The following is a 72,089-nucleotide window of genomic DNA, read 5'->3' as shown; positions in this document are numbered from 1 at the left end:
CATGGTGAAACCCCGTCTCTACCAAAGATACAAAAAAAAAAAAAAAAAAAGAAAGAAAAGAAAAAAAAAGAAAAGAAAAATTAGCCGGGTGCGGTAGCATGTGCCTGTAATCCCAGCTACTCAGGAGGCTGAGGCAGAAGAATCGTGTAACCCAGGAGGCAGAGGTTGCAGCGAGCTGAGATCGTGCCATTGCACTCTAGCCCGGGCAACAGGGCAAAATTCTATCTCAAAAAAAAAAAATTGAAGAAAATATTTTCAATGCCTAAAACTGACAAAGAATTGATACCTAAAATATATAAGAACTCTGGCAAATTAACAATAGCAAAAACTCAGCAACTTCAGCAGAAAAAAATGGGCAAATTATATTTATAGGCAATTTACATAAAAGCAAATCCGAAAGACTGGTAAGCATATGTAGAGATGCTTAACTCATCCCGAATCACAGAAATGTAAATTTTTAAGAAACAATGAAAAATAACTTTGTATCTATTAAGCTGACAAAATTTATTTTTTTATTTTTACAGAGCCAAGGTCAGCAGAGATAAATTGACAAAATTTAGAAAGCAGGGGCCAAGTGCTGGTGGAGACTGGAAATATAGGAACTCTCATGCAGGTAAAAGTGTAGATTTGTACTATTATTCTGGAGAACTAACCGAAAGCAAACAGTCAAACTTGAGTCATGCCCCACACCCCAGCAATTGTGTTCCTGAGTCGGTATCCCAGAGAAATTATCCCATGAATTCAGGTACAGGTATGTTCACAGCAGCATGGTTTGTGGTGGTGGAAAGTTGGAGATGCTGGGAGAGTGGACGCATATTGTGGAGTACCATGCAGCAGAAGAAAGCAATGAGCTAGATTGGACATATGAACATAGCAACATGGATGAAGCTTTTAAACACAGTGCTGAGGCAGAAATGAGAAATACAACACAATGCTATTTACATACACTGAAAAATATGCATCCAAGATACTTAGTTTGCAAAAATGCCTAAAAATTAAAAGATATACATTAAACACATTAGAATAGCTGTATATGGAGTGGGAAAAGGAAATGGCTATTGAACATGGGGATGGAGAGAAATAACTAAACAAGGGATGGGCATAGCTCAGACCAATAACAATGCAAAAGTAAAATACCAGAATATAAAATCATTCATCCAGCTAGGCGTGGTGGCTCATGCTTGTAATCCCAGCACTTTGGGAGGCTGAGGCGGGTGCATCACGAGGTCAGGAGTTCAGAACTGCTTGAACCCAGGAGGCAGAGGTTGCAGTAAGCCAAGATCATGCCACTGCACTCCAGCCTGGGCAACAGAGTGAGACTCTGTCTCAAAAAAAAAAAAAAAAAAAAAAAAAAAAAAAATTCCATCCAGGAGGTAATAAAAATAGCCAATGTAGGCCGGGCACGGTGGCTCAAGCCTGTAATCCTAGCACTTTGGGAGGCCAAGACGGGCGGATCACAAGGTCAGCAGATCGAGACCATCCTGGTTAACACGGTGAAACCCCGTCTCTACTAAAAAATACAAAAAACTAGCCGGGCGAGGTGGCAGGCGCCTGTAGTCCCAGCTACTCGGGAGGCTGAGCCAGGAGAATGGCGTAAACCCGGGAGGCAGAGCTTGCAGTGAGCTGAGATCTGGCCACTGCACTCCAGCCTGGGCGACAGAGCTAGACTCCGACTCAAAAAAAAAAAAAATAGCCAATGTATAGATTTCAAGAACTACAAAAGCCAGATTTCTAACTCTTCAAAAATGTGTAGGATAAGGAACAAAGAGTGGCTATGTGAGTGGCTTAGCCTAGAAGCTGAGCTGCTAAAGAAAATATCTAGAACTAATATCCTAGAAAGAGCTAACACTGCCAAATTTTGGAGTGAAGATTCCTTTCTTTTTCATGACTTATCTATCTTTGCCACTTCTGTGTTTAGATATAGAAACTATTTTGAATCTAGAGTCGTATATTTGTGAAGCTGGGACTGTAGTCCCTGTCTCTTGAGTCCATGAGTTGTGGAATTTAGATATAAGAAAGAATTTTACACTGGGTCAAATAATTGAGGGAGTTTGCATCTCTGAAATCTTAAAAAGCAGAAAACACTGTAAGTTTTCCAGGTCAATTTAAAAGCTCTGGTCCCTATGACATTTCCATGCCTCTAGCAATCCTGACCATCCTTTACCTGACTTATCCCTTCAGTGATCATTTTGTGTCTACTCCACTAAGTGTAATATACAGAATGAGAAATAATGTAATTCCTTTTACTTTGAAGTTTTATGTAGATCAGAAAATAAAAGTAAGGAAGTATTCTTCCTTCATGGGTAATTTATCATTTTTATTTACAAGTAAGGAAAAATAAGAAACATGGCAAGGTGCTTGGGTAGATGCTCACATGCTCAGTGGTCATTTCTAGACAATCCCTTAATCAGGGATCTAGTCTCTATAGTTGGCCACACGTTTTAAGATGGACTACATTTGGAAAACTCACTTATATAGTAGTCAGCTTAACACTAGCAGGCACTGAAAAAGACCATCTTTCTAGATTCAATTATTCATTCATCTAACAAATGAATATATATTTAGTGCCTAACATGCAAGGGTGAGATGGAGGATAAAGTCAATAGATTAGAGACTCTGAGTATATTCCATAAGGGTACAGTCTCCACCAATAGCATAGGAAATTCACAGGACAAGGGTATAAGTGGGGCCACCAGCTTTTGGACCAGGAAAATTATTTTTTAGTAACTGTATTGCTTAGAAATCCTAGAATTCTCACTGATTCTTGTGCTAGTCCCCACATTTCCTTCATAACTAGGGTAACCCCTGCCTCTCCCCAGAAAATGGGAAGTATAAGATTTTTAGCAGATAGCATTCCCAATCTAAGATCTGATGTGGTTGAGGGGCCTCAAAGTAGGTTAGGATTTTTAAGAGTTTTAATTATTTACAAATAACCCTTTCTGGTTAATTTGATAAAGGAATAAATTTGAGTCGCAAAAGGCCTCACTAGTGCTCTATGACATTAAATCTTTGCTGATATTGGGGACCCTGCTGCCAGGATTTTGGTGTGGAAGACTAATAGGGTTTGCTGATGAGCAAAGGGAATAGTAAGCCAAGGTTTGCTGCATAGCTCTTTGGATTTTAATGGTGACATTTTATACCTCAACAGCCCAATAAATATGTAAGATAGTGGCATTAGCGTGTCCCCAGATACAGCCTCCAACGGGTTAACATAATGAGGCAGTATAAATTCAGTTGGTCAATCTGCCCAGATTTCTAAACTCTCCACTTTATTGTGTGAAAATTTCCTACAGGAGATTTCAGAATCAATAATTCTCTATCGAGGATTTAAGGAAGCAAAAGAAGCCCTACCCAGTTACCTGCTGTGTTTCTGAGGGAGGCCAGAGTCATGATTAGGCCCCAACCCAGCTCCTCAGCTCAGCTGCAGCTATAATTAAGGATAAGCCATAATCTGCCTTTAAAATATCTTCCACTTTTCATGCCTTCCTTTCACAACCATAACTATTTAAAAAAATCAACTTATCAAGGGCTCAAATTGGGTCTTTATCCTGTCCTCCTATTTCAGTTATCAAATGTGTAAATCCTTGAGCTCTGCTGTCTGATTCTGAAGAGCCTGTTCAAGTGCTTTTTAATAATTTAGTGGTTTGAGGGATTTTAACACTCATTCTCCCTTGGGCACCTGCTGATATTCTGAAGTAAAAACTTTGTACTCCAAAGAGTACAGAGTATAGAGTTCTGGAGTTAACAAATGAAATGTGACTAAAGACCTGCTAACCTGTCCTGCTTGCCAGACTCCCAACGGAACAAGGTTCTTGTTACTTCAGCTGATTTGACACTGACTGTGACAAGGAGCCCAGAGTAGGCAGAGTTGCAGTGGTATGGGACTTTTTATTTAAACATTTTCAGTAGAGTGCCCAGACAGGCTAATTAGTAGAACCATTAAAAAGGTGGACCCAATCTCACCCAAAGGAGATAATCCAAGAAAATAATTGCTTGGGCTGAAATGGACAAACTTGACTGGTGTGACCCCAAATATTTAATGATTACTCCGTACCCTTAGCCTTGGCAAGTACTGTTCCTTTCCCAACATATGGCAAAAGGCTCATGGCACTTTTCAAAAACCTGCCTTTCACTTTTTTTCTCATTACTGATGAGAAAGCGGTTGGTATATTTAAATATGCATGCCCACATAGGTACATAGGCTTATATGTATGCATATGCACGAATGCAGTTAGTCAACATTTATTGAATGCAGAACACTATGTGGCAGGAAGTACCAGGGGAAATAAAAAAAAAAAACACGTAATCTCTGCCCACATGATAGTTATAGTCTAATGGACAATTTGTGATGCATAGAAAGATGAACAAAAATTGATTACTCTAGAGATAAAAGCCTGTCTTTTGTAGCACTTTTTTTTTCTCGTGAGTACAAAAGTAATGCATGTTTCTTACAAAAACTTTGGAAAATAATCACCTACAATGCCAGTGCCCAGAAATATATACTGTATTAACGTTTAAATATACATCCTTCAGACTTGTTTTTTTCTATGTTCATAAAATGTCTTTAAAACGAAATTGGACTCATACTATGCATACCATTTTACACACTGACTTTTTCATTTGACAATGTGTCTAAACATTTTCCATGTCATTAAACTTATAAAGTATTTAATGATACTATAATATTTAACCATACAATGTGTGATAATTTATTAACAAATACTCTAATTCACAACAATGTGAATATACTTAATACTACCTAACTGTTCACTTAAAAATGGTTAAGGTAGTTTTTAAAAACTTTGAAAAACAGGGCTGGGCGCAATGTGGCTCATATCTCTAATCCCAGCAGTTTGGGAAGCCAAGGAGGGAGGATAGCTTGAGCCCAGGAGTTCCAGACCAGCCTGAGCAACAGAGGCAGACTCTGTCTCCACAAAAACATTTAAAAATTAGCCGAGCATGGTTGTGGGTGCCTGTTGTCCCAGCTACTTGGGAGGCTGAGGTGGGAGGATTGCTTGAGCTGGGGAGGTCAAGGCTGCAATGAGCCATGTTTGCACCACTGTACTCCAGCCTGGGCAACAGAAGAAGACTTCATCTCATACACACACACACACACACACACACACACACACGAAACACATAATTATTGAAGAATGTTAGGGTGTTGTAGCTTTTTGCTATTATAAATAGTTCCACAATGAAAAATCCCTTAGCGTTATTTTTGTGCATGTGCATATCCCTGATCCTTTAGGAAAAATTCCTAAAATTGGAACTGCTAAGCTAAAGGTATGAACAAAACTAGAAATGGCTTTTAGAATTTTTATTGACCTCTGTACAAACACACACAAAATATTTTTATTGCTTATGATTTTAAAAAGAATTTATGCTTGTAATTTTTTCAGAAAACAGCCAAAAATATTTGAAAAATGAAAGTTACCTTTAACCCCATGATTCAGAGATAAACACTATTAATATTTTGGTGAATATCTGTTCAGACTTTTTTCTCTTCCTATGTATTATTATACATACTTAAAATAGGAACATACTATATTTGGTAATCTATATTTTCATATTACAACATATCATAAATATCTTTCCATATCAATTAATATAGGCAGACTTAGACATATTTCATTTCTGTAATACATTTCACTGTACAATTGTGCCATAAGTTATGTAAACAATACTGTACTTTTGAATATTTAGACTGTTTCTGGTTTTGCATTATTATTAACAACGTTTTGATGAGCAGTCTTATCTACACAGCTTTGTGCATTTATGTGATTATTTTTCAAGATAAGTTCCCAAACGTAGAATTGCTAAGTAAAAGGGCATACACATTTATTTTATTTTATTTGTATTGATATATAATATTTGTACATTTTGACATGCACTTTTTAAGGCTTTTGGAATATGATGCCAAATTTTACGTCAAAATGGGTGAACCACTGAACATTTTCACAAATTGGAGGAGTTTTTTTTTTTTTAATACTTTAAGTTCTAGGGTACATGTGCACAATGTGCAGGTTTGTTACATAGGTATACTTGTGCCATGTTGGTTGGCTGCACCCATTAACTCGTCATTAACATTAGGTATTTTTCCTAATGCTATCCCTCTCCCAACCCCCCACCCCACGACAGACCCCAGTGTGTGATGTTCCCAGCCCTGTGTCCAAGTGTTCTAATTGTTCAATTCCCAACAATGAGTGAGAATATGCAGTGTTTGGTTTTCTGTCCTTGCAATAGTTGGCTCAAAATGATGGTTTCCAGCTTCATCCATGTCCCTGCAAAGGACATGAACTCATCCTTTTTAATGGCTGCATAGTATTCCATGGTGTATATGTGCCACATTTTCTTAATCCAGTCTATCACTGATGGACATTTGGGTTGGTTCCAAGTCTTTGCTATTGTGAACAGTGCCGCAACAAACATGTGTGTGCGTGTGTCTTTATAGTAGCATGATTTATAATCCTTTGGGTATATATCCTGTAATGGGATGGCTGGGTCAAATGGTATTTCTAGTTCTAGATCCTTGAGGAATCGCCACACTGTCTTCCACAATGGTTGAACTAGTTAACACTCTCACCAACAGTGTAAAAGCTTTCCTATTTCTCCACATCCTCTCCAGCATCTGTTGTTTCCTGACTTTTTAATGATCACCATTCTAACTGGCATGATATGGTATCTCATTGTGGTTTTGATTTGCATTTCTCTGATGATCAGTGATGATGAGCATTTTTTCATGTGTCTGTTGGCTGCACAAATGTCTTCTTTTGAGAAGTGTCTGTTAATATCCTTTGCCCACTTTTTGATGGGGTTGTTTGTTTTTTCTTGTAAATTTGTGTAAGTTCTTTGTAAATTCTGGATATTAGCCCTTTGTTAGATGGGTAGATGGCAAAAATTTTCTCCCATTCTGTAGGCTGCCTGTTCACTCTGATGGTAGTTTCTTTTGCCGTGTGGATGCTCTTTAGTTTAATTAGATCCCATTTGTCTATTTTAGCTTCTGTTGCCATTGCTTTTGGTGTTTTAGTCATGCAGTCCTTGCCCATGCCTATGTCCTGAATGGTATTGCCTAGGTTTTCTTCTAGGGATTTTATGGTTTTCGGCCTAACATTTAAGTCTCTAATCCATCTTGAATTAATTTTTGTATAAGGCGTAAAGAAGGGATCCAGTTTTGACTTTCTACATATGGCTAGCCAGTTTTCCCAGCACCATTCGTTAAATAGGGAATCCTTTCCCCAGTTCTTGTTTTTGTCAGATTTGTCAAAGATCAGATGGTTGTAGATGTGTGGTGTTATTTCTGAGGTCTCTGTTCTGTTCCATTGGTCTATATCTCTGTTTTGGTACCAGTACCATGCTGTTTTGCTTACTGTAGCCTTGTAGTATAGTTTGAAGTCAGGTAGCACGATGCCTCCAGCTTTGCTCTTTTTGCTTAGGATTGTCTTGGCAATGTGGGCTCTTCTTTGGTTCCATATGAACTTTAAAGTAGTTGTTTCCAATTCTGTGAAGAAAGTCATTGGTAGCTTGATGGAGATGGTATTGAATCTATAAATTACCTTGGGCAGTATGGCCATTTTCATTATATTAATTCTTCCTATCCATGAGCATGGAATGTTCTTCCGTTTGTTTGTGTCAGGAGGAGGTTTTTTAAAAGAGACATGGTCTAGCTCTGTCACTCAGGCTGGAGTGCAGTAGCACAATCATAGCTCACTGCAGCCTTTAACTCCTGGGCTCAAGCAGTCCTCCTGCCTCAGCCTCTGAAATAGCTAAGACTACAGGCGCATGCACCATCACAGCCAACAAAGTTTTTTTTTTTTTTTTTTTTAAAAGAAAATGTACAAAGAGAGGGTCTCGCCTTTTTGCCTAGGCTGATCTGTAATTCCCAGGCTCAAGTGATCCTCCTACCTAGGCTTCCCAAAATGCTGAAATTATAGGTATTGGCCACTGCACCCAGGCCATTTTTTACATAACATGGTTTTATCCATATGGATACTATTTTTGGATTTTTGTTGTTCAATGTTAATTAACTGACTCAACATCACTATTAAAAAGTAATCTATTATTCAGTTGATTTGAAATGCCATCTTTATCAGATATGTACTTGGAATATTTGTGTATGATTTGAGTTTCTATCCTTGCCCCACTATCTATTCATTCCTGTATCTAGCACTACTTCTTTGACATTCTCTTAAAATAATAATAGTATATCACATTTGCTCCCAATTAAGTTCTTCTCTAGGGACTCAATTTCACAGAACTAACCTTGCCTACAGTGTGTAAGTGCCTAGAGTGTGATTTGATATCAAGCACTCCCACCAGAAAATGTCTTCGCCACCAAACTACTATGGCTCCCAAAAGACCTCCCTTTAGGTTATACCAAAGTTCCCAAACAGGTTGCACATTCAAATTACTTTTTTTTTTTTTTTCAATACAGATACTTTGACTCCACCCCAGACCTACTGAATCAGACTTGCTCTGGTACCAGTGATTTGGAACTTGGAAGGTCATTGGTTTCAAGAACAAAAGGTAGCAAGTATCTCAAGCATGCAAGAGTTAAAACCCATATGTATTACCTGGAGTCTCCTCCAATCTTCTCTCCTAAACTGGAAATTGGTTTATCCAATCTCTGCTAATGAACACTTTCGACTAGGCCACTAAGGAGGCTTAAACCCTAAGAGGAAAAACTGTAGAACTAGCTTACTTTGGAAGGGAAGGAAGAAGCATAATGTAGTAACTTCTGGACAGGAATGGAAAGTCCAAAAGGGTTTCAAAAGTCCAAAAGTCCAAATTGACTTTCCAGGCCAGGAAAGTCAATCCAAAAGGGTTTTTCTTGCTTATGTTATTCAGCACGTCTTAGGTAATATTCAGATGAACATTCTGTAATTTTTTTTTTTTTTTGACGGAGTCTCACTGTGCTGCCCAGGCTGGAGTGCAGTGGTGCGATATCGGCTCTCTGCAAGCTCCACCTCCCGGGTTCACACCATTCTCCTGTCTCAGCCTCCCAAGTAGCTGGGACTACAGGCACCCGCCACCACGACCGGCTAATTTTTTGTATTTTTAGTAGAGACGAGATTTCACCGTGTTAGCTGGGATGGTCTTGATCTCCTGACCTCATGATCCACCCACCTTGGCCTCCCAAAGTGCTGGGATTACAGGCAAGAGCCACCATGCTGCCCGGCCCAAACATTCAGTATTTTAATAATTATGTGTTGATTTTTTTGACTATCATCCATTTATGGCAAGTGATACTGGTTTTCCATTTGTAATAGTGATATAAAATATCGCTTTAATTATTATATTTACATTTTAATACGTAAGTCCTTTTCTAAAAATCAAGAACAGGATATAACAAAAGTTTTAAACGTAGCTAAGAGTAATTAAAGTCGGGTAAGCACTGACAATGAGATTCCTGGGATAGATGCTTGAAAGTTTAGTTGGGGGAGGGATGCTGAAAAGACAACCAAAATAGGTTTTGTCTATCTGACAAATTTGTTTAGGGTCAGAGCTAATATTAACTCTTAGGTCCCCCACCTCATTTTGTATTGGCTTATAATGCATTTGTTCAGTGGGCGGCATGTCAAGCAGTACAATTTCAATTCCACATGAATGGAAAATGACCAATCTATCTATGCTGCTGCCTAAGTCTGATGTTCTATTTATGACTCTAGGCTTCTTGCTGAATCAAGTTCTGGACCAAAGAAAAGAGTAGGAGATTTAGTTATGTGCCTTACTATGATGATATTTTTATTACTGTGTATCTTTTTGTAGAAGATTTTGTTAAAAAAAAATTGAACAGTAATCCAGGACTGTGGCATTCTGAGTCAGAGAAACTCCTCACTCTTTGCTCTTTGAAAAATAGACTTAATTCTATCTAAAAAGAAGACTTTTTAGGTGTTCAAAATCAGGCAGCTTCAAGCAATAATCCTTCCTTCAAAAGTGCAAGTGTGCCTTCCAGTATGGGAGTAACTGAGAGACCATGATGGAGAAGATAGTGCATTGAGTTAAAAGGAACATGAAGTATTTCTTTTTCTCTGTTCAGTGCTCAGACCACCGCAGGTCAGCCACTATTCAATATGAAAGGGCTATAAGGGAGGTAGGCACTTAACATTTGAGAAACAAATGCATCTGTTGGCCCAGTGCTCTGTGGGGAATACAAAAGCATCTAAAATAAAAATACGCGATTCCACTGCCTATTCTGGGTCATGTGGGTGTGTCTCTTTAATAAGCCACTTGCAGTTCTTTTTCTGTCTAAGGTGTGCTATTTTCCTGAGAGGTTAGTTTGTGGAAGTAGATAAAGTACTTAAACACATGGTCTGAACTCTAAAGTCAGACAGACTCAGTTTGAATTCCTGGGTCTTCCACTTACTAGCTGTATTACATTGCTAGTTACTTTAAACTTTAATTTTCCCAGCTGTAATATGGGTATAATAATACTTATGCCACAGGTTTATCATGAGCCTTAAGATACTTAGTACAGAGCCTGACACATTTTAAATGTACAATAAATACTATTTTCATTAACTACTTATTACCATTTATGTAGGTAGTAAGGTGTATTTTTAAATAGCATATTTTATCCTTGAACTAAGAGTTATAGAAGATTGATAGCCATTTTCTCACAGCTGGATTATCTAGAGTGCTTGAAAATATGTAGTGCAGCACTGCCAGTGCTTTCCTGAAGTCAAACACTGCATCCTTTTTCTAAATATTTCCAAGTGCTCTTGTTCTGCCAAAAAGAAAAAAGTAATGAAACTGGCCAAATAAATAGGTGACTTTGGCTGATTTCTGCCATAAGGAGAGAAAGAGGAAGAGGGGCAAGAGGTGAAAGGGAGAAAGGAAGGAGAGAGAACTTATATTTGAAAAGACCATGCCAGCCGGGAGTGGTGGCTCATGCCTGTAATCTCAGCACTTTGGGAGGCCAAGGCGGGAGGATTGCCTGAGGTCAGGAGTTCGAGACCAGACTGGCCAACATAGTGACACCCCATCTCTACTAAAGATAGAAAAATGAACGGGGCCTGGTGGTGGGTGCCTGTAATCCTAGCTACTGGGGAGGCTGAGGCAGGAGAATCACTTGAACCTGGGAGGTGGAGTTTGCAGTGAGCTGAGATCGCACCTCTGCACTCTAGCCTGGGTGACAGAGTAAGACTCTGTCTCAAAAACAAAAAAACAAAAAAACAAAACAATCAAACAAAAAACCATGCCCATTCAAGATCGTTAGTAGTATAAGGTATACAGATAGAAATTCTGAGGAAAGAAATTGCCAGCAGAGCCAAGTTTTCCATCTATTAAGTAATCTTTAAGAAAACATTTTTTAGATTTATGATTCACTTGAGACCTGGTTTAGGAGCTAGGAGACCTGCCTGGGTTGTTAGATGCAGCATGCACTTAGAGTCCAAACCTGTCTCCTTTATTTACTACTGGTGTGATTGCAGATAAATTTTGTTTTTCCTGTTGTTTCTCACTGCTCTGGGCTTCATTTTCCTCACCTATAAAATGTTCATAACATCTTACAAGGTTTTTTTTGTGAGAAGTAAATGAGATAGTGTGCCTATTTCTGGCACAAAGTAGGTACACAATAAATGGTAGCTATTATTGATTTAAGTATACCCATCTTCCAAACACTTCTCTGCAGATAGCCTGCATCTGAATTTTCTGGGGAGTTTATTCAAAATGAAGATGCCTGAATTCCACCCGAAAATGTCTAAATCGGAATCCTAGAATGGGGCCTGGAATCTATATTTTAATTAAGCACCAGATGAGTTCTTGGGGGAGAGGAGGTTTTTGGGAAGCTGGCACTTTTCGGTCAAAGTACTGAGAAGTAGAAACTCTCTACTAAGGGACTAAGAAAGCTGGAGAATGTATTAGTATTGAATGCACTGTTTCAGAGGGCTTGGTGGAAATTGTTGACAGCATAAAGAACAGTGTAAGTGGAGATGAAAGTGGAAGCTGACCTCTATGAAAATGGAAGTTTAGGTGGATGTGGGACCAGATGGACTTGAGGTTTTTATGGTGACTGAGGAGAATCAAGATAAGAAGCAGGGATGGAGTCATTTTGTCTTTGCAAAGAGAAACTTGGTATGCAGTTGTTTGGTGTCAGAGGCAGTGCATAATCAACCTAGTCTACTGTAAACCTTTTATTCTTCACAATTTAAATAATTAAATGGAGGGGAACCTATTTATTAAAATGGATTACAAATTGGAGCTAAAGTGAGTATATATTATCTAAATCCAAGCCTTTTGTCTTCTCCCTATTATACTGCTCTTAATTTGTTCTAGAAAGTTTACTTTCTAGTTGCTTTGGCATGAGTTGGAAAACTACCCTGTGCTTTCTAAACCAGCGCATCTGAAACATTTATGTTTGGATGTGTAAGGCACTTGATATTGCTTCACTGGGCAGGTTACTTTTATATTCCCAGAAAGCGTAGAATGTGAAGAGAAACCTTTCGCTGCTGCTTTAATAGCTGGAGGAAAAAAATACATGACAGTAAATCTGCTTCGAGTTCCCCTGATACTAACATAATTAACCAAGCATGGGTACATATTTTATTTCTACTATATTTGAATATTTGCAATAACATTTCCTATTTCTAGAATATACTTTAATGGGGGATAACAATCCCAGTTAATTAAGTTCCAGGGCATTTGTGGGAGGAATAATATGCATCATAATACACCTTTTCAAAGAGATACATTGAGCTCTAGAGAAACTAGGTTTTCAATAACAATGCCAATATAAACAAGACACTTGTGCTGCTAGAAACAAAGGCAATTGTAATCTTTTCTACTACCATAAAATGAATATATACGATGCTGTTTTAAGGCTTTTGGGTTAAAAATACCTTCTACAGATGTTAATGAATAAAACGGCTTTACTCTTAAGATTTGCGTGCTATACTCTTTAAACTTTGATTTATTTTTAAGATCTCTGACATTCAACAGGTACAAACCTCCTAAAGGGACTTCCTAAAGAGTGATACCTGGGCCCCTGCAATGAAAGCAACACATCAACTTTAGCTTTCACATATGTTTACAAAATGACTAGATGAAATTACATCCTACTAGGATGCCACTCTTCTCCTGGTTTGTGAGCATGTTCAGGGCAGAGATTACAGCTCCAGAGCCTAGCACAGAGTATTGGGACAAAATAAGTATCTGTTGAATGGGTGACTTAACTGAATGAATAAATTAATAGATCAGTGATTATCTTTCACTTGTCTTTCCATCTTGCTATTCCCCTCCTCAGGGCAAACTGAAGCAAACGCTTAGAATTCATCCATATCTTGAATTTTATTGTGAACTCCTAAAGGTGCAAACTTTGGCAAAATGGAAGCACTAAGAGACAGACATTGGTTTTCTTGTCAAGTTGATTTTGCCCAGTGATTCTTATTCAAAAGATTTAAAAACCTCCCTAGCCATTAGAGGCAATACTTAAACTAAATAAATATTTTGTGGGTGTCTCTTAAAAAGTCCAGTTGGCTGGGCGCGGTGGCTCATGCTTGTAATCCCAGAACCTTGGGAGGCCGAGGCAGGTGGATCACGAGGTCAGGAGTTTAAGACCAGCCTGGCCAACATGGCAAAATCCCGTCTCTACTCAAAATACAAAAATTAGCCGGGCATGGTGGCATGTACCTGTAATCCCAGCTACTCGGGAGGCTAAGGCAGGAGAATGGCTTGAACCCAGGAGGCGGAGGTTGTGGTGAACTGAGATCGTGCCAATGCACTCCAGCCTGGATGATAGAGCAAAACTCCCTCAAAAAAAAAAAAACAAAAAACAAAAAAACAAGACAAAACAACAACAACAAAAAACCCTCCAGTTTCTTAAAGAAGTATTGTAATCTTAAAACAGTGACCGTATCCACTATAAAGAAAAAGAAAAACACTGCTTCAAACACATAGCAGCCAAGAAGATCTTTTTTATTTTGAAAAACAATTGAATCAGATCATATGGGGTTCCTTTTAAAAAACTCTTCAACAACTTCTCATTGCTCTTAGGATAAGATCCAAAATGTCTAATATGAACTACAAGCTAATTTGTTGATTCATTGAAGAAATATTGATTGAGTGCCTTTTAGGTATTTTAGGCTGGGAATATACCGCTGAGGGGGGGTGGGGCAAAGTCTCAGTTCTCACGGAGCTTACACTGGCCAGAAGTGGGGGCGGGCCAGCGGAAACACTGACAGACTATAAACATATAAATAAAATCAACAAACAAAATCAACAAATAACAAGACAAATTCCTTTCTGACGACTACTATAAAGAAAATAAAATAGAGTATTTGCTAGAGAAAACAAGCTATTCTTTCAGTTCCCCAGGTTCCTTTCTCTCATCCCATGGAATTTGTACGAGTTATTCCCTCTCCCAGGGTTCCTCTCTCATCTTCCTCTCATCCGGAACCATCATTCCGTCTTCAGGTCTCAGCTAAAAATGGCAGTTTCTTTTGTTTAAATGTTCCTTTCATATACTTGCCATTGTCCCCTTATGTCTCCTTTGTAATGTTCATTACATTTAAAAGTATCTCTTCAATGTCTTTCTTGCCATAGGGAAGGGTCTTCTAGTGTATGTTCTACTGATGGTGGTATGTCCCCAGCGAACAGAAGGTAGCAGATTATCAATACATTTTGTTAAAATGAACAGAAGGAAGATTGGGAAGATCTTTTCTTTTTTTCCTGTTAAGGGCCACTTGACCAAGAACGGGTAAAAATCATTTGAAGGTCACACATACATAAAAAGAGCATGGGGCTGGGTGCTGTGGCTCAGGCCTGTAATCCCAACACTTTGGGAGGCCAAAGTGGGCGGATCACCTGAGGTCAGGAGTTTGAAACCAGCCTGGCCAACATGGCGAAACTCCGTGTCTACTAAAAACGCGAAAATTATCCAGGAGTGGTGGGTGCCTATAATCCCAGCTACTCAGGAGGCTGAGGCAGGAGAATCTCTTGAACCTGGGAAGCAGAATTGCAGTTAGCTTAGATCGCACCATTGCACCTCAGCCTGGGCGACAGAGCGAGACTCCGAGACTCCGTCTCAAAACAAACAAACAAAACAACATGGGAGGGAAATGCAATTAGGCTAAAAAGAAACCAAATAAGTATTTAGTAGTCGCTTTGGTAGGTTCTAGAGTGGCAATGAATGCCACCATGGGATAAATTGTTTTCAGAAGTACTTTCCTTGATATCGTAAGTAAAGTAGCTCCACATTTATAAAAGAGCACAAATGAATATGTGGAAAAGGAAAAGAAAGAAAGTACATTTGAAGCATGGAAAGAGTAAGTGGTAAGGGAGATATGTATTTTTCAAATCCAGGCAGATTTTTCTTTCAAAATAAAAATGGCTCTACCGCTTTCCAATACCAAGTAATAATGCACATTGTAAAATGTTGAAGACAATACTGAAAGAGGTAGAGAACATAAAAATGGGCCCTGAGCAGTGGCTCATGCCTGGAATTCCCGCACTTTGGAAGGCAGAGGCGGGTGGATCACTTGAGGTCAAAAGCTGGAGACCAGCCAGGCCAACATAGTGAAACCTCGTCTCTACTCAAAATACAAAAATTAGCTGGGCGTGGTGACACGAGCCTGTAGTCCCAGCTACTCAGGAGACTGAGGCAGGAGAATCGCTTGAAACCAGGAGGTGGAGGTTGCACTTAGTTGAGATTGCGCCACTGCACTCCAGCCTGGCTGACAGAGTGAGACTCCATCTCACACACACACAAAAAAAGTAACCTGAACCTATTTACAGCTCAGGTACTCATTTTTAATGCCTACATAGTAGTCTATTATGTGGTTATACTGTAACTAATTATTGTTGAATTGTTATTTTTTCTGATTTGTCAATATTTCGATGTTATAAACCACACTGTAATTAGCATCTTTGCACATTCGTTACATACATATTTGCAAATTTGTCCACTTCTTTCCTTAAAATAAATTTCTGTACCTGGACGTGTTGCTCAAATACTATGAATATGAGTCCTTTGAAACACATTACCAAATTGCCTTAAGAAAACTGATACTGGTTGGAAGCGGTGGCTTATGCCTATAATCCCAGCACTTTGGGAGGCTGAGGCGGACAGATCACAGTATCAAGAGATCAAGACTATCCTATCCAACACGGTGAAACCCCGTCTCTACTAAAAATACAAAAATTAGCTGGGTGTGGTGGCGCACACCTGTAATACCAGCTACTCGGGGGGCTGAGGCCAGAGAATCGCTTGCACCTAGGAGCGGAGGTTGCAGTGAGCCAACATTGCACCACTGCATTCCAGCCTGGCAACAGAGACAGAGTGAGACTCTGTCAAAAAAAAAAAAAAAAAAAAGGCAACTGATATCAATTTGTCCCACTGGCGATACAAATGCACCCATTTCATAGGATCTTCATCAACAATTAATATTATCAATTTTTTTATCCTTGACATTCTGATAGGCCAAAAAAAGGAATTTTAAAAAAATTTTTTAGTTCATTAAATTTTTTTGTTTTGTTTTGGTTTTTCTGAGACAGATTTTCACTCTTGTTGCCCAGGCTGGAGTGCAATGGCGCAATCTTGGCTCACTGCAACCTCCCCCTCCTGGGTTCAAGGGATTTTCCTGTCTCAGCCTCCCAAGTAGCTGGGATTATAGGTGCCTGCCACCATGCCCAGCTAATTTTTTTTCTGAAGTTTTAGTAGAGACGGGGTTTCACCATGTTGGCCAGGCTGGTCTCAAACTCCTGACCTCAGGCAATCCACCCACCTCAGCCTCCCAAAGTGCTGGGATTTCAGGCATGAGCCACTGAGTCCAGCAGTTGTTTTTTAATTATTGTGGATACATAACAGTTGTACTTAATTGTTTTTATTTTTATTTTTTATTAATTACTAGTAAGGCTGAATATATTTTCATCAAGTATAAGGTTATTTACTAACAAGAAAAAAAGAATATATTGTCATATGCTTATCAGTCACGTGTTTTATCCTTTTATGAATTACCCATTCATGTTCTTTGCACATTTTGAAATGGAAGTAGTTATCTTTTTGTTTTTTTTTTTTTTTTTTTTTGAGATGCAGTCTTGCTGTTGCCCAGGCTGGAGTGCACTGGCACAACCTTGGCTCACTCCAACCTCCGCCTCCCGGGTTCAATCAATTCTTCTGCCTCAGCCTCTCAAGTAGCTGGGACTTTATGCGTGCACCACCATACCCAGCTAATTTTTGTACTTTTTAAAGTAGAGACGGGGTTTCACCATATTGGCCAGGCTGGTCTTGATCTCCTGACCTTGTGATCTGCCCGCCTCGGCCTCCCAAAGTGCTGGGATTACAGGCGTTAGCCACCGCACCCGGCCGGTATTTATCTTTTTAAAAATCAATGTTTAACAACTCTTTATAGGCTAATATTAGCCATATGTGTTTATTTCATATGTAACATTTTTGCTAGTGTTTCATTTATCTTTTTATTAAGTAAAGATATTACCCCCTGGCTGTAATATGTCATTTTGAAATGATTTTTTTCAGTTTATCATTTGTCTTTTAACTTTACTAACCTTGTATTTTGACATTTAGAAGGTTTACTTTTATTTATGAAGTTGTACTTAATAGTCTTTCCCATTATGGATTTTGTGTTGTATTTCGAAAGTGCTTCTGCATCCCCAAGGCTATAGAAATATGAACCTAGGCCGGAGTAGTGTCTCACGCCTGTAATCCCAGCACTTTGGGAGGCCCAGGCAGGCGGATCATGAAGTCAGGAGTTTGAGACCAGGCTGGCCAACATGGTGAAACTCCGTCTCTACTAAAAATACAAAAGTTAGCTGGCCATGGTGGCGTACACCTGTAATCCCAGTTACTGGGGAGGCTGAGGCAGGAGAATCGCTTGAACCCAGGAGAGGGAGGTTGCAGTGAGCTAAAATCATGCCACTGCACTCCAGCCTGGGCAACAAAGCAAGACTCCAAAAAAAAAAAAAAAGAAAGAAAGAAAGAAAAGAAAAGAAAGGAAGGAAGGAAGGGAGGGAGGGAGGGAGGGAGGAAGGAAACATAAATAGTAACCTATATTTTATTCCACTTCTTTTGTGATGTTATATTTTACATTAAGCCACATAAGCCTCAAGAATACGTTAAGGAGTGGCTAATGTTATTGCCATAATCAGAATATCAGGCTTAATGGCAATTCCAGGCTACTGAAGAATTCATTTTACACGTTCTAGGTAAACGTTCTAGTACATGATTATGTAAAATAAGACAATAATCTGAGTAGATACACAGCACCTAAATCATGTATCCCTCTGCCAAAAATGACAATATCAATGAGTCTTCTAGGGAGTTGGGCAGGTAAGTATGAGGGATATTGTTTTAACTGCTTGGAGTGAAATACTTATATTCCAGGCTGATACAACATCCATCAAGCTGAGGGGGTAATTCTCCCAAAGTATTTTGAGGGCTTACTGTGTGGTCGCTGGGGACACAACAGTGAACAAAACAGAGAGGTTTACTTCTCAGAAAGGGTGAAGTAAACAAATAAATAACATACTTTCAGATTAAGTGTTTTATAAGAAAAGTAAGCAGGTAAGGAGATGGGACAAATCGTTATGCCTTTTTTCTTTTTTTTTCCTCAGACCCTTTTCCGCCTTCAGGAAGAAGTTATTTTATGTAGGGTGGTCAGGGAAGGCTTCTCTAGGAAGGTAATAATTGTGAGGCTTGGATGATGAAAGCAAAGATATGAAAATAAAATATTCCAGCAAAGGTAAAGTAGTTGAGGTAGGAAGAAGTTAGCTTTGCTGGAAAAACAGTAAGAAAGCCAGCATAGCTGGCATGCTATTGGAAAACAGAAAAATTGGGAAAAGGAAAAGAACCTAAAACCTTGGGTAAGGTTTTCCTTTAACTGTGACAATGGGAGTGGCATGCTGTGTGGCGCGTTCCCTCAATTCTTTCAGGCATTACTACCGAAGAAAGGCCTTCTTTAACTGCCCTTTTACAAATTCCAACGTTATCAGATTTTCCCACCCTTTTACAATCACCGCCCTTTTTCGAATACTTTTAGAGTTACCGCCTCAAAGTTATCAGTCTTTTAAACATCGCGAATCCGTTTGCCCCTTGAAGGAACTCTTCCGTCCCCCTTCTCCTTGATTTTTCTCCTTGGTATTTACCACTAACATTATATATATATTTATTTATTTATTTTTGTGTGTGTATATATATGTATATATATTTGTTTGTTTCTAAATTATTGTCCCCGACCCTCAGTAAATTATAAAGACTCAAGAACTGGGATTTTGATATTTCCTTTTTTTTTTTTTTTTTGAGACAGAGCCTTGCTCTGTCACCCAGACTGGAGTGCAGTGGTGTGATCTTGGCTCACTGCAACCTCCGCCTCCTGGGGTCAGCTATTCTCCTGCCTCAGCCTCCCGAGTAGCAGGGATTACAGGCGCCGGCCACCACGGCTACTTTCGGTATTTTCAGTACAGAGTGGGTTTCATGTTGGCCAGGCTGGCCTCGCACTCCTGACCTCAGGTGATCCGCCCGCTTCAGCCTCCCAAACTGCTAGGATTACAGGCGTGAGCCACCGCGCCCGGCCTGTTTTCTTTCTAAATTTTGGTCTATTTTAATTTCCTAAGCAGCTACAATGGCGTTTGACATACAGTTGGCATTCAGTAAATACATGTTGAATAAAACGTAGGCTACTGTATGAACTGGTCTGGAGGGATTGTGTGAACTGATGTGATGTCAGGTTAGACTAATAACACATTTCTCACTCTCTGAAAATGTCTTCAAGCAGTCAGACAGTGACGTCCTTCAGTTTTCAAAATGGGAAAGCGAAGGTTCCCACAATTCTCACAACGCAAATTTCTCGCCACAATTCAAAATGGCGGAGGAGGGTGGGGCCTGTCACATGGTGGGCGTCATAACAGCTTTCCTTTTCCAAACCGCCGCGTCGTCTGCCGTCCCCCTCCTCCTCCCGCGGAGCCTTTTCGAGGAATCGACTGGGATTGGCTAATAGGCTGGGAGTGGGGCTGCGGTGCCGGGACGCGGCATCATCACTTCCTGTTGTGGGCAGTCGTTTCCTGTCGCTGCTTGGTAACAATGGGGAAGATAATGGCTGCCTGAGCAACGTCTCCGAGCAGGCGCTGGGCTAGAGGCGGGTCTCAACCAGCTACTCATTGGAGCGGGCTTGAGAGCGGCGGCCAGGGAGGTGCGGAGCAGCCTCGGCGGCGGCGGCCGAACCAACCGAGTCGGATCCTGACCCTAAAACCTAGTAAGTGAAGACTTGGGAATCCTGTGAGAAATGGATGTAGAGCGAGAGGAAGACAGCGGAGCCGCGGCTGCCGCGTTCTCTCAAAATGGCCCGAGTGACGCGTCGTGGCAGAGGCTCAGCGCCGCCTCCGGACCCCAGGCCCGTTGCTGCGGGGGGCTCCGTGGCGTAGTCGCCGCTGCCATTTTAGTTGAGTGGTATAGTCGACAGGCTTTTGAAGGGGAAGAAGGTGGGTAGTACTTCCTCTCTGTGGCCGCGCGAGCTGCAGCCCAGGCCCTCCCGAGCCTTAGGAAATCAGGGGAGGCGGTTTTCGAGTTTTGGCCTCAGGCATCAGAATCTTAGAGCGTCTCAGGCTTTTTCTTCTCTGTTCTCTGGAGGCTTCCCTGACCTCCCCGCGTTTTTCATGGCGGGCTTGGGTTTGGGAAAAGGGAAGTAAAAAATCAGGCTGCCCCAAGTGAGATGCTGGGAACTCCTGGGCCTTTAGATTTCCCCAGATTTGCAAAACCTCGTTTTGTGCCCTTCTGCAGGGTATTACCAATTAGGCGCCCCCTGGGGCCGCGATGACATCTTCTCTGAGGATCTGAGGCAAATGTGGTCTTGCTCGAATAACCCTGGCATATCCTTTGCCAGGTATCACTGGAAGGATCCCCTGCAAAAGAGAGGGAAAAGCCGTTAGGTGTTTGTTGTTTTCTCCTGGGTAAGGGATGGAATTAGGCCAAATTATTTTCAAGTTAATTTCTGTTTAATCCACCAACAACCCAATCCCTCCCCCGTTTAAAAAAAAAAAAAAGTCTAAGGGGTCTCTGCTTCTGCAGGCGGTACCTGCCACGCACGCCATAGCTTAGTAACTAGTATTAACCGGTTGGGCTTCTGCTTCCTGAATACTCGGTCCCTTTTTCCCTTATGCTGATTAATTTCAAGATGGAGGAGACAGCCACGTTCCTTCCCTAGACAGTTTCACCATACTTATTCCACAGGTTAGTCTGGGAATGTGAGGCCTAGCAGTCCTGTTATTGAGGTCATTTTTTTTTCATTTTGGGGCAAGAGGAAGCAGTTATATCAGATTGTCATCTACCATTTGCAAGACCCCACAATGATTTTTTGCCAGAAATAAGGAGCCCGCATTTCCTGAATCAGAATTAACCGCAGTGCTTTGGACTGATTGAAAGGGGGAAGAAATAATAAACCTACTGCTACTAATCATTTCTTTCACTCTTCGTGATTATAGACAAAGTAACTACTTACCACCCCATTAGGTACATTGTGTCTTCCCTGGAAGACTGGCACAATTATAGCCCCTCCCCCTCCCCGTGACTTTTCTAAACTGTAAAAATATAGCTTAGGTAGGTAGAAATACCAATCCACTTTTTAAAACTTGATTTTAGGACACTCTCCACTTACTGAAAAATGTTACAAAGATTTTTTAGCCCATGATGTTCTGATGAATTTTAATACTTTAGTCCCTACCTTAGGCTAGTGTAATGTGCCCGATAAGTTCTTGAAAGTGACTATCAGAATCTGAAAATAATTACTGATATGATAAGAAAGGCCTATTTTAAGCTTATAATGAAACGTAAATTGTCTCTCAGTCTTAAAAGACATGTTTTATCTAACTCCTGGTCCCCTCTGACCTTCTTGCTCTCACCAAATGCCCTAATACTAGCATTGAGTGAGGTTGGGTTGTGGTGTGTCTGTATTGTTTTTTGTTTTTTGTTTTTTTTAGGTTGTGTCTGATTCAAAGAAAATATGTATCTTTTAAAAGAGGAAGAATAATGGATTCTTTTTTTTTCTAGAGCAGAGTGTGAAGAAAACTAAAATCCAGTTTATTGTATTTCAATACTATGTCATAACAGTCAGGTAATTTATTTTTTGTTGCGTCTCCTGATGATTTATGTGTAGAATGCATGTTTACAAATATTTATTGTTCTATTTTGCAGGCCCTGTAATTCGATGGGCTCATTGGTAGATGTTAGATGGTGTTGGGTATTCTTCATGATAAGAATGGGTACTTTTCACTGGGAATTAAAAGGGTAATGTTTCTGGATACCTGGAACTCACCAGTGCTTTATCTGTGCATTTGACTCTTTAATGTCTGAGGTTTACCAATACCTGTATAGAACAACAAAAAAATTTGTTGTCTTATATCATTGTTGGAATGGCATGAGTATAAGTAAAATAACATTTAAATGTTCATTGGATAACTAAATGAAATATCAGTAGAATAGCTTACAAGAGTATGATCTTACATTACTTTGGTGGTTGATTTTTTTCCTTTAAGATTCAAAAATTCATAATTGATACATGATACTCTTAATTGGTATTAACTCCTTTCATTATTATTATCATTGTCATTAGGGTAACCACATAATTTATTGCCCTAACCAAGACACTTTTAAGAACAAAAGGAACATTAATAATTCCTGGACAACAGGTGCAAACCTTGATTGTCCCAGACAAACTGGGATGGATACTTAGCCTAAATTCATAACCAACTTCTGCTGAAGGCCTGTGATGCTAGGCCATGTGCTTTACATGCATTATTTTATAATCCTCACAACAAAGCCTTATGAGAATGTTAACTGTTTTATAGAGGAAACCAAAAACCCAAAGAGGTTAAGTATAATTTGTCCTCAGTTAAATAGCTTTAAGTGGTAGAGCCCTCATTTTATCCCAGGCCTGTGTGACATTATGCTTCTAGGTTTGATTGCTGTCTAATTAGATAGGAAATTCAATGAAAATGAAAGGTTGTAGTAAAAAAGTCTGTAGGTTATGTTGCATCAGAAACTTTTATTAACACTTAAAGATTATCCAGCAATCCCCCCTTTTTGTCTGTTACATTCCTGTTTCAGCTATTATGCATGTTTACAAATATTTATTGTTCTATTTTGCAGGCCTTGTAATTGGATGGGCTCGTTGATAGTTGTTAAATAGATAGCTCTTTGTATATAATTTGATAAACTTAATTTAAAATCAGAAATTATTTTAAGAAATAGCTTAATAATGAAATGATCCGGAAATATTAGGCTGGTTGGATATCTTTGAGGTTAGTGAACACGTAGTGAACCTTAAATAATATAGTAGGTCAAATGAGGCATCTGCCTTTATGGAATTACATTATGTGTACATTAATTTTTCCATGGCCATGGTGGATCAGAAATAGAGCAAATCACCAACCAGCCTCCTCCTGTTCTCTTCATTTAAAATAGAGTGGATGACCAATCAGAGAATAAAAAGTCTTCTGTCAAACCCAAACCAATGAGGTCCTAGAATTTTGTGCCACTGCATAGAACTGGACAAGTTTTTCTTTAACACAAAGATTTCCAAAACCTATGGCCCATTGATTTCAGAAAGTATCTAGTTTACATAATAAATTGAAATTCTGATGTCCAATATAAGAAAGCAATAACACTTCTGTGTCTATTTTTCTTTCATTTTTTTTTCTCAACCTCAAACATGAAAGTTTCCCAGATAATCCAGCAATTCATTTCTCTTTTCATCAATTGAGGTATTTTTAAAATACACCTCACTTGGGGGAATATATTTATGAACTTGTGGGTTTTTCTCCTGAAATATATAGTTGGTATTTTTGCTCTAGATTTTCTTATATTTTAATGCTCCAACCCAAGGTGGGTTTTTTTGTTTTTTGGTTTTTTTGGTTTGGGGGAAGGGCAGGACAAGTTTTGCTCTGTCGCCCAGGCTGGAGTGCAGTCGCGTGATCTTGGCTCACTGCAACCTCCGCCTCCCGGGTTCAAGCGATTCTCCTGCCTCAGCCTCCCAAGTAGCTGGGATTACAGGCATGTGCCACCACGCCTGGCTAACTTTTGTATTTTTGCTGGAGAAGGAGTTTCACTGTGTTGGCCAAGCTGGTCTTGAACTCCTGACCTCAGGTGATCCACCTGCCTCAGCCTCCCCAAGTGCAGGGATTACAGGTGTGAGCCACTGCGCCCAGCCCCCAATCCAAGAGTTTAATCTCATTAGTCATAATAGCACCTACATATTTGTGAGACAAATAATCTGTAGGCGGAGAGCACTTGGTGCATTATATAGATTCGTGAATTTCTTGCAGTAATTTTGCAACTACAGATTGGGTTGCTATTAAAACATTTGACAGGCTAATGGTGTTTCCATGATGGTGAACATGTTACTTCCTGGGAGAAAGGAGGTATTTGTGTTTGATGTTTTAAATTTTTTTCTGGAATGACAAAAGGTCCCTTCTGATATCCCTTGACTGTAGGAAGAAAGGTGTTAACTACAATTTTCATGTTTTATTGACGAATAAAAGTTCCCTTTAGTGCTGATTATAACTAAGACCGTATGAATTATCTAAACTGGGACACTTTTGAGAGTGAAAGGGAGAGCCATATTACTAATTGCTTCAGTACAAGTGTAAACCATTACTCTTCTGGACATACGTATACTAGTTCAGGAAGGACAATTGTCATCATGGTTGGTCTTAAATACAAAATTATTTCCTCAAATAATATAACTGATTGGTATAGATAGTATTTTTTAGTTAAGTGATTTTAATTTTAAAAATTGGCTTCACTCTTTAAAAACTTGATTTTTGATGGAAAAATCTTAGGTCCTTAAAATAGTGCCTTAGTTACTGATGAACACCAGCATTGTCAGTTATCAGTGATTTTTACATTAATAACTTAAACACATGCACTCTGGGTTTTTGAGTCATTTTCTTTTTGACTTCTTAGGAATAATGAGAGAAGCAAGTCAAAATGAGTTTATGGATAAGACCAAATTTTAATTTAGTGGCATAGCTCGATAATAAAAGAACATAAAATGGGTAATTGAAGATTAAATTCACTGTCTAGATTAAAGTATTTGACTGAGATGAAATGTCATAATGGTTTCCTTTTTTAACTAACTTGATCCTGTAGATCGACAGAATTTGGCATGGTCTTCAGTCTTTTGATTTACTGAAGTTCTTAACACTCTTTCAGTTTAACTGTTTTAGAGGGTTTTCGTAAAAGTTGTTTGAGCTGCAAGTCGGTAGGTACATGAGGAACATTCCTGAGTCCTTTTAGTTTTTCTCTGTCCTTTTCAAGTGGTAAAGATAGAAGAATGTAAATGGAGGCTAAGTTAACTGCCATTCAGAATCTCTTATTGCTATAGTAGCATGAGCAGTGGTGGATGCCTTGGTAGCATTTTCTGATAGACCACTCTTGGAAATTATCAACAAATTGTTTAGTTGGTGAGAGGTATCATGCAATAAGGAAAGTCAGTGAGACATTAACCCTTCCTGTTCTTTTTTTTTTTTTTAAGAATGCTTTATATTTCTTTTCAACAAGTTAAGATAACCACATAAGTGGAGGTAGAAGTACATTGAGTGAAATGGTAGTGAGAAAAGCAGAGCTTATAAGCTTATGTCCTAGTTATTTGTGCTGTTTCCTAAACCTAATTTTTCTTAATATCGAAATGTGGCCTAGGTTATATCTTATTTACAGTCACAGATACATAGAACTGGAAAGTACCTTGCAGATGGTTTAATCCAATACTCTAATATTGGTGGAGATTCTGTGGCACAAGAGGTTAAATGAATTGGCCAAATCCACATAACCAAGTTATAGCCAAGACTAGATTTCAGTGTGTCTTTTTTCCTTTCACAGAGCTGAATTTCACCCTGCTACCCATGTGTAGAATAAAAAAAGATACCTGGTTGTTATCAAATATTTGTCTGTTACAAATACCGTAGCATTTGAATTAAACATTCTACATATGAAGAATCCCCAACACTTTTGGTGCCTACGTACATGATGGTACTTTTGTTTTCTGGCCTGAAATTCAGCAGTTCTTTGTGATTTAACTTTTAAAAAACTGAATAAAGTATTTTTCATTTTGGTGATGGTATTTAACATTTTCTTCATTGACACAGATCACATGTTATTAGTTCTTATCTCCTTTATGAGGTTCTTTTTTGGGTTTTGTGTGTGTGTGTGTGTTTGTGGTGCGTGGTTTTTTTGTTGTTGTTTGTTTTTGAGACGGAGTCTTGCTCTGTCACCCAGGCTGGAGTGCAATGGCACGATCTCTGCTCACTGCAACCTCCACCTCCCAGGTTCAAGCGATTCTCCCGCCTCAGCCTCCCGAGTAGCTGGGATTACAGGCAGCCACCATCATGCCTGGCAAGTTTTTGTATTTTTGTAGAGACAGGGTTTCACCATGTTGGTCAGGCTGGTCTTGAACTCCTGACCTCAGGTGATCCGCCTGCCTCAGCCTCCCAAAGTGCTGGGATTACGGGCGTGAGCCTCTGTGCTTGGCCTCCTTTATGAGGTTCTTAATGAAGCTCTGTTGCAAACAAAATGGATTGCCCTTCTCTTGTCAGTGTGACACATTTTTGTGTTCATACCTGTAATTTTTAAAACATTGGCATGTCCTGCTTTAGAACTTTATTATAGAATTTGGAGCTTGAATGAACACATGCACAAGGTGAACATATTCAACACGATTTAGTAGTTACTTGATGTTAGGTTACCTTAATTCCTCCCTCCCACCCACCCCTTTTTAAAAAAAAAAAAAAAAAGAGGTAATTTCTTCCAGGTGACTTTTTAAATTTTGATATGGAGTCTCACTCTGTCACCCAGACTGGAGTGCTGTGGCGTAATCTGAGCTCACTGCAACCTCTGCCCCCAAGCTCAAGCAATCCTCCCACCTCAGCCACATCAGGTCCCAAGTAGCTGGGACCATAGATGGGCGTTACCCTGCCTAACTAAGTTTTTGTATCTTTGGTAGATACAGGGTTTCACCATGTTGCCCAGGCTGGTCTTGAACTCCTGGGCTCAAGCAATCCGCCAACCTCGACCTCCCAAAGTGCTGGGATTACAGGTGTGGGCCACCACACTCGGCCGGCACCATGCCCAGCCAAGATGACTTACTTTTTAAAATTGGTTTTTACACAAGCATTTCACTTGGTGTTTCAGAATTTAGTTTTGTAAGGTCTGTTTTATTAATGGTATTTTTGGATGCCTTAAGTCTCCTTAATTGGGTACTATAATGTAGTGTGTCCATCAAATATAACATGCCTGTGTTTATGCTTAGCACCAGGTCTCCTGACCTGTTAGTACTGAACAATATGTTTTAAATGACTTTTTGCCTTAACATTATAACAATTAAATTTTTAAAAGTTTGGTGTGCATGGATTAGAAGAATTAAATGAGATATTACATTTAGCAGTAATCAGAAAGTCATTTGCACAATTTATATTAATATATAATAATAATGACTAGAAGAAGTTGGGATTATTAACAATACTTTAAAATTCTGAAGGTGAATAAAATCTGTTTTAAATAAATCTCAGGCTTGGTGTTCTTGCTGGCCTTTCCTCCCCAGAATTAAATTTACCTGATACAATCCCATTCATTGACCAGATGAGTAGCTCTTTGAAATGATTGGGCAGAATTTCTAATTTGGTTTCTTGTTTCCAGGAATGGATTTGGATATATTGGCACACAGTACTGTAAAAGAAATAAGCTTAATAAAATATGCTGTTTATCTAAGGAGCAACTGTATTTTTAGAAATTACTAAAAGTTGACTTATTTAAAAATAAGTCCATCTAGGTTTGTGCTGCTTATAAAAGGTGTTTTGTCATTTTGGAATTTTTCATACAGGGAGTGAACATGCTATAAAAAGCTCATAGAATAGTTTAGTCATCCCTATTGGGATTGAAGGAAGGAATGTGTTTTAAAGTATAGAGTCTTGGGTTATGTTGGAGGGCGGTTATCTTAGTGAAAAGTTGACTAGATTTGGAATGCAGAGACCTGGATTTAATTACTGGCCCTTTCCATTTACTAGCCACATGGTTTTTGGTAAATCACTTTCTTTCTCTGTGCTTCTGTTTCTCACCTGTAGAGGTGGTGATTCTTACTTCATGGGATTATTGTGAAGATTAAATGAAATACAGGTGTATGGGCTGTGTAAATACAGGGTGATGAGTATTGCTTATAGCCAGAGAGAGACCTAAGTGACTTCAAAACAATTATACTTCATTGTCTAAATTACTGTATGTTTCACTGGTAATCTTTGTAGAAAAACAGCTGATGCTAATCATATGCTGAAGTCAAAATTTCTGAATTATGTGAGATAAGAAATAGATTTATGACCTTCTCTTTTACAGTGATGTTGAAAGATCCCAGGGATGTATAAGGATTCTTTTTTTCCTCTTACTACTTAAACTAGAAATGTACCACAGTGTTACTTACTGTAAAGTAGAATCTGGAGACCTGTTTTGTTAATATGTTATTCTTCACTAATATTTTCACACCCAAAATGGAGATAGAGCTGTATTTGATCATTTGGACTATGGTTTCCTGATATTTTTGGCATGCCTAAACTTTAAAATGTTTGTTTGCACTTAGTAAACAATAGTGGCAGATTACATCTACCTGGGGCAGAATTTGTGGTTTTTAGATTTATTCCATTTCTTTTTTTTATGCCACTTAGTGAAGGAGTGCTTAAAATAAGACCGGGCTCATTGGGTGTGTGAGAGTAAAATTATTTTACAAGGCATTTGAGAGCATTGCCTGAATTCTTGATTTCCATTTTCTTTGCAAATGTAATTACCTCTAGTCCAGGGGACCTCTGCAGGTATTGTAGCCATAGCTTACTCCTTAAATTCCCTTTTAAGGGAAGGAGTGCCTTGCCAGTGCTGAAATGTCTTGACCCCCGATTCCGGTCCATGGGAAATGCTAAGTTAATGCAGAAAGGATGGAATCTTTGAAATAAGTGTGTTGCAGGAATATCATGGGGAAAATATTTTCCTTGATTGTCTCTGGCATATATATGGAAGGGTAGGGGGAAAGGAGACAGCAGCATATTATTATTATTGAAGAGGTAGTGATTTGGATTTGTTCACATGTTGCTTTATGAGTGTGTCTCATTTAAATTTTGAATTAAATAAAATTTAGAAATCCCTCTTTCATGGAATGAAATCCAAGCTCATCAAGCAGGAGCTGTTTAGGATTCAGAAATCTCTGAAATCACAGTGTCAGGAAAATTTTGAATGGAGGTGTTTTGTCTCTAGTTTCCATGTAGGAAATAGTAGAAATTCTAAAAGGTCAAGAATGAATCTTGAAGATTCATGAGCATAGGAAAGACTTATCTATTCCATGAGTATTGAACGTTGTAAGGTATTGAACCTTATTGTTTTATTTTTGGAAAACATAAAGGGGATGCAAATAGTGGGTTTGTAGAGCATGAACAATATATTGGTCACATTTAAAACTCTCCCTATTTGGGATTTCTCTGTCTTACAAAGAAATACTTTAAAGTTATGCTGCCCAATATGGTAGCCACTAACCACTGTGTGACTGTTAGACACTTGAAATAAGACTAGTAGACTAGTGAAACGGAAATTTTAAGGTTTTTTTAATTTTAAGTTTAAAAAACTGAAGAAGTGTAAAATGTTTTTCCACGAAACACAACTTTAGAACTACATTCCATTTTATCTTTTGAAAATTTAGCATCCAACTTATGATAGGCTTTAAGTGTAAAACACACACCAGGTTTCAAAGACAGTATTTTTTAATGTAAAACATCTAAATGATTTTTTTTATGTTGATATGTTGAAATGATTTTTTTTCTTTCTTTTTTTTTTTTTTTTTTTTTTTTTTGAGACAGAGTCTTACTCTGTCACCCAGGCTGGAGTGCAGTGGCTTGATCTCGGCTTACTGCAACCTCCACCTCTTGGGTTCAAGCAATTCTCCTGCCTTAGCCTCCAGAGTAGGAGTAGCTGGGACTATAGGCGCCTGCTACCAGGTCCGGCTAATTTTTGTATTTTTAGTAGAGATGGGGTTTCGCTATATTGGCCAGGCTGGTCTCAGAACTCCTGACCTTGTGATCAGCCTGCCTCGGCCTCCCAAAGTGGTGGGATTACAGGCGTGAGCCACCGCAGTCAGCTGAAATGATTTTTTTTGGTTATGTTGAGTCAAGAAGATACGTTACTAAGATTAATTTCACATGTTTTTACTCTTAAAGCAGCTGCTTGACATTTTAAAAAATTACGTATATGGTTCAAATTGTATCTCTTTTGGACCGTGCTGTTTCAGACAGATTACTAAGGGAAATGAACTCAGTGTTCACATTGGATTACTTTCAGTCATTTAAATATCCACAATATGCAAGGCACTGTGCTAGTGGCATTTGGCAGTTTTTAAGGGACTGTAATTCTGGTTCATTCCCTAAAAGAAATTACTTGGGAAGAGAAGACACATACACTTCAAAAATATAAAACATTATGGAAGGCAGGAAGTGCCACTCTAGTAGCATAGACAAGTGCTATATGCAGAGATGGATGGAAAAATTGCTAGCTGAGATAGTAATAGCTCCTTAGGAGGGAATATCTCATTGGATCTTGAAGGGTAGGTGAAATAGGGAGAGGCTAAGAGGGGGCTGAGGGGAATAGCAGTACATTGTGACAGTAGTAAAGCACAAGGTATGTCGGGGAAGGGGAGTATGGGGTAGAGGCAACCTAAGCGGATTGGTGTTGCTAAGAAAATGTTGTAATTTTGTGTCACTGGAGTATGTAGCTTACTATGACCCTAAGCCCAGAATAGAAGACCAAGAGACTTCACTACCCTGAATAGCATTTTAGTCCAAATGGTCTTTTGGAATCAGTCTCTTCTGGCTCTCACCTAATAACAAATCGTTTTTTTAATATCCAGCTTCTGCTTGATTATCTCTGGAGACAGATAGTTTGCTTGCTTCAAGAGACTGGTAGCATCTCTCTTTTTTTGACAATTTTGTTAGATTGTTTTACTGAAAGGAAGAATTATTTGCTTCCACATGTCTTTAGCTATTGACTCTAATTTAACCCTGTGGTTGCGCTCTCTTTCATGTTATTCCTCTCTAAATATTTGAAGATGGTAATTGTGTCCATTTTTAGTCTTTCTGCAGGCTAAGTACCTCCAGGTAATTCATCCATTTCTTTTGTGATGCTCCCAGGCTTCTCACTAGTGTTTCACTTACTCTACATGTAGTCTGCTTTTGTTTTTGAGACGGGTTCTCACTCTGTTGCCCATGCTGGAGTGCAGTGATGCAATCTTGGCCCACAGCAACCTCTGCCTCCCAGGTTCAAGCGATTCTCCTGCCTCAGCCTCCCGAGTAGCTGGGACTACAGGCATGCATCACCATGCCCAGCTAATTTTTTCGGTATTTTTTTTAGTAGAGACTGGGTTTTGCCATGTTGGTCAGGCTAGTCTCAAACTCCTGACCTCAAATGATCCGCCCAACTCTGCCTCCCAAAGTGCTAGGATTACAGGTGTGAGCCACCATGTCCGGCCTTCTACATGTACTCTGAACAGCAAGTTTCAGTGGGGCTGTTACCTGCTTTTATTTGAACACCATTCTATGAAAGCAACTTGTGATTCTCATAGGTTTTGTAGCCAGGTCAGACAGGCTTTTTATTGAGCTTGTGTTAACCAAAAACTTGAGGTATCTTTCATGTGAACTGCCAAGACAGGTTCTTCCCCGACTGTATACTTTTACTATGGGCCCTTCATTAAAGTGTCTGAGGTAGGATATTTACCATTGTTTTTATTTCAGCCCATCCTAGGAATCCACTGATAATTCGTGCTAACTCACAGCTTCGAGTTGTTTATGGATTTGTTTACCATGTCTTGGGCAGATTCATCCAACTGGTTCATTTAAAAATGCTAAAGTTTATAGGGCTGTTTGCAAGTTAACATTGCTTCATAATCTTCGAGGGTGGTATTCAGCAACTGTTAATCTGTTTAATTGTATTGTCATCAAGCTCCTTAGTACTCAAAGAGTGTATGATTCTAGGTTCAGCATCAACATCACCTGGAGGCTTAATAAAAATGCAGAATCTCAGGCCCTACCCCAATCTACTGAATCAGAATCTGTATTTTAACAAGATTTCCAGATAATTCCTATTACACTGATCTATATTTCTTCATAATAGGAAGAAAAAGCTCAGATCCTGTGCAGAAATCAAGTCAGTAAGTCAGCAATGTTATCCTGATGTACCTATCAAAGAGATTCTCATCCCTGACTTTCAAAATAGAATTACCTGTGAAATTTAAAAAATATCCATGTCTAACCAACCCCAGAGAAAGTTCCCTAAGTAATTCTAATGTGCAAGCCAAGGTCTGGAACCATCCCTATGTAATGCAAATAAGGTTAATCTTTTCGGGGATTTTTTTGTATTTTTTTAAGTTTACCAGCAGTGAACTCCACTTCTTGTGAACATACTGTCTTCTACATGTTTGTAGTTTATCTGATAATGTATTTGCAGAATTTTCCCCTAGATGTATTGTTAGATTTTACTGCTCTGTAGTTTATAGATCTCACTTTTTTTGAAGATTGGATCATTTAGCATCTCTCCTGTTCTCTATGACATCTCAAAAAGATTGTCATTAGAAATTATGCATTGTTGGCTTTTGATTTTCTTTGAAAAGTTATTTTTTCCACTCTTTCCAGTTAGATGATTCTCATTGTTGAATAAAATAGAAACAAAATGGAAGTTGAGTGACTCTTCTGTCTTCTGTGAATATATCTGATGCACCCCCCTCCATACTCAGTACAAGACCCCTTTCTTGCTTCACATTCAGTGTTTTAAGTCTTTCGCATATTTTTGCAAGTTTCTGTTCCTTCTGGGCTTTTACCTCCCTGATAACTTTTTTTTTTTTTTCCTTTGAGACGGAGTTTCGTTCTTGTCGCCCAGGCTGGAGTGCAGTGGCATGATCTCGGCTCACTGCAACCCCCATCTCCCAGGTTCAAGTGATTCTCCTGCCTCAGCCTCCCAAGTAGCTGGGATTACACGCATGGGTCACCACACCAACTCTTTTTATTTTTAATTTTTTTTTTTTTTTTCTAGTAGAGACAGGGTTTCACCATGTTGACCAGGCTGGTCTCAAACTCCTGACCTTAGGTGATCCACCTGCCTCGGCCTCCCAGAGTGGTGGGATTACAGGTGTGAGCCACTGCACCCAGCCCCCTGATACTATTATTAAGACTTTGTGCCACTGCTGTAACTGTCCTTGGCATGTGAGTTTTCTCTTTTCTTTGATTCATGTCCTTCACATGTCAGAACTTAACCAGATATCTTTGCCTTCTTTGGAAGATTTATATTTTTCAAGCCTTTTAACCCTGCAGCTCTTTTCAGAACTATTTACGTATCCTACACAAGTGAATTTTGTCTTAACTTTCATGCATTAGTGTTCAAACTACTAACTGCTTTATTAAGAACATTGGTTAAATGTTCTTAGCAAATTTGAGAAATTATGGCTGACTTTTTTTTTTCTTTGTGCTCTTCTGTATTTTTAAAAATCAGCTGCCTTTACCATTTCCAATACCAAGTTGTATTACCTGAGATTCATGTGGGAAAACTTGGCTTCCTTTACTTTTTTTTTTTTTTTGTATTTTTTAGTGCCTGTTTTTTGTGTGTGTTTTATTTAAGCGTCAAAGTTTCAAGTATTATAAAGTAAGCATTTGTCAGAGATGTATATAGTATAATCTTACTACAATTAAGCAATCTCAATTATGAGATTAAGAAACTCCAAAAATATTGTGATCTCCCCCCCCCCACCACCACCACGTTTCTTGACATGCTCATCTTAATTAAACAATGATAGGATAGTTCTAAGAATAATGATCTAAGGAAAACAGTGGAGATCTAGGTATGCCCATGTCTAGACTAAAATCTGTTTAGGCTTAGCAAGCAGGCAGGGTTTGACAAGACAGGCTTCTTTGTGTTTTTATATCTGGAGTAAGACTTGACTTACTTTTCTCTTTAGAATTGATTTGTGAACATTCTGGCACTTCAGGTGTTGTGTGTGGGTGTATGTGGGGTTAAGTCATAGTACCAATATAGACTACCCTTTTTCCATAAGTCAAATTTTCATGTTGTCCTAGTCTGTTCAGGCTGCTGTAATAGACTATCGTAAACTGAGTGGCTTATAAACAACAAAAACATATCTTTCACAGTTCTGGAGACTGGAAAATCCAAGATCAGGGTGCCAGCAGATTTGATATCTGTTGAGAGCCCAATTCCTCATAGACAGCTGTCTTCTCACTTTAACCTCACATGGCAAAAGGACAAAGGAACTCTCTGGGGACTGTTTTATAAAGGCGTAAGTCTCATTCATGACGGCCCAATCCTTATGACCAAAGGCCCAACCTCCTAATATATTCATCTTGGGGTTTAGGATTTCAACATGTGAATTTGAGGGGAACATTCGGTCAGTAGCACATATGTTCATGGAATTTAGTTGTGTTTGTGGGGAACGTAAGGGGAATCTGGGGTTGTAAGGGGAAGAATCAGGATGAACATTTTTGTTTGTAGTCTCCCTGTATTTTAGATTGTTGACTACCATTGTTTTTTTGTGCGCAGTTAATTGATGAATATGTGTGGAATGTCTGCCAATATTCTGGTTTCCTTAAACTCGTACAAATAGTGAATGACAAATAAGAATTTTTGGCTAAGTTTATGTATTACCTAGAACAGGAGTTGGCATACTTTTTCTGTAAAAGGCCAGATAGTATAATATTTTAGGCTTTGCAGATCAAAAAGCAAAATTGAGCATATTGTTACTTACACAAAAAAAGAGAGAAACAAAATTCTCAGTTTTTCCTGGTAAAATTCAAAATGTAATAACACTAATTGAGTACAGTGTTTTGTGAGATAGGTTTACTAATGAGAAGAATGACACACTTTTGAGGGTAACATTTTGCTTAATTGGGATTCATAGCTAGTCTTCCTTATTAGTCATTTGCAAATGTTCATTTATGGCTAACTTAAATATTTAATATTTGAAAGTATCTTTTCATACATATAGGTATTATTATCTTAAGCAATCCACAAGTGTATGATTTTAGTGAAGTGTATTCATCTTTTAGAAGGTATCTACAGGCCGGGCGCGGTGGCTCAAGCCTGTAATCCCAGCACTTTGGGAGGCCGAGACGGGCGGATCACGAGGTCAGGAGATCGAGACCATCCTGGCTAACACAGTGAAACCCCGTCTCTACTAAAAATACAAAAACTTAGCCGGGCGAGGTGGCAGGCGCCTGTAGTCCCAGCTACTCGGGAGGCTGAGGCAGGAGAATGGCGTGAACCCGGGAGGCGGAGCTTGCAGTGAGCTGAGATCCGGCCACTGCACTCCAGCCTGGGTGACAGAGCGAGACTCTGTCTCAAAAAAAAAAAAAAAAAAAAAAAAAAAAAGAAGGTATCTACAGAATTTTGTTAGATTTTTTATGGGTTTTTTGTTGTTGTTTTTGTTTTTTTTTTCAGATGGCTCTGTCACCCAGGCTGGAGTGCAGTGGCACGATCTCTGCTCACTGCAAGCTCCGCCTCCCGAGTTCACGCCATTCTCCTGCCTCAGCCTCCCGAGTAGCTGGGACTACAGGCGCCTGCCACCACACCCAGCTAATTTTTTGTATTTTCAGTAGAGGCGGGGTTTCACCGTATTAGCCAGGATGGTATCCATCTCCTGACCTCATGATCCGCCTACCTCGGCCTCCCAAAGTGCTGGGATTACAGGTGTGAGCCACCATGCCCGGCGATTTTTTATCTTTTAATTTTTTATGAAGATGGGGTCTCACTATGTTGCCCAAGCTGGTCTTGAACTGCTAGGCTCAAGTGATCCTCCTACCTCGGCCTCCCAAAGTGCTGAGATTACAGGTGTGAGCCACCACACCTAGCCAGATGATTTTAATATTTACCTTTTGGCATATTACCACTGCAGAGATACCACTTCCACTTCCAGTTGAGAGTTAGATGGAAGCTCCTCAGTTGCACAGTTAAATGGATTTTGAAATAAGGAAATTTATTTTGTGCTTACATTGGGGTCTGCAAAACACTTCTGGAATTGTAGCTTGAGCTCAGAAAATGTATGTGTTACAAATTTGTATGGGAATGGAGCTGTCATTACTTTGTCAGCACATGAAGTATATAAAACAGCTTGACATTACATGTGATACAAATGTTATTGGTTTTTTTTTTGGTTTTTTTTGTTTTTTTTTTTTTGAGACGGAGTCTCGCTGTGTCGCCCAGGCTGGAGTGCAGTGGCCGGATCTCAGCTCACTGCAAGCTCTGCCTCCCGGGTTTTTACGCCATTCTCGCCTCAGCCTCCCGAGTAGCCGGGACTACAGGCGCCCGCCACCTCGCCCGGCTAGTTTTTTTTTGTATTTTTTTAGTAGAGACGGGGTTTCACCGTGTTAGCCAGGATGGTCTCGAACTCCTCACCTCGTGATCCGCCCGTCTCGGCCTCCCAAAGTGCTGGGATTACAGGCTTGAGCCACCGCGCCCGGCCGACCAAATGTTATTGTTGAAATGGCTTTACCACAGTATAAGTTTCATATATAAGTGTTTTTTGCTTTGTTGTTTTAGGATGAATTCATTAAGAAACATTATCAAGTCTGCAGGAAACACTAATTTTCCAAGCTATTCATTGTTTGATAATAGTAACTGAGAGCATTTCTCACACAGAAAAAAAATTCCATCTTTGCCTTGAGCACAACAAGTCACAATAAAACTTTACCAATATTAGCCCATCAAAATGCTGTGTGGTAGAGCAAGACAAGATTTCTGACAAAAATTCATGGAACTTGAACTTAAACCAGAGTTTGTAAGAGAGAAGTTCATCATTAGTGCTACTGGTTCAGTAATATGATAGATTGAAATATTTTCTTCAGATCACCTGCTGATGAGTAATAAAATAAATAACCATAAACGTTAAGTACCTTACATTTTCATAAACTTGGTAAATTTGTCCAACTAGATCTTTTTCCATTCCATATGTATTTTTACCATTCCAGTAGTAACATATCTTATTATCAGATTCTGCTTCAGGTTGTGCTGAATTAGAGTTTTCTCAGCTTTGAAAATATTCTCACCTATGATTATTTCATGTAGACTACACATAGAGGCTAGTTCTGCAGTTCAAACTCCTTGAATAATCAACACTTGGTTCTTTGAATAAACAATAACTTTTAAGTAGTATCAGTTACATTTTGTCAACAAATCAAGAGCCAAAGAGAGAACCACTCCATCATTTACCTTATTTTTCAGTTGATTAGTGACGTTGCTTTCAATATTCCCAACTTTTTGGACCACTATACTCAACAAAATTCCAATATTACATTTATTTTCTCTGGACACAGTTCTTCAGCTTCTGCACTCAAACATAATTTCACTAACTCACAATCAATAAACAGCTTTCCTTGCTTAGCCAATAAATGAGCCGCTTGGAAATTTACTTTGACTGAAGCCTCATTTTTATTTTTGTGAAGAAATATTTTGTGATGAGATTTCACTTTAAATTTTCTAACTTTTTAAACTGTAGCTTTCCTGTGAATTGGGAATATTGTCACTAGTGTTTAATAGTGTCAGTATATATTGTATTTAGTATATAGTCTTTTTTGCATAATCATGCATTCTTTGCCATCTAATCTGATTTTTGAAAAATCCATCCTCTGCTGCACCTTTAAGCATGACATTCAGAGTCCACTTTTCTCTTTGTTTGAGATGATGAGCGTGTACTCAGTTTTTTTTAATGTCACAGTATGAAAGCACTTGAAATGCTGTCGTTATAACTACATCATTGCAACTTGGAGTGCACAGAGCAGCAGTCCAAAGCAATGGAAGTGCCACATACAGTCTCAAAACTGCTCAACTCTGCCATTATAGCACAGAAGCAGACATAGATAACATGTAAATGAATGTGTATTGACTGTGTTCCAGTAAAACTTTATGAACACTAAAATGTGAATTTTGTATGTCACAAGTTAGTATATAAAAACCATTCTTAGATTGCAAGGAGAATAAAAATATGCAGCATGAGGCTGGGTGCAGTGGCTCATACCTGTAATCCCAGCACTTTGGGAGGCCAAGGAGGGCGGGTCACTTGAGGTCAGGAGGTTGAGACCAGACTGGCCAACATGGTGAAACCCTGTCTCTACTAAAAATACAAAAATTAGTTGGGTGCGGTGGCAGGTGCCTGTCGTCCCAGCTACTTCGGGAGGCTGAGGCAGAGAATCACTTGAACCTGGGATGTGGAGGTTGCAATAAGCCGAGATCACACCACTGCACTCTAGCCTGGTTGAGAGAGCAAGGCTCCATCTCAAAAAAAAAAACACAAAAAATACCACAGTATGTCTGGATTTGGCCCAAGGGCTTTAGTTCGCCAACCCTGTCTGGCTCAAGGGCTGTAGTTTGCCAACCGTTGACCTACTCTTAATATAACAGTGCTTTTTAGGAGTTTTTGTTAGGAAATTTCATTTGAGGTCTGAAAATCCACGTCTAGACCTACATTCTGGATTTTTACATAATTAAAACTGTTGTATAGAATGCATAGTGACTTTTATTTTCAAGATTAGTCTCCTTTCTCTTTTCAGGTAATTTTCCACTTGTTCATCAATATGGAAAACTCAGATTCTAACGACAAAGGAAGTGGTGATCAGTCTGCAGCACAGCGCAGAAGTCAGATGGACCGATTGGATCGGGAAGAAGCTTTCTATCAATTTGTAAATAACCTGAGTGAAGAAGATTATAGGCTTATGAGAGATAACAATTTGCTAGGCACCCCAGGTATGCTTACATATATTTAAGGATTTATAAATGTAAATTGCTGGTTTAAAAAAAAATACCTGAACCTGTTTTAAAAATCCATTTCTTTAGCCATTATGAAATATTATTTAATATAAGGGATATGGAATGACATTTATTGCTGTATTTATTACCTGATTGTATTTACTCATGTTTGGAATTATACTATATCAGAGAGATTTTTAACTTATGAATTATAATATGAATTTTTAGTGTTCTTAGTTAGCTTTATCTAACTTACTAGATAAAAATCCAAGTGTAGAATAGCTAATGGGAACTTAGGTTTTAGGAAAGACTTATTCTATTTTGTTAAATCTCTGATTTTTTGAATATGTCCCAGTTGTAATACTCCAGAGCTAGCCTTGGGTAACATAGCAATTAGAAGTTTGTGCTTGATTATCTTTTACCCCACGAAGTCCCATTTGATCCTAGTTAAAACTCAGTGTCTGTCTTCCTTCTCATTTCTGTTTAATTCTACTTACCTTTGAGTAATTGCTTAGATTTTAAAAGGTAAGGTTTTTGCATGACTTTTAAGAGAGGGAGTGTGTTTTGAGCCAACAGTACCAGGCTTGAATCAGAATGCCTTAGTTGGAGTTCTGGCCCTGCTGTTTGATGTGGCTTCTGGCAAGCCAGTCTATCACTCAGTCTGTTTCTTCATTTTAAAATGCAGATAACAATATCTTCCTCTCAAAGCTTCAATTCTTAAAAATTATTTACTTATTTACTTTTAAGACAGGGTCTCATTATGTTGCCCTGGCTGGACTCAAGGGATTCTTCTGCCTGAGTCTCCCAACCTAACAAGCTGGCACTACAGATGCAGTACCACTGTGTGCCCAGCTTAGAATTGCCTTTGCCTTTTTTTTTTTTTTTTTTTAAGCGGAGTCTTGCTCCATCGCCCAGGCTGGAGTGCAGTGGTGCAGTCCCGGCTCACTGCAACCTCTGCCTCCCAGGTTCAAGTGACCCTGCTCCTCAGTCTCCTAAGTAGCTGGGATTACAGGCGCCCACCACCATGCCTGCCTAATTTTTGTATTTTTAGTAGAGATGGGGTTTTGCCATGTTGGCCAGGCTGGTCATGAACTCCTGACCTCTGGTGATCCAGTTGCCTCGGCCTCCCAAAGTGCTGGGAGTACAGGCGTGAGCCACCATGCCTGGCCTAGAGTTGCAATTTTTAAAAGTTAGATCTTATATGCAAAAGAACTTTGTAAATTGCTTGTAATATGTTTCCAAAGAAGTGAATTTTTCCCGGGTCCTACCTACTCCTTGGTTTTTCTCTCAGAGAGTTGGGAACCACTGGTTTTCTTTTTTCTTTCTTTTTTTTTTTTTTTTTTTTTTTTTTACGTTTTCTCTTAACTTTTAAAAATATGATTTTTTTCTAATCATCTTGTGTCAGATTACTATGAGTCACTGATAAAGTATTTGATTGTCATACCCCTAATGTCATTTTTGCCCTGTGGTGTTAAATTTCAGGTGAAAGTACTGAGGAAGAGTTGCTGAGAAGACTACAGCAAATTAAAGAAGGCCCACCACCGCAAAACTCAGATGAAAATAGAGGTATATTTTGGTTTTGGTGGGGAGGTGGATAGATGATAGAATGATAGGAGCTTTGTAATAGTAAATGTCAGCCAAAGATTATCCAAATTTGGCACAAATTAATTTGGTGCTAAGTAACTGCTCATAAAAAGAAAACTGACATTTTCTTATACTTAGTGAGAATGTCAGCATTTTTTTTCTATCTCACCTTTGGGATGTTTATGTTAATTGGAACACAGTGAGAAATGGCCTATTTAAATGTGATTTTGTTTGTTTTTCACCTCCATTGAAATTTATTCCTACTTAATTCCTTCTTTATAAACATGCGAGTTCTTCACCAGCAAAAAGAAATGTCTAAACCCAGTGGCTCCTAATGAGATATAATTTTGTCCCATGTGGGACATTAGCAACGTCTGGAGACATTTGTGTAGAGGGCAGGAATGCTGCCAAACATCCTGACATGCCATAATGCATAACACAGCCCCCATGACACAGAATTAACTGGCTTAAAATGTCAAGTAGTACCACTGTTGAGAAATCTTGCTCTAATCTCAGGTCTGGTGTTTCCCTCCCAGTGTCGAGTAGGGATTTTGACTGTGTAACCTGAGAGGCTATGATAATAATTTGGTTCTTGAGCATGCCAGTGTATGTGCTATGCAAGGTTCAGACTACTTATTTGATCTGATCTTTAATTTCATGTCCATTGAAAACCTTGGTAACTTTAAGAAATATGCAAATGCTTTTAAACCTATAAATCTTGTTTGTATTTTTCTTATGGCTACAATAAGTAGTCCTGTATTTTAAAACAACCTCAAATGTTATCGAAGGCACAGTATGTAGACTAGTAAAAATTTGACAGAAATGTAGCTTGAACTAAATGTGACTATTCTTTAAACACTGTCTCCTTACCTAGTCTGATTACATTAGTGTTTTGGCAGAGGACTGAAAAAATGTCTTCTGGCCATCCCACAGTGGTATGCTTGGCCTTTATATGATAAAATACTGGAAACAGACTTCCTCTAGATTCCCTTTAAAAATCAAATAATTCTCTAAATTTCTCTAATATAGATTGCTCTTTTCAAATGGAATTAGAATTTTCTTGCCTTATAAGTTTATGCAGTGTAGTTTGTAAAAATCTGTAATTATGAAATGTGTTCCGAATCTTTAAATTCTTTAATGCAGAGTTTTAGAGCACTTATTATATGATTGTCCTCATTTTAGTAGTTCCTTTTTCTCCCTCTCCCCCTCCTTTGTTTTGAACAGGAGGAGACTCTTCAGATGATGTGTCTAATGGTGACTCTATAATAGACTGGCTAAACTCTGTCAGACAAACTGGAAATACAACAAGAAGTGGACAAAGAGGAAACCAATCTTGGAGAGCGGTGAGCCGGACTAATCCAAACAGTGGTGATTTCAGATTCAGTTTAGAGATAAATGTTAATCGTAATAATGGGAGCCAAAATTCAGAGAATGAAAATGAGCCATCTGCAAGACGTTCTAGTGGAGAAAATGTGGAAAACAACAGCCAAAGGCAAGTGGAAAACCCACGATCTGAATCAACATCTGCAAGGCCATCTAGATCAGAACGAAATTCAACTGAAGCATTAACAGAGGTCCCACCTACCAGAGGTCAGAGGAGGGCAAGAAGCAGGAGCCCAGACCATCGGCGAACCAGAGCAAGAGCTGAGAGAAGTAGGTCACCTCTGCATCCAATGAGTGAAATTCCACGAAGATCTCATCATAGTATCTCATCTCAGACTTTTGAACATCCTTTGGTAAATGAGACGGAGGGAAGTTCTAGAACCCGGCACCATGTGACATTGAGACAGCAAATATCTGGGCCTGAGTTGCTAAGTAGAGGTCTTTTTGCAGCTTCTGGAACAAGAAATGCCTCTCAAGGAGCAGGTTCTTCGGACACAGCTGCCAATGGTGAATCTACAGGATCAGGACAGAGACCTCCAACCATAGTCCTTGATCTTCAAGTAAGAAGAGTTCGTCCTGGAGAATATCGGCAGAGAGATAGCATAGCCAGCAGAACTCGATCTAGGTCTCAGACGCCAAACAATACTGTCACCTATGAAAGTGAACGAGGAGGTTTTAGGCGTACGTTTTCACGTTCTGAGCGGGCAGGTGTGAGAACCTATGTCAGTACCATCAGAATTCCCATTCGTAGAATCTTAAATACTGGTTTAAGTGAGACTACATCTGTTGCAATTCAGACCATGTTAAGGCAGATAATGACAGGTTTTGGTGAGTTAAGCTATTTTATGTACAGTGATAGCGACTCAGAGCCTGCTGGCTCAGTCCCCAATCGAAATATGGAAAGGGCAGAGTCACGGAGTGGAAGAGGGGGTTCTGGTGGTGGTAGTAGTTCTGGTTCCAGTTCGAGCTCCAGTTCGAGTTCCAGTTCGAGTTCCAGTTCGAGTTCCAGTTCCAGTCCTAGTTCCAGTTCCGGTGGTGAAAGTTCAGAAGCTAGCTCAGATTTATTTGAAGGCAGTAATGAAGGAAGCTCATCATCAGGCTCATCAGGTGCCAGGCGAGAGGGTCGACATAGGGCCCCAGTCACATTTGATGAAAGTGGCTCTTTGCCCTTCCTTAGCCTGGCTCAGTTTTTCCTCTTAAATGAGGATGATGATGACCAGCCTAGAGGACTCACCAAAGAACAGATTGACAACTTGGCAATGAGAAGTTTTGGTGAAAATGATGCATTAAAAACCTGTAGTGTTTGCATTACAGAATATACAGAAGGCAACAAACTTCGTAAACTACCTTGTTCCCATGAGTACCATGTCCACTGCATCGATCGCTGGTTATCTGAGAATTCTACCTGTCCTATTTGTCGCAGAGCAGTCTTAGCTTCTGGGAACAGAGAAAGTGTTGTGTAATTAAGATCTGAACTCTCAGCTATGTAGCTGATATAGTGATGGGCAAATAGGAATCACTTGCTTTTATGTCCACTTTTTGAGTGGTACTTAAATGTAAAGTAACAACCTGAATTGAGTCATTGCTTTCTGAAGGAATCATTGTCCTTTCTCCAGTTTTTGTTCTAGAATAAAAGGAAATATTTCAAAAGTCACGTTTTAGGACCTAAAAATCTGATTTCTGTACCAGTTAAATTGGTAGCATCACTGTTACTGTTACTTTATCATATACACTCGTTAATTTTTCCTTTGTTATCTTAAAAGATCTGCCTTAGCAATGGCTCCTGTTTCATGTTGATCTTTAAATTTTCCCACGCCATAAGAGAGAGGAGCGAAGGAAATTACCAGTTTAGACTAAGTTACAGTATGTGTTTCATAAGTGATTAAAGCTATACCATTCCTAGTTATTAGTTGACACAAATTCAGCCACATTCTGAATATTGTTTGTTCACCTTTCAGACTTGGTGATACTGGACATGTCAGTGTAAATAACACTAAGGTTAGGATCTTCTAAGTGTACAACTGTCTCCTAAGCCCATCACTGTGGCACACTGTAGAGTGAGCTTATAGTTTAATTGAGATATTTATCTTGTGGAAATATTAAAAAGCCTATGCTTGTGTAAGTGAAAAAAAATCACATTCATTTGTTTAAAAATGTAAAGCTATTTTGTAGAGGCTCAGTACTTTTCCAATGCACTGTTGTATGAATGCATTAAAAATTGTAAAGTACCATGCTTAGAACTGAGAAAACTGCTTTTTGTGAGCCAACATAGTAACAAACACACCAAACAAAGTACAAAGCTGCTTTTGTAAGTGTGTAGATGTCAAGAGCAGAACATATCTATAATATTTAATGTATGTGAACAGCTACTGTGACATGCAAAGGAAAGGACAGTGCAGAATCAAACTGTGTTGAAGACCAGTGGAAATCGTATAATTTAACTTGGATTTAGGCAGGAAGTGAAAGATGGGAGGAATAAAGAAAACGGCTCTGGAGGATTTAAAAGTTTTCCTGAAGACGGTAATAATGCAGACACAAACTGGTTTCATATGGTGAGAGCAGCCGCAGCAGCAGCTTGACCTGGTATTCTACCTGAGTAGACGAAGCAGAAGATCAGCAAATTTGGCAGAGTTCTGGTTTAAGAAAAACAAACCACTACCACCTAGCACAAGTTAAATTGATGTTTTTACAAGTCTGCTCCTCAAAAATGAAAAGATGGAGGAAAGAGACTATAAAACCACTTGTAGCATATGAAATGCAGTTGGTACACATGTGTGTGTTAATAGGAAAGTCTTGAATTTGTGTTATTTTTGAGATTTGTCATTTAAGGTACCATTGCACACTTGATAATTTCATTACTATCTCTTAACACAGACCTAACATCTCGAATTTAAAGACCAGTTGAAGATTAAGGGATTTTTATCCTTTGTTGAAAGTGAGTCATGTTGGGTTATTTGAAATTCAAGTTTTAATTGTGCTGCCCATATATGAAAATGAGACTGCTGACTCACTATCTATGGACATGCACTTTATGTTGGTTTCTTAGTAGTAGGAGTAACTTCATGATAACCCCAGTCCTCTTGCCTAGTTTCTTTTTTGAGGCTAGCTGGGGTTAGGATTAGAATGACTATGGAGCAGGTATTTATTCTTCTGGGAAAAGCTTTAACAGGCCAAAATAGGGATTGAACTTGTCCTTGGCCTTTATCAAAGCAAGCTAGCTACCCAGACATAGTCAGATACTCTACAAAATAAACAAGTCTGCTTTAGGAATTGTCTGGCTACCTTCACTGTTATCAACTTAGCTGTAAAGATTATTTCAAAGCTCACTCTTTCATGATTTCTTCTGGCTTTCAATCCTACCTAAGTATCAAGGAAATTAACTTGTAAATATGGTAGTTGTTTACTAAGGATATGTACTGCTCTTGCAAGGAAATAATGTCCAAACAAAGCTTCACTTATTTTTTTTATAAGCAGATTTCACTGTTTATGGCGCTTATGTAATACATTTTATCTTTTTAAAAATGTGTCCGTGTAAAGTCAGGATTCCTTTATATTTGTGAGCCTCCTTTTCTCCTTTCCTAAGGATGTAATCTACAGTTTTCAGATCTGCAGGGTAGTCTTGATTGGCTAAAAACAAATCAGTTTTCTTCTTGGCATAAAGTGTTTCATTATTATAGGGGCGTTCATTTTAAATAGTTTAAAAACAATTGCAGCACATTCTAAGCATAAGAGAAAGTTATTGACAACAGATACCTTCCTAACCTCCCAAGATGTACAACTGATTTGTGAAGTATTAAAGTAAGAGGTAACTCAAGCAGAATGCTGGCTATGAATGTAGATATTGAAGCTATTCATAAACACTGGAAATAGAATTTTAAGCTTGTAGCCTTCAGTGGAATGCACACATTGGACATGTGCATGTGAACACCTTTTTCAATAGCACTCACGGATTTCCATTCGATTGTATAGAATGAATACAAGTATTTTAGTGGAATTTGCTACTTAATTTTTTAATCTTGCGATGTCCATGATTATTACATGCTTACTGGTGTTGTGGACATTGAAGACAAGGTCATTCGTAGGTGTCAGATTACGGTGGAGAACAAAAATCGTTTTCCCCCCACCAACATCCAATCACCATTCTTGAGGGAACATTTCTTGCAGAACACCTTATATTTCATTTTCTGTCTTTGCACTTTTTCTTAAGTACAGAAATGTTGTCTTTAAGACCTAGTTTGAACTTCATGCAGTAAGAGGAACAAGGATAAACAATGTTGGGAGTTCACATTGTTCAAAGCATAGGGAAAAGTACCAAAACCCAAATTTTCTTGAATATTTCAGATGTTTTTAAAAATTCACTTACTAGTCTGAAATGTTTGAAGTGTTTTAACTGAGCAGCTGACAAAGTTGAGGTTTTTTTGTTTTGTTTTGTTTTTTGAGACAGAGTCTCACTTGGTCACCCAGGATGAAGTGCAATGGAGCGATCTCGGTTCACTGCAACCTCCACCTCCTGGGTTCAAGCAATTCTCCTGCCTCAGCCTCCCGAGTAGCTGGGATTACAGGTGCGTGCCACCACACCTGGCTAGTTTTTGTATTTTTAGTAGAGATGGGGATTTCACCATATTGGCCAGGCTGGTCTTGAACTCCTGACCTGAAGTGATCTGCCTGCCTCAGTCTCCCAAAATGCTGGGATTACAGGCATAAGCCACCATGTGCGGCCAAAGTTGAGGTTTATTAGTACTATTAGAAACAAAGTTGAGCAAGGTAAGTTAAAAGTTTGCAGACTTTCTATCAGCACTATAGAAGATAAGCCACCTTGTTAATTTGGAATATTGCTCTAAAAAGAACATGTAAGTTATACCTCAATGGTGTTAATGGAGGTGGGGATTGAGAAAAGTGTTCACATTAGTGTTGGAATGTAGGTAATTGTACAGTTCATAAGAAAACCTTCACCAGGAAATAAAATATGTGTGTGTGTACACACACAGTTTTTTAAAATGATTATTGGAATTCATCCAAACCTTAAGATAGGAAACTGGTTGGCTGTAAGTGTTGCCTCAAGTAATGTGTACCCCTCCCCTGGAATAACATGTCTTTTCTGTGCCAAGTATCCTCTCCTAGTGTCAGTGTCTCAAATTATATTTATGGAGGGTTGTCACATAATATGCTTTGTATTTAACTACCTGCTTCCCGAGCGTCCATGACATGAAATGGGTCAAGCATCAGCCATGACTTTCAGTCAGTTCCCAAAATACTCATATGATAAGGAGGTAAAGATTGCAAAATTCCTCTTAAAAGGCCATTTTTACAGCTTGCTAAAATATAGTGGCACCTTGTGGTTAATATTTTTTCTTTTAAAGATGGAGAATGTTTTTATTCTTCCCCTTTTCTCCTTTGTTCTTTTGCGAACAAAAAAATTTATAATCTGCCTTATTTGATTTTTTTTTTTTTAAGTTTTACCTTACAGGCTTCCCTGTCACATGTTTTATCATATTAAGTACATAGAAGCCATGTTTGCAGGGCACTTTTATTCTCCTAGTCTTATAAGACTATGCTGATTGTTACTTTCTGAAGTATTCTGTACCTTCGTATGCAAGATTGTTAAGGCACATGTTAAAGTGTCAGGTGTGTTTTTTTTTTCCTTTAATTCTTCAGTATGTTTATATTCAATAACAGTATTGTAATTCATTGAATTAACTAGTAAATTGTGTGCTTTTGAAAAAACATGAAAAATGTAAATTGACAGCATACTTCATTTGGAAAAAAGTAAAAGATCAGAGGAACTAGTATGTCACTTATTTATTTTTATTTTATTTTATTTTTTACTTTTTGAGACAGGGTCTTGCTCTGTCACCCAGCCTGGAGTGCAGTGGCATGGTCACGGCTCACTGCAGCCTTGACTTCCTGGGCTCAGGTGATTCTCCCACCTCAGCCTTCCAAGTAGCTGGGACTACAGGCATGCACCACATCACCTGGCTAATTTTTTGTGGAGATGGGGTCTCGCCATCTTGTCCAGGCTGTTCTTGAACTCCTGGGCTCAGGCAATTCGCCTGCCTCATTTTCCCAAAGTGCTGGGATTATAGGCATGAGCCCCTGCACCCAGCCTCACTTATTTTTAAATCAGATTTTTTAATCAACTAAAACAGCTGTGAGTTAAGTACCTGCCCTGCAAAAATTTTTAGGATTATGAAATTAAGAATTATTTTCCTTAACTGGAACAGTTCTAAAATTTATCTGATACTCCTCTAACAAGTGAGTGATCTCATTTAAGTAACCCCAGTTTGTATCTTAAAGGCTACAGCATGGAATTGAACTGTTTAACAGTGTTAGAACTGTCAAGTGATAATCACAGAACAGTTTGTATTGGTTTTATAATTCTCATGTCTTGATCAAATCTGAAGGAACTAGGCATACCCTCCAACACTCTAAAAATTAGTGAGATATTTATTTTTATTAGGATTTGTTTATTAAAGTTCCACAAGCTGCTTTATGGTCAGTTGGGCTGAGTAGTATATATCTTAAAGACATGCAGTGAAAGTGAACCCTGTCATACCATGGTGCCTCTTGCTTTCAAGGTTCCTCTATAAGTTCTTCATCATGCAGAATTATTTCAATACCAAGATATGGGTGAACCAGCTGTCCAGCCTTAACTCTATTTAGTGCCCCATTACTAATGTTCTTTTAACTGGTTTGTATGTGTTTTAACTGTCCAGTGTTTGGATTTTACCTCTTGATAGCTCCGTTTGTCCCTGGTGCTGCTTTTAAGGATGTAGGGCCATGTGATCAGGTATCAAGTTGAGTAGGTACGCAGTTGGCTTATTGATGTATCTGTGCCTGTTTTATCTTCTCCCAGGAAGAGCTGCTTTGGTATAGTTGTTTACTTGGATTCATACAAAGAACAGGGCAGCAATCTTGGAAAGCTTTCTGAAGCTTATAAGAACCTGAAGGGATTTGGAGGGGGAACAGTAACAAAGGCTGCCTTTATGTCTTTGGACACAAAGCACATAGATGTATGTTCTGTAAAGACTAAAGTGATTGTTACACCAGGGCTTCCTGACCTTCGGGAGAGACTCAAAAAAGCAGAGAGCAGCACAAAGTGAAGTTAATTTGGTTGGTTTGCTTTATCTGGTTTCTCATTTTCTTTCAATTTAAACCTGAACATAACACCCTTCTCCAATATCTATCCAGCAGACTCCTGGTTGGGAAGCCCTGTATTAAATTTTGAGAATGTACACAGTTTTCTTTTGTACAGTGCTTTACACCTGCTAAAAGTTAACTTGTTTAATGCAAAACAAGACCTTGAAAGGTCAATCATATTAAAGCTGGTTTGATTATTAATAGTTATCTTTTAGGAAGAAGCTTTTTTCCCTATGTAAGATGTCATACTGCAGATTTAAAATATAGACTATCAATAAAATGCATGAAGTGATCATTTGTGCTTGATCATCTCTCCTTGGGTTTTTCTTTAAAAAGGGGAATCTGCTATAAAGGTTCTGTTGCTTCAAACCAATGTCAAATAGACTTGATTTTTAGAATCAAATGGAATTACAGTGCAACCTTGGTTTTTATTCCCTTCACTGCTATAAGTGTGGGCAGGTACTGGTTTATATGTTATAACTTCTGTTTTATCTGTGTTGTGTAGTTGAATGGCTTAATCGTTGAGTGGTAAAATAAAAGACTATATTCCAATACAAGAATCCTGGAAAGATTTATGTGAATGACATTTTAAGTAGGTGCATCTTTGCTGTTTCTTGTATTCTTGCCATTGCTCTGACACCTCCCTTGCTTGCCCTCTATATATACAAAAACTTGTAGATGTGCACATGTGTTTGTACTTCTGTCTTCCATTTCTATCTTCAACCTCTTTTTTTTTTTTTTTTTTTTTTTTTTGAGACGGAGTCACTCTGTCGCCCAGGCTGGAGAGCAGTGGCAGGATCTCGGCTCACTGCCAGCTCCGCCTCTCGGGTTCACGCCATTCTCCTGCCTCAGCCTTCCGAGTAGCGGGACTACAGGCGCCCACCATGACGTTCGGCTAATTTTTTGTATTTTTAGTAGAGACGGGGTTTCACTGTGTTAGCCAGGATGGTCTCAGTCTCCTGACCTCGTGATCCGCCCGCCTCGGCCTTCCAAAGTGCTGGGATTACAGGCGTGAGCCACTGCCCCTGGCCCTATCTTCAACCTCTTAAAACATATTGCTTAAGCCACTAAGATTTCCTTGTTTCAAGTAAATCATCTCATTGTGATACCTGGTGTATTTTTTTTATAGTTTCATTTCCTCTGAAACTATAGCAGAGCCATCTGTCATTGGCATCATAACTCAGTTTCTTAGGATAGTTTTGATGTAGTCAGCTCTTCAACTCATGACCTTCCCGGGTTTTAAGTTTAGTGTCATTCATGATTTTATTATTTGAAACTCAGTACCACCACCAAAAAGTTTGTGCTGTAGACGGTGAAGCCAAAGCACAGGCATCTTAGGTCAGTGAAAAGGATCCAGACATAAATTAGCCAGGTGTGGTGGTGCATGGCTGTGGTCCCAGCTACTCGGGAGGCTGAGGTGGTAGAATCACTTGAGCCCGGGAAGTCAAGGCTGCAGTGAGCTGTGATCACGCTGTTGCACTCCAGCCTGAGTGACAGCGAAACCTTGTCTCAAAAAAAAGGCCCCAGATACCTAGAAGAGAGGGTTCGATAAATCTGGGTGGATTATAAACTGAACTCTTATAATGGTCATTTTAAAAAATAAGAAAGCAAGTCCAGTTTATTTGAGGTCTTTGAATTTAGACAAGATTTAACCATAAGACCTTTTATGGATTACTAATAACTATATTTGAATTAGCTAAATTTTTCTGGTTGCTGTTAGACATTGTATTAAGTACTCTATATAAATTATTTAATCATCACAGTGACTGAGGTGAAAGTATGCCACCCATTTTATAGGTAATGCAGCTGAGATACAGATGTTTGGTAATTTGCCCAGGTCACATAGTAAGTAGCAGATTATTTGCAATCATCTTTGATGCAGAGTTATCTTCCTTGTGCCCTTAATCCCACTACTATATGTAATATTTATCCCAAGCCCTAGACTAGACTGCTTATGAGGTGTAATTTCTTAGAATAAACATCAGTTTTGGCTGGTTTGCCAAGAAAAAAAAAGGCCAAATCGGTTTTTGTTTGTTTGTTTTTTTGAGACAGAGTCTCGCCCTGTTGCCCAGGCTGGAGTGCAATGGTGTGATCTCGGCTCACTGCAACCTCCGCCTCTGGGTTCAAACGATTCTCCTGCCTCAGCCTCCCGAGTAGCTGGGATTACAGGCGCCTACTACCACACCCAGCTTATTTTTGTATTTTTAGTAGAGACAGGGTTTTACCGTGTTGGCCAGGCTGGTCTCGAACCCCTGATCCCATGATCTGCCCGCCTCAGCCTCCCAAAGGAGTGGTATTACAGGCGTGAGCCATCGCGCCCGGCTGCAATTTTTTTTTTTTTTTGGAGGATTAATGGTAATATACTGTAAATTCAGTAAAGCACTGGGCATTACCAGATACACACACCTTAGCACTGTGAATAACATGAACTATCATTTTAGCAGTTTAAGTGTACCTTGTAATCAGCCCTAGGGCAAATGGTATTGAGGTGTTTTATTTCCAGAAGTCTCAAAATAGGCTGGAATAAAAATTTGGGGAATTCATCAACACAGACAATGGGTCCACGTCCTGCAGCTGCAGCTGCTGCAGCTACTCCTGCTCTGCACACCGTTCCACAGTATAAACATGATGCGGGAGTTCGCAATACTCAGCAACATCTTAATGCACAGCCACAAGTTACAATGCAACAGTCTGCTTATTCATGTACAAGGTCAGGAACATTTGATTGCTTCCATGTTGGCATCTGCCCCTCCTCAAGAGTAAAAGCAAATGTTGGGTGAACGGCTGTTTCCTCTTATTCAAGCCATGCACCATACTTTTGCTGGTAAAATCACTGGCATGTTGTTGGAGATTGATAATTCAGAACTTCTTCATATGCTTGAGTCTCCAGAGTCACTCCATTCTAAGGTTGATGAAGCTGTAGCTGTACTACAAGCCCACCAAGCTAAAGAGCCTGCCCAGAAAGCAGTTAACAGTACCACCGGTGTTCTAACTGTTTAAAATTGATCAGGGACCACGAAAAGAAACTTGGCTTCATCGAAGAAAAATATCTAAACATCGAAAAACTTAAATATTATGGGAAAAAATTGCAAAATATAAAATAAAAAAGGAAAGGAAACAGCCTTATGTACCGAGCAAATGCCAGGTCTAGCAAACATAATGCTAGTCCATGATTAAAAAAAAACACACACAACAAAGTAAAATATAAAAAATTAATGTTTTATACACCCTGGGAAAAAGAATTTTCAGCAAAGTACAAAAATTTAAAGCATTCCTTTCTTTAATTTTGTAATTCTTTACTGTGGAATAGCTCAAAATGTCAGTTCTGTTTTAAGTAACAGAATTGATAACTCAGCAAGGAAATGTAATTTGGATTATAAAATTCTTGCTTTAATAAAAATTCCTTAAACAGTGGAAAAAAAAATTGGGGAATTGTTAAACGGTTATCTCAGCCCCTTATTACATGTGCTCTTGGCCCCAATTATGACAATTTGAAATATTAAATGACTAGAAAGATTGAAATGCAGCTTTTTAAAAATATACCCTGCTGGGTGCAGTGGCTCACATCTGTAATCCCATCACTTTGGGAGGCCGAGGCAGGCAAATCACAAGGTCAAGAGATCGAGACCCTCCTGGCCAGCATGGTGAAACCCCACCTCTACTAAAAATACACAAATTAGCAGAATGTGGTGGCACACACCTGTAGTCCCAGCTACTCGGGAGGCTGAAGCAGGAAAATCGCTTGAACCTGGGAGGCAGAGGTTGCAGTGAGCCGAGATAGTGCCACTACACTCCAGCCTGGTGACAGAGTGAGACCATCTCAAACAAAATATAAATATATATGTATATATATGCATATATATGTGTATTTATATGCATATGTGTATTTATATGCATATATATGTATACATATACGTGTGTGTAGATATACACGTATATGTATATATACACACATATACACATACATATGCACATATATACATACACATATGTGTGTATATATGTGTGTGTGTGTGTGTGTGTGTGTGTGTATGCCAGCCAGTTTATTAGTATGCAAGTAAATGCACTTTAAAGTTAGTTGCCTTGGGCAGCCATCAGCATTCCAAGAACTTTATTGCTGAGAAGATATTTAGAACTCGTTTAAATAGCTTTTAGAAACAACTTTATGAACCACTGCAAAAAGCAACCGTATTCAATTTGTTCACTTTATTTGCTACCCTTGAGATGAATCTGCTGTTTCCAAGAATTATCTTTTTTTTTTCTGGATGAATGGAGATTTGCCATCCTTAAGCATATTCAGAAATGTACTATGCACTCTAAAAGCAATAGCAAACAAAGCATTTCCAAATAATCAGTTTAGTAGTATTTAGAGTAAGTAAATGGCTGCTGAGGGTAGTACTTTGAAAAGATTATTACAGCTCCTTCAACATTTGAAGCACAGGGAGAAAGACAATCCCCACCCACAAAGAACCAGCATTTAGTGAGGAGACATGTAAATAGATAAAATAGTAGGCTGGGCACAGTGGTTCACGACTGTAACCCCGGCACCTGGGGAGGCTAAGGTGAGCAGATCACCTGAGGTCAGTTGTTTGAGACCAGCCTCACTAACATGGTGAAATCCCATCTCTACTAAACATTCAAAAACATTATCCAGGTGAGGTGATGTGTGCCTGTAGTCCCAGCTACTCGGGAGGCTGAGGCAGGAGAATCGCTTGAACCCAGGAGGTGGAGGTTGCAGTGAACTGAGATCACGCCACAGCACCCCAGCCTGGGAAACAGCAAGACTCTGTCTCAAAAACAAAAAATAGATGACATAGTACCAAAACCTTAAGAAATGTACATACTGTAATTATCCATCTCCATTCAAATATGTTGTAACTGCTAGATCTGGTGTGTGTTTGAGGAGTAAAGTTTATGGGTGAATAAGGGCTCATCTGAATCTCATTTGTTTTCTTGTTTCCTCAGGAGATAAATGTGTATTGTGCTCCTACTATTAATACGTTCTTGGCATTCTGCTGGTCTGTGGTTTCTCTTCCCTGTGTCTTAGGTAGGGTGGGGACCTGAAGTCTAAAATATTGCTGAGTTTCTCAGTGGACAGTGTTGGTAACTGTGGTGTTCCTACTTCTTAAAATTCACAATTTGTCTTCTATATGCACCAAATGCTCTAGAATAGCACTGTCCAGTAGAATATAATGCATCACCACATGTAGTGTTAAATTTTCTGGCAACCACATTACAAAAGGTAATGTGTAAAGATACTAATTTTAATAATGTTTTCATTTAACCCAGTAAATATTTAAACATGTAATCAATATAAAAATTATTAGTGGAATATTTGTATTTTTTTCATACTGAGTTTTCAAATTCTGGTGTGTATTTTACACTTATAATACATTTCAATTTGGACAAGGCACATTCCAAATGCTTAATAACCACAAGTGGCTAGTGACTACCATACTGAACAGTGCAGCTCTAGAACAATATGGAGGAATGTGATTAAGGTAAGTAGGATGCAAATGGGGTTGACTTTTAAAAGTTCGCTCATGAATGTGCATAGGCACATCTTACCTGCTCAAGTACACCACGCCAGAACTAAAGCCTCATTCTTTTAATTGTGCATCAAAACTGTCCAGGCTTACAAGGCTTCCACCTTTCTCCTTCCCTTTAAAAAAAAAAAATTAAATTTTTTTGAGACAGAGTCTCACTCTTGCCCAGGCTGGCATGCAATGGTGTGATCTTGGCTCACTGCAACCTCCGCCTCCCAGGTTCAAGCGATCCTCCTGCTTCAGCCTCCCTAGTAGCTAGGACTACAGGCGTGTGCCACCACACCAGGCTAATTTTTGTATTTTTAGTAGAGACAGGGTGTCACCATGTTGGCCAGGCTGATCTCGGACTCCTGACCTCACATAATCAACCCACCTCAGCTTCCCAAAGTGCTGGGATTACAGGTGTGAGCCACTGTGCCCAGTCCCCTTCCCTTTTGCGGTTAAAAGAATACACTCCCAGCTGGGCGCAGTGACTCATGCCTGTAATCCCAGTACTTTGGGAGACTGAGGCGGGTAGATCATCTGAGGTCAGGAGTTTGAGACCAGCCTGGCCAACACAGTGAAAATCCATCCCTACTAAAGATACCAAAAAAAAAAAATTAGCCGGGTGTGGTGGCGTGCGCCTGTAATCCCAACTACTCGGGAAGCTGAGGCAGGAGAATTGCTTGAACCTGGGAGGCGGAGGGTGCAGCAAGCCGAGACTGCGCCACTGTCCTCAAGCCTGGGCAACAGAGTGAGACTCCATTTCAAAAACAAATACATATATACATACACTCCCTACCAAAGTTTGAAATCTATTAAGAATTAGCAAAAGCAAAAGAACTTGGCTGGCTGAGGATCCTGTGATTAGAAGTTAGGAAAGCCTACCTCAACTGCAGCATTATATAGCGGCCGATAAATAGCAGTTGTTTATTTATTGCAGGAATGAGCACCCAAACTTTTACATAGAGCTTCTCTTAGTTCAGTTCGTAATATATGTTAAAATAATACAAATAAATAACTTCCAAGCAGTTCATCTGAAATAGCTGTATTTGAATATTCCTGGCATTTGTTAGGAACAGCTAACCTGGATTTACCATCTGTTTCCACTTTGTAGTTAAGTACTAAGTGATACCATATGTTTAAGTGAGTTTTAAGTTAGTTTTCTGGGGTGGAAGGAGAAAAGTTGACAATATGAGAATAAAGGGCTGCCAGATCAGAATGAAAGCAAGTATTTTCCAACACCAAGTCTCTAATGCCATTTCTGAAAGTGTGTTTTGTTTTGTTTTGTTTGGCAACATGGAGTGAAATATTAACAGTCCTCTGAAGAAAGAGCCTTTGGAGTTGAGGTTTTGGAGAAAGATGATTCGTTTGACTTAGTTTGTGCTTTCTGTGTGAGTGTAACATAACACTTTCTGTGGCCTTTTTATTTAAGAATCTGAAAACCAGCCGGGCATGGTGGCTCATACCTATAATCCCAGCAATTTGTGAGGCCGAGGCAGGAGGATCACTTGAGGCCAGGAGTTTGAGACCATCTTTGGCAACATAGTGAGACCCCATCTCTATATAAAACAAACAAAATAATCTGAAACCCTACTTAGTAGTAGAGGACAGATGTTGGTTTCTAGCGTGGGTAACTCCAACCTGTCTGTAGTACATGAATCCAACTGCTTACTTGGAAGATGCCAGAGAAGCACATCACTCAGTCTTTCTCTTTTTCTCTTTCTTTCTTTCTCTTCTTTCTTTCTTTCTTTCTTTCTTTCTTTCTTTCTTTCTTTCTTTTTTTCCTTTCCTTTCCTTCCTCTTTCTTTCTTTCTTTCTTTCTTTCTTTCTTTCTTTCTTTCTTTCTTTCTTTCTTTCTTTCTTTCTTTCTTTCTTTCCTTTCTTTCCTTTCTCTTTCTTTTTATAATCTTGGGTGTAGCCCGATCTAGATTGAAGGTAAAAATTCAGGAAAATTCATTCATTCTGTTTTGCCTTGGCCCTCCCCTTTCCTGGAAGAAACAAAATAATGGAACAGTGTCTGTTGGCACGCAGGTACAAGATTGCTCCTAAAACGGGAGACCAACTCAACAATCAACTAAGCCCAAATTCTGCCCAATCGTTCTGATGGAAAAGAAACTTTCCCCTAATAATGACGCTATCTTTTTTTTTCCTTGTTGCAGTAGGCACTGAGAAGTTATCTTCTTCAGCATCTGAATTAATCCCCTTTCCCCACTTTTGGGGACCAGAAGCATCTATGTATTTAAACAGGAAAATCACTCAGTCTGATCTGCTAAATAGAAATTACATTCCAAGCTTCATTTTAGTATAGGTGCTGTTTAATAGCCCTTGTACAGACATGGGCCCTGACTGAACCCTTTCTCTGTCTTTTAGAGACAGGTCAAAACCACCTGCAGGGAAAAAAAAAGCTGGAGAGGACATTTGGTTCTTTGCTTCTAACCTACCCCAAGATGTTCCCTTCAGTATTGTTATTGGTATGGTTGATTTTTTTTTTTTTTTTTTTTTTTTTTTTTTTTTAGAGAGAGAGTCTCACTCTGTTGCCCAGGCTGGAGTGCAGTGGTGTGATCTTGGCTCACTGCAACCTCCACCTCTTGGGTTCAAGTGATTCTCCTGCCTCAGCCTCCCAAGTCGCTGGGATTACAGGCCCGCACTACCACACCAGGGTAATTTTTGTATTTTTAGTAGAGACGGGGTTTCGCCATGTTGGCCAAGCTGGCCTCAAACTCCTGACATCAGGTGATCCACCGGCCTCAGCCTCCCAAAGTGCTGGGATTACAGGCGTGAGCCACGACAGCTGGCCGGTATGTTTAGTTTTTTAATACCTTATAAGTTAACTGCCCAGCATATATAAACTAGACCTGACTTAGGCCTTATTTCGTGTTCCAAAATTTCAGCTTATAAACCAAAGCCTAGAAATGAGTGGGCTAGATTCCTGACTCTGACATCTTTGTGGATGACTCAAATATCTACCTATAACTGTTCCAAAGAGGTACCATGAGACTCACAGGAAAGTATACTGCAATTTATACCATCCACCCTCTCCGGTCACCACCACTCTACTACACACTCTTTGCTCCCACTGAAAGGTTAACATGAACTGCCAGCGTGTCCTTGAAAGGGAGGGGGCGATAGAGAGATGGTTACAGATTGATGAGTAGGTCATATACCAAAATATGTTGAATGCTTATTAGCTGCCAGGCCTTTTTACATTTGTCCTCTTAATGTGTTTTTCATAACAATTTGGGAGCAATTGGATATTTGCATTTTATAACAGAATCAGAGGTTAAGTGACATGCTCCAGGTCCCACTGCCAGTATTGATCATTCAAGAAAATATTTAAGCTGGGCACAGTGGCTCATGCTTGAAATCACAACACTTTGGGGGGCTGAAGTGGGAGAATTGCTTGAGGCCAGGAGTTCAAGACCAGCCTACACCACATAGTGAGATCCTGTCTTTACATAAATAAATAAATAAATAAATAAATAAATAAATAAATACTAGGAATCTATGTCTCAAGCACTGTTCCAAGTACAAGGGGTACTGTGGTCAACAAGACCAAGACCCCTGCCATCATGGAGGTTGCATTCTAATAGGGATAGGCAGATAATATTTTTGTAAATACAAATTCAGATAGTGCATTAATGCTGGGAAGAAAAGAAAATGGGGTGATGTGATTGTGACTGAGATGCGATAGGGTGGTTGGAGAAAACCTGAGGAGTTGATCACAAGCTGAGACCTGAATGAATAGATGGAGGCAGAACCTTCCAACCCCAGGGAATGAACTCAGATCATTATCTGGAAGGAGGAAAAGGGGCAGTGTTAAAGTGGGGAAGCAGTACGAGATAAGGCAGGGCTGGTTCATAAAGGTTGTATAGTCCAAGGAAGGGAGATAAAATTTCATTCTGAGATGAGAAGCTGTTGGAGAGTCTTAATCATAGGAGTGAAATACTCTTACTTAAATAATACTAAGTGGCAAAATCAGGGCTAGAAGACAGATCTGACTCTAGGGCCACTGCACAACACCACAGCAGAAGACTTTCCCATACCTATCCTTTCCTTCCCCAGGTGGAAGTGCAGGGAAGCTGGGTACACAGTACTCTGGAGACGGCTCTGCCTTGCAGAGATGGCTTTTGACTTCTCTTTCCAGGTTTCCTTCCTTTCCTAAGAAACTCAGCTTGTGAGATCCATATAAACAGTGATGTGGCTTTTCGTGTTATTTTAATCTAATCTGGTTTGAATGACCTTAAAAAAAAAAAAAATAGTTAAGACGGAGTCTTGCCCTTTTGCTCAGGCTGCTCTCAAATTCCTGAGCTCAAGCAATCCTTCCACCTTGACATCCCAAAGTGCTAGGATTACAGGTGTGAGCCACCACAGCCGACCTGAATGACCTTTTTCTGCCATCACTGAGAAAATTATCAGATAGGACCCAATATCACAAATTAAACAAAACAAGTTTCTCCCTGATAACTGGGCCAGCATTATTTTGTTTGTTGACTAATAACTGTAGGGATAAGGGTTGTCCAGATAATGAAGAAAAGGGACAGCTGAGTTCTTAATTTTTTAAAGAGCTGATTACACAAATCCTTTTCATTAGATGCCTCTTGGTGATTTCTTTACTTGTTAGTGATTTTACTGATGAGTAACCTAAATTCAACAAGTAAATTTAACATATATTTTGGAACAGCTAATATGCCCAGTCACCCAATCCAGCTTCCTACACTGCAAATCATCCTGACTCAATTGGTGGCAGAAAAATGGGAGACTGGATTAGCTGTTTCCAGTTATTGTGGGGATATGGGGTCCCAATCTTGGCATCCAGGTTCTTAGTTCTGGGTTTCAGACATAGGTGCACAAGTTCTGGGGCAGCTATGGGAGCTAAAGGAAAGACAATTACTGAGCATAGGAGGCCAGCATAGGAGGCCAATCTACATGGAAATTAGTTCCTTTTCTGCTTGTTTTGATAGCAAACATTGCTTCTCTAGTCTAGATAATTAGGTCCATCTTACAGTCCTACCTCATCTCTCTTTCATGCCACTAATTGTTGGGGTGGATCTGATGGTGATTTCCTAGCCACATTCCCTCTGGATCCCAGCGAAGTCTAGGGATTTTTAGGGTTGCAGGTGAGTGCCCATGGAGCCTGACTCATCTGCAGAGGTGTCTTCTCAGGCTAAACAACAAGTTTTGGGAAGAGGCCCTAGTTCAGTTGGTGTGAAAAGAGATAATGGCCTCCTGAGTTGCTATGATATGGGCTTTAGTCCTATTTAGGACACTCACTTAGGAAAGTTAACTCCTGGGGGCTTCCCTGCTCAACCCCCCTCAAACTTCCCTCTATCTTTGTTCCTTCAAACAATCTATTCATCTGGAGATCCAACTGAATTATTAGAATGTGTCTGGATAAGGACATATGGCCCCAGGAACTTTGTTTAAGAGGCAATATAAGGGTCCAAGACCTTTACAGAAATGAGTGATAATCTATTGAGCAAATGGTCCATGGAGAGTTGAAGTGGGGACCTAAATTTGTAGTGAGAAGAATAAAGGTTTAGGAGCCAGTCAGGCTTAGATTCATAGTCCTTTTACAAGCTGTATGGTTTTAGATAACACACTTACCTTCTCTGAGTCTCAATTACTCCCAATTCTGCAAAGTGGGAGTAATGACGCCTACTTTGTTGGGATGCTTAGGGATCACATATGTAAATTTCCTAACACTTTAATGGTAGAGACATTATATTGAACTATAATTAATAAGGTAGAAAATCAGTACTACCCAGCAAGGGAGGAGGTAGCTGGGCCAACCTCCAGTGGCTGTGAGGTCGTGATTTTCAGACATTTTTCAAAGATTTTCGGCCGGGCGCGGTGGCTCAAGCCTGTAATCCCAGTACTTTGGGAGGCCGAGGTGGGTGGATCACGAGGTCAGGAGATCGAGACCATCCTGGCTAACACGGTGAAACCCCATCTCTACTAAAAATACAAAAAAATTAGCCGGGCGTGGTGGTGGGCGCCTATAGTCCCAGCTACTCGGGAGGCTGAGGCAGGAGAATGGCGTGAACCCGGGAGGCGGAGCTTGCAGTGAGCCGAGATCGCGCCACTGCACTCCAGCCTGGGCAACAGCATGAGACTCCGTCTCAAAAAAAAAAAAAAAAAAAGATTTTCAGACATTTTTCAAAGACTGAGTGTGTGAACTGGGACACCAGCTTCAATAAAGATGAAAACAAGCTGGACACAGTGGCTCACACCTGTAATTCCAGTGCTTCGGGAGGCCAAGGAGGAAGGATCACTTGAGGCCAGGAGTTCAAGCCTAGCCTGGGCAGCATAGAAAGACCTTGTCTCTACAAAAAAATAAATAGCCGGGTGTGGTGGCACATCACATGTCTAATCCCAGCTACCTGGGAGGCTGAGGCAGAGGATCACTTGAGCCCAGAAGTTTGAGGCTGTAGTGAGCTATGATCACACCACTAGACTCCAGCCTGGGCAACAAAGCAAGACTCTATCTCTTAAAAAAAAAAAAAAAAAAAGATAAATACATTGGCCAATGATCTTTGGATATCCAAGAAATTTTACCAGGTTTGTGTGAAGATGACAGGCAAGGAGACAGACACAGGTGCTCTAGAATAATACTTGTCCATTGTGAGACAGTACGAAGTAAACAAAAAAGCTCATATAACAAGTCCTTGCTTTACTAGGTAGGTATACTAGGATTACACCTAATTGCCTGCGAAGCAACAAATCAATGGCTGAACATTTGTTGCTATGGCAACCTTTTTTGCTCAACATCTAGCTGCTGTTTAGAGGCTACAACAGGAACTAGATAGGCAAATAATTAGATATATCAGGCATAAAACCAAACAAAAAAAATATGCTGGTGAAATAGGATAATTGGCATACACACACACAAAATCTTACAAAGGTTCTTTTAAAATGTGCATGTGTCTTGACAAAGATTCAATACATGTTGAGTGACGCTAAAAAAGAAATTTTGGATACAGCTAGAAAAGATTGAGAAGGGAAAGAAATGTGAAAAGTGTAGATTTTTAAGCCCAAGGAAAACTCTTCTCAGGAACCAGGGACTCTCAGAATCTTGCCTAGAATTTTCCTGTAATTGGAGGTCCTTTAATTTGAAGGTCCTCTTTGCTAGGAATGGCAGCTCCCAGGTATTCTTTGTCAATCTTTTGAAAAATTTTTATTGAGGCAATATCTTGCTCTGTTGCCCAGGCTGGAGTGCAATGATGAGATCATAGCTCACTGCAGCCTTGACCTCCTGGGCTCAAGCAATCCTCCTGCCTCAGCCTCCCAAATAGCTGGGACTACAGTCACACACCACCAAGCCTGGCTATTTTTTATTTTTTAATTTTTAGTAGAGACAAGGGCTTGCTATGTTGTCCAGGCTGGTCTCTTAACTCTTGGCCTCAAGCAATCCTCCTGCCTCAGCCTCCCAAAGTGTTGGGATTACAGGCATGGGCCACCACACCCAGCCTATCAACCTTTTAGACTCTGTTTCTAGGAACCTTCTATTTTTAATCAGCATCTCAAGGTCTGAGTTAAACTGAGATTTTCCTTTGTTCTTCTGAAAGGAGTGAAGCTATTCCTAGGTCAGAGATAACCTGCAAAAAAACCACGGAGGCCATTCATCCAGAGGGAACCCCTCCTCGTATTACGTCATCCACCACACAAAACCCTGCTAACTTTTCCTCAACATGCGCAGGATGTTTCAAGACTTCAGCCATCAGAGATTATAGCTGAGAAAAAAAGCAGTATTAGACCCTTCATTCTTCTCCAATACTGTTCAACTTTACCAACCCCATAGTATTGTTCCTTTAAGTCAAATTGTTTTTCTTTTGATTACAGAAGAAATTTCCTGATGGTTTACACCAATGACTCATAAATCTGTATCTCTAGACGTGATCCCTCCCTGGAACTTTAGTTTTTCGTAGTCGTTTGTTGAATATCTCAACCAGAATATTCTGCAGGCACTTTAGATACATGGAATATCTTCCATCTCAATAGGTGTCACTATGTAGTGTTCAGCAGTGGACTTGAACTGCTAGGCCTAGCTAATGAGTGGGCCATTTCTCAACAGAGAGGATCATGAAATAGGCAAGAAGTGTCTATGAAATCTTGAACATGACTGAGCCAGAACTGAAGGCTTCCTGTAAAGAGTTAGGAGTGGAGGCCCAGCTTAGTGTCTCACGCCTATAATCCTAATACTTTGGGAGGCCCGGGGGGCAGATCACTTGAGGTCAGGAGTTCAAGACCAGTAGAGATGGTGAAACCCCATCTCTACTAAAAACACAAAAATTTGCCAGTGGCAGGTGCCTGTAATCCCAGCTACTTGGGAGGCTGAGGCAGAAGAATTGCTTGAACCTGGGAGGTGAGGGTTGTAGTGAGTGGAGATCGGGCTCCATCTCAAAAAATAAAAAATAAAAACAGGAGGGAAGGTTAGAAAATCTACCCTAGGGCCGGACGCAGTGGCTCATGCCTGTAATCCCACCACTTTGGGAGGCCAAGGCGGACAGATCACCTGAGGTCAGGAGTTCAAGACCAGCCTGGCCAACATGGTGAAACCCCATCTCTACAAAAATACAAAAATTAGCTGGGCATGATGGCAGGTGCCTGTAATCCCAGCTACTCAGGAGGCTGAAGCAGGAGAATCACTTGAACCTGGGAGGCGGAGGTTGCAGTGAGCCGAGATTGCGCCATTGCACTCCAGCCTGGGCAATAGAACCAGGCTCTGTCTAAAAAAAAAAAAGAAGAAAAAAGAAAAGAAAATCTACCCTAGGCCAGGCACGGTGGCTCATGCCTGTAATCCCAAAACTTTGGGAGGCTGAGATGGGTGGATCACTTGAGGTCAGGAGTTTGAGACCAGCCTCGCCAAAATGGTGAAACCCCACCTCTACTAAAAATACAAAAGTTAGCCCGGCGTGGTGGTGGGTGCCTGTAGTCCCAGCTACTCAGGAGGCTGAGGCAGAAGAATCGCTTGAACCTGGGAGGTGGAGGTTGCAGTGAGCCGAGATCACGCCATTGCACTCCAGTCTGGGTGACAGAGCAAGACTCTGTCTCGAAAAAAAAAAAAAAAAGAAGAAGAAGAAGAAGAGGAAGAAAATCTACTCTAGTAATATATATTTAAGTATATGACTGCTAAAAAAAATGTTGAGCTACCTAGAAGTGGAAAATCCAGTAGAAAAGTAGAACTCTCAAGGGAAATCTGACCAACAAGAAGAGCTAGAAGAATTTTGGTGTAAGGGAATGTGATGGAAGTGTGGGCAAGTTGATGCTGGAAAGTACATTGGTGAAAGTTGTTGAGTTTTGAGAGCTCCAAAGAAGAAGGTTAGATCTTAGGACAGTAATAAAGGTTGCAAAGTCTCAGTACTGCCCTAATAGTTGTGTAACATTGGGCCAGTCATCTGCCCTTTTGGCATCCCAGTGACCCTGTTTGTGAAATAAGGGATTTGGCCTAATTATTTTCCAGCTAATTCAATGTTTTATTTATTTATTTTTTACTTTCAAATAATTATAAGTTCTTCTCTCTCTCTTTTTTTAATTGAGATGGAGTCTCGCTCTGTCGCCCAGGCTAGAGTACAATGGCACGATCTTGGCTCACTGCAACCTCCGCCTCCCAGGTTCAAGTGATTCTCCTGTCTCAGGCTCCCAAGTAGCTGGGGTTACAGGTGCACCACTATGCCCAGCTAATTTATGTATTTTTAGTAGAGATGGGGTTTCACCATGTTGGTCAGGCTGGTCTCAAACTCCTGACCTCATGATCCGCCCATCTCGGCCTCCCAAAGAGCTGGGATTACAGGCCTGAGCCACCGCACCCAACTGAAATAATTATAAATTCACAGGAATTTGGAGAGATAGTAGAGAGGTAATGTATGCCCTCCACCCAGTTTCCCCCAATGGCTACATCTTAAGTAACTATAATACAATATCATAACCAGGAAATTGATACTGGTACAATGTGTGTGTGGTAGTTCTATGCTATATTATCGTGTTTAAATCCTTACAGCCACCATAGCTATGAAGATACATAACTATTCCTCAAAGATCTCCCTTACCTACCAATTTATATTCATACTCATACCTGCTTCACCCCCACCACTTTCCAACCCCTGGCAATCACTAATTCCTCTATCTCCATCATTTTGTCATTCTGAGAATGTTATATAAAAGGAATCACACACTCTGTGACTTGTTAAGACTGGCTTTTTGTCATTAGCCTAATGCCCTTGAGACCCATCCAAGTTGTTGCATGTATCAATCGTCTCTTCCTTTTTATTGCTGAGTAGTGTTTCATTGTGTGTATGTACCACAATGTTTAACCATTCACCTGTTATAGGACTTTCTGGTTGCTTCCAGCTTTTTGATATTACAAATAATTCCATGAATAATCATGTAGAGGTTTTGTGAGGACATAGGTTTTTACTCCTCAGAGATAAATGCCCAGGAGTACAGTTTTGGGTTGTGTGGTAATACATAATTAGCTTTTTTAAAAACTGGCAAACTATTTTCCACAGTGGCTGTAACATTTTACATTCCCACAGCAATGTATGAAAGAGATAATTTCTCCATGATCTCACCAGCATTTGGTATTATTTGGTAATATTTTATAACCATTATTTAGCTGTTCTAATGAATGTGTAGTAACCTTCATTTGCATTTCCCTAATGCAAGTAATGTTGAACTTTTTCTTTTTTTTCTTTTTTCTTTCTTTTCTTTTCTTTTGTCTTTTCTTTTCTTTTCTTTTATTGAGACAGGGTGTCACTCCATCCATTACCCAGGCTGGAGTGCAGTGGCACGATTATGGATCACTGCAGCCTTGACTTCCCAGGCTCAAGTGATCCTCTTGAGAAGGCATTTCGCCATGTTTCCCAGGCTGGTCTTGGACTCCTGGGCTCAAACAATCCTCCCACCTCAGCTTCCCAAAGTGCTGGTATTACAGGTGTGAGCCACTGTGCCCAGCCTTGAACGTCTTTTCATGTGATTATGTGCCATACATATATTGTCTTTAATGAAATGTGTCTTTATGTCTTTTGCCCATTTTTAAATTGGGTTGTTTGAGGTTTTTCTTTTTTTTTTTTTTTTCCAATATTCTGGATATGAGTTTTTTGTTAGGTATGTGATTTGCAAATATTTTCTCCCGGTGTTGCTTGTCTTTTTATCATCTTAACAAATTCCTTTGCAAAACAAAAGTTTTTACTTTTGAAGTCCAATTTATTATCTTTACTGTGAATTGTGCTTTTGGTGTCATGTCTAAGAAACTCCTCTCCAAGCTCTAGGTCCTGAAGATTTTCTCTTGTTTTCTTTTAAAAGTGTTGTAGTTTTACATTTTACATTTAAGTCTATGATCCCTTTTGAATTTATTTTTTGTCTTTTTGCCTATGGATAGCCAATTACTCCAGCACCATTTGTTAAAAAGTTTATCATTTCTCAATCAAATAATTTGTGAAAAATCAGTTGGTCATACTTGTGTGCCATACTATGTCAAGCTTCTCTATTCTATTCCATTGTTCTATACATCTGTTCCTCTACCAATACCACACAGTCTTAATTACTATAACAATAATAAGTCTTAAAATCACATGGAGCTGGGCACAGTGTTGAATGTCTGTAATCCCAGCTATTTGGGAGGCTGAGACAAGAGGATCCCTTAAGCCCAGGAGTTCAAGGCCAACCTGGACAACACAGCAAGATTTTGTCTCTAAAAAGAAAAAAAAAATCAGATGGAGTGATTCCTCCCACTTTATTCTTCTGCAAATAGCAGAATGATAGTATATGTCAATTTTTCCCAAATTGACATCTTTGTTGAGTCTTTCAGTCTATGAACACAGAATATCTTTCCAATTATATATGTCTTCCTTGATTTCTTTCATCAGTATTTTGAAATTTTCAGCAGAGATCCACTGTACATTTTGTTAAGTGTGCATCTAAGTATTTCATTTTCGTTGTAGTGATTAGAAATGCTATTGCATTTTCAACTTCAATTTCTGCAAATTCATTGATAGTTTATAGAAATGTGATTGATTTTTGTATGTTGGTGTGTTGATATTGTATACTGAGGCTGAACTTACTAGTTCTATAAGGTTTTGGTATATTTCTGGGCATTTTCTATGTAGACCATCATGCCATCACCAAATAGTTTTATTTATTCCTTTCCAATCTATATACAACTTATTTATATTCCTTGCTTTCTTGTTTTGGCTAGAACTTCCAATACTGTGTAAATAAGAGTGGTGGGAGTGGATTTGTATTTGTAGATGCTCTTTATCATGTTGAAGTAGTCCCTCTTCATTCCTAACTTGCTGCAAGTTGTTTGGTTGTTGTTTTTTTTAAATCATGAATAGGTGTTGGATTTCGTCAAATGCTTCTTCTGCACCAATTGGTAGGATCATATAACTGAAAAAAGATCATAGGATTCTTAATTTGTTGATATCTTTCTCTTGTCTGATTGTTCTAGCTAGGACTTCTAGTACTATGTTGAATAACAGTGGGCATCCTTGTAGTGTTACAGATCACAGACAAAAGGCTTTCAGTTTTTCCCCATTTGGTATGATACTAGCTGTGGGTCTGTTGTATATGGCTTTTATTATGTTTAGGTATGTTCCTTCTATCCCAAGTTTTTTTGAGGATTTTTATTATAAAGGATGTTGAATTTTATCAAATGCTTTTTCAGCATTCATTGAAATGATCATATGATTTTTACCCTTAATTCTATTTATATGATGTATCACATTGATTGATTTGTGTATGTTGAACCATCCTTGTATCCCTGGGATAAATCCCACTTGGTCAGGATGAATGATCTTTGTAATGTGTTGTTGAACTCAGTTTGCTAATATTTTGTTGAGGATATTTGCATCAATATTCATCAGAGATATTGGCCTGTAGTTTTTTGGTTTTTTTTTTTTTTTTTTAACATGTCTTTGTCTGGTTTGGGCATCAGAGTAGTACTGGCCTTGAAGAATGAGTTTGGAAGTATTCCTTCCTCCTCTACTTTTCAAAATAGTTTGAGTAGGATTGGTATTAGTTATTCTTTAAATGTTTGGTAGAATACAACAGTGAAGCCATTGGGTTCCAGGTTTTTCTTTACTGGGAGACTTTTTATTATGGCTTTGTTTTCATTACTTGTTATTGGTCTGTTCAGGATTTGGATTTCTTGCGTTTACAGTCTTGGTAGGTTGTATGTATCTAGGAATTTGTCCTTTTTTTCTAGATTTTCCTATTTATTGGCATGTAGTTACTTGTAGTAGCCACTCATGATCCTTTGAATTTCTGTATTATCAGTTGTAATGTCTCCCTTTTCATTTCTGATTTAATGTATTGGGATTTTCTCCTTTTTCTGAGTTAGTCTGGCTAAAAGTTTGTCAGTTTTGTTTAACTTTTCTAAAAATCAACTTTTTGTTTCATTGACCTTTTGTATTATTTTTATTTCTATTTTATTTTATTATATCTATTTCTGCTCTGATCTTTATTATTTCTTTTCATCTACTAATTTTGGCTTTGGTTTGCTCTTGCTTTTCTAGTTCTTTAAAAGGCATTATTAGATTGTTTATTGGAAGTTTTTCCTCTTTTTTTGATATAGGTACTTATAGCTATAGAATCCCCTCTGAGTACTGCTTTTACTGTATCCCATAGGTTTTGGTATGTTGTGTTTCCATTATTATATGTTTCAAGAAATTTTTCAATGTCCTTCTTCTTCATTGACTCACTGTTCATTCAGAAGCATATTGTTTAATTGCCATGTATTCATATAGTTGCCTTGCCAAAATTCCACTTTTTTTTTTTTTTTTTTTTTTTTTTTTGAAACAGAGTCTCTCTCTGTCACCTAGGCTGGAGTGCAGTGGCATGATCTCAGCTCACTGCAACCTCCACCTCCCGGGTTCAAGCCATTCTCCTGCCTCAGCCTCATGCATAGCTGGAATTACAGGTGCCTGCCACCATGCCCCACTAATTTTTGTATTTTATTAGAGACGGGGTTTCACCATGTTGGCCAGGCTGGTCTCAAACTCCTGACCTTGTGATCCTCCCACCTCAGCCTCCTAAAGTGCTGGGATTACAGGCATAAGCCACTGCGCCTGGCCCCAGTTTTTTTTTGTTTTTGTTTTAAAGTTCTAGTTGTATTCCATTATGGTCAGAGAAGATGCTTAATATTATTTCAAGTTTTTGAATGTTTTAAGACTTGTTTTGTGACCTAACATATGGTCTATCTTTGAGAATAATCCATGTGCTGAGGAAAAGGTTTATTCTATACCTCTTAGAAAAAATGTTCTGTAAATATCTGTTAGATCCATTTGATCTATATTGCAGATTAAGTCTGATGCTTCTTTGTTGATTTTCTGTCTGGAAAATCTGTCCAATGCTGAAAGTACAGTGTTGAAGTCTCCAACTATTATTGTATTGGGGCCTATCTCTCTGCTTAGCACTAATAGTATTTGCTTCGTATATCTGGGTGCTCCAGTGTTGGTTGCATATTATTTACAATTGTTACATCCTCTTGCTGAATTGATCCCTTTATCATTACATAGTGCTTTTGTCTCTTCTTATAGTTTTTTTTTCTTGAAATTTATTTTGTCTCATATAAGCGTAGTGACTCCTGCTCTTTTTTGGTTTCCATTGGCATGGAATATCTTTTTCCATCCCTTTATTTTCAGTCTATGTGTGTCTGGTTTTTGTTTTTTTTTTTGAGACAGAGTTTCGCTCTTGTTGTCCAGGCTGGAGTGCAATGGCGCAATCTTAGCTCACCGCAACCTCCGCCTCCCAGGTTCAAGCAATTCTCCTGCCTCAGCCTCCTGAGTAGCTTGGATTGCAGGCATGTGCCACCATGCCCGGCTAATTTTGTATTTTTAGTAGAGACGGGGTTTCTCCATGTTGGTCAGGCTGGTCTCGAACTCCCAATCTCAGGTGATCTGCCCACCTCAGCCTCCCAAAGTGCTGGGATTACAGGTGTGAGCCACTGTGCACAGCCCTATTCGTATCTTTATAGGTGAAGTGTATTTCTTGTAGGCAATAGATTAAGGAGTCTTGTTTTTTCATCCATTCACCTACTCTATGTATTTTGGTTGCAGAGTTTAGTCTATTTATATTCAATGTTATTATTGATAAGTAAGGACTTACTCTTACCATTTTATTATTTGTTTTCTAATTGTTTAATGGTCTTCTCTTCCTTCTTTCTCTCCTTTCTGCCTTCCTTTTACTGAAGTGATTTTCTTTGATGGTATGTTTTAATAGTTTGCTTTTTATTTTTTGTGTATCCTTTGTATGTTTTTTGGTTTGAGGTCACACCTCTCCGATTCTCCAAGATTGGTACCTGGTGCCTTATTTAGTTCATTTAGTGAGGTCATGTTTTCCTGGGTGGTGGTGGTGCTAGTATATGTTCTTCAGTGTCTGGACATTCAAAGGTTAGATATTTATTGTAGTCTTCACTGTCTGGGCTTATTTTTTAGCTGTACTTTTTGGGATGGCTTTTCAGATATTTGAAAGGACTTAGGTATTGTGATCTAAGCTGTATCTGCTGTAGAGGGAACCCCAAGCCTAGTAACACTGCAGTTCTTGCAGACTTGTAGAGGTACCATCTTGATGGTCTTGGACCAGATTTGTGAGAATTATTTGAGTTACCAGGCAGATATTCTTGTTTCCTTCCCTTACTTTCTAGCAAACATAGAGTCTCTCTCTGTTCTGAGCTACCTAAAGCTGGGGGTGGAGTGACACAAGCACCCATGTGGCCACCACCACCGTGACTGCACTGGGTCAGACCTGAAGCCAGCACAGCACTGGATCTCACCCAAGGCCTGCTAAAACCACTCCCTGGCTACTGCCTATGTTTGCTCAAGCCTGTAACCACTCCATGGCTACTGCCTGTGTTTGCTCAAGGCCCTGGGGCACTACAATCAGCAGGTGGCAAAGCTAGCCAGGCCTATATCATTTCCTTCAGGGTGGCGGGTCCCCCAATCCCCGAGTGGGTCCAGAAGTGCCATCTCGAGTCAGGGACTGGAGTCAAAAACTTTAGAAGTCTATGTGGTGTTCTACTCTATTGCAGCTGACCTGGTACTCAAACCACACAACCCAGACTTTCCCACTTTTCCCTCCCCTTTCTAAAGGCAGAGGAGTCTCACACCCTAACCACTACCACCCCAGGCCATGAGGAGTACTGCCAGACTATTGCCAATATTCCCTTAAGGCCCAAGGTCTCTTATGTCAGCTTGTCGTGAACGCTGCCTGCCCTGGGCAGTGGGCTCCTCTCTGGCCCAAGGCAGGTCCCAGAAATGCCATCCGAGTCGAGTATGGGAATCGGGGAGTCCTGGGGCCCGCTTTTTACTCTAAGCTCCTGTTGCTGTGCTGGTATCTAAGGTACAAGACAAAGTCCCCTTTATTTTTCCATCTGCTTTTCTCAAGCAGGAGTTTTGCCCATAGCCACTACAGCTGATAATGTGCTGAGTCTCACCTGAAGCTAGCAAGTCTCAGGCTCACCCAAGGCCCTCAATGTACTACTTGGCTGTCGCTGCTGGTTATTCAAGGCCCAAGGGCTCTTCAGTTAGCAGGTGACAAATGCTGGCAGGACTAGGTTCTGTCCTTCAGGGCAACAGGTTCCCTTCTGGCCCAAGGTGTGTCTATAAATGTCATTTTGCAGCTAGGTCCTGGAATGGAGGCCTCATGTCTCTGACTGGTGCCCTATCCTACTGTTGCTGAGCTGGCATCCAAGATGCAAGATAAAGTCCTCCCTACTCTTCCCTCTCCTCTCCTCACCTCTCTTCCCTCTCCTCTCCTCAAGCAGAAGGAAGGGGTCTCTTTTGGAGCTGCAGGCTGTGTAGCCTGGAGTTAGGGGAGTGGTGATGCCAGCACTCCCTTGGCTACCCCAGTTGGTGTCTCAGTATATTGTATTTTGGAATATTCATCAACTCAGGTTAAAAGACATCTTCCAGGAACTATTTTCTCATTGCAATCAGATCCATGCATTACGGGTCAACAGCACCCAACTGGTAGAGACAGCATCAGAGGCAGCCCTTAGTCCAAGAGAACTAAGCAGCACCTTGCATGGCCTCTGGATCAATTGCCAGTGAGGGGCTGCCAAACTGTGGGTGGTACCTGAAAGGGCTATCCCAGATGAGCCCCCAAATTTGTAACCACCTGACAGGTTCAACTTGCCTGCTGCCCAGATAGATTAATTTATCAAGACAGAGGAACTACAATAGAGAAATACTTTAAAACATGTAGAGCCACCTAAATGGAAGACCAGAGTTTTATTACTACTCAAATCTGCCTCTCCCAAAATTTAGAGGCTAGGGTTTAAAAAAAAAAGTTTGGCAGGCAGGGGCTAGGCAATGGGTGCTGCTGATTAGTTGGAGATGCAATTATAGGAGTGTGGAAAATGGTCCTTTGTCACTGAGTCTGCTTCTGGGTGGGGGCCACAGGACCAGTTCAGTCATGAGTTGTGGGTCTGAGTGAAGTCATCTGGTCATCAGAAATGCAAAAGTCTAAAAAGACATACCAAAAGGCCAATCTTAGGTTCTTCAATAGTGATGTTATTTACAGGGGTAAGCGGGGAAGTTACAAATCTTGTGACCTCCAGAACAATGGCTGGTAATCATTTAAACCTACATCTTAGAATTCAGGGCCCTTTCATAATCCTAATCTTGTGGACTTTTATTAGTTTTATAAAGGTGGTTAGTTTGGCAAAGGGCTATTATCATTTAAACTATAAATTTCTCCCAAACTTG

At 39.5% G+C, this 72,089-nt stretch overlaps 1 protein-coding gene and 1 pseudogene across 3 annotated transcripts; both read left to right on the top strand.

Moving 5' to 3' along the window:
• Positions 1-20,005: 20,005 nt before the first annotated feature.
• Positions 20,006-49,154, top strand: RLIM (ring finger protein, LIM domain interacting). Of its 2 annotated transcripts, XM_050776356.1 has the most exons (5): positions 20,006-20,204; positions 21,995-22,058; positions 38,560-38,752; positions 40,238-40,321; positions 41,564-49,154. In XM_050776356.1, the coding sequence occupies exons 3-5, from the start codon at positions 38,584-38,586 to the stop codon at positions 43,183-43,185; spliced, it is 1,875 nt and encodes a 624-aa protein (XP_050632313.1). In that variant the 5' UTR covers positions 20,006-20,204; positions 21,995-22,058; positions 38,560-38,583; the 3' UTR covers positions 43,186-49,154. The 2 variants fall into 2 exon arrangements, with proteins under 2 accessions (XP_050632313.1, XP_050632312.1); XM_050776355.1 differs by lacking the exon at positions 21,995-22,058.
• A 267-nt stretch (positions 49,155-49,421) lies between these two features.
• Positions 49,422-52,669, top strand: LOC126946303 (polyadenylate-binding protein 1-like; annotated as a pseudogene). Its single transcript, XR_007722626.1, has one exon. The product of XR_007722626.1 is annotated as a polyadenylate-binding protein 1-like (transcript).
• The last annotated feature ends 19,420 nt before the right edge of the window (positions 52,670-72,089 follow it).

The sequence above is a fragment of the Macaca thibetana genome, chromosome X, assembly GCF_024542745.1.
Source record: "Macaca thibetana thibetana isolate TM-01 chromosome X, ASM2454274v1, whole genome shotgun sequence".
NCBI lineage: Eukaryota > Metazoa > Chordata > Mammalia > Primates > Cercopithecidae > Macaca > Macaca thibetana.
Note: the sequence above shows the minus strand (reverse complement) of the source record. Positions and strands in the feature narration are given on the sequence as shown.

Coding starts and splice junctions, on each gene's coding strand:
- RLIM (XM_050776355.1), top strand. CDS start 38,584: ATGGAAAACTCAGATTCTAACGACAAAGGAAGTGGTGATCAGTCTGCA. Junction 38,753..40,237: donor CAATTTGCTAGGCACCCCAG/GTATGCTTACAT, acceptor GTTAAATTTCAG/GTGAAAGTACTGAGGAAGAG. Junction 40,322..41,563: donor AAACTCAGATGAAAATAGAG/GTATATTTTGGT, acceptor TGTTTTGAACAG/GAGGAGACTCTTCAGATGAT.